The following is a 63,502-nucleotide window of genomic DNA, read 5'->3' as shown; positions in this document are numbered from 1 at the left end:
ACATAAAATAATAAGCCAAAGGGCATCTGGATATCTCTAGTGACTGAGAGGCTTCAGCAGCAGACACATTCTCATAGCTACAGGGACTGCTCTCCAGAAAAGGCCACATGCTATGCCACAAAACAAGCCTCAGGACATTTTAAAAGGCTGAAATAATACAAAGCATGTCCTTAAACCACATGTTCAAATCAGTTAAAACCAATTACTATGAAATCTGGAAAGTTCACCAATATACGAACATGAACTACACTTCTAAGCAAGCAACAGGTCAAAAAGAAATTTCAAGAAAAACTGAAATACTTTGAGATGCATGGAAAAAGAGCTACGGTCTGCCAAAACTCATGGGGGGCAACTAAAACAATGTTTGGAAAGAAATGCATATGCCTAAAAGTTTATGTTAAAATGGTAAGATTTCAGATCAATGATCTAAATATAATACCTTAAGACATTAAAAAACAATAAAACCTAAAGTAAGGAGAGTAATTAACAAGAGTGGAATTTAACAATACAGAAAATAGATAAAATTAAACAAAAAAAATTATTGGTTTTTGAAAGAGTCAACAAGCTAAACTGACAAGGGAAAGAAATCAAAGGCTCAAATTATGAAAATGATGTGTTAGGGGTCATTTCAGAAGTAGGGCTATAAGGGAACAGTGTGGATGGACATCGAGATGTATACCAATTATGTGACAGACGGAACGGAAAATTCCTAGTAAGAGACAAATTACTGAAACTGACTAAGAAGAAATACCTGAATCAATCCAACAAATAAGAAAAATGATTTAGTAATAATAATAATAATAATAATAATAAACTACCCACAAAGGACTTTGGCCCTAATGCCTTTGCTGGTAAATAGTACCAAACTTTTAAATGGTCACATCAGTTTCTGTTCTAAAAAGTGAAAAAGAGTATTTATTAAATCATTCTGGGACTAGTCTTAAGCCACTAAAACCAGACAAGACCTCACAAGAAAACTACAGTTTGTTATGAACACAGATGCAAAAATCCTCAAAAAATTATCAGATCAAATCCAGCAACATAGAAAAAGGATTGCAAACCATGACCAGCATATGAGATTTATCACACAGACCCAACTGTTTCAGCGTTTGAAAATCAATCCCCAATTTCAATAGATTAAAAGACAAAAACTACATCATCTTATTAGATAAAAAAAATTTGATAACATCCAAAGATTTCTGATCAAAGCAATGAACAAACTAGAAACTGAAACTTCAAACTGATAAACTCAAAGTAGAAAACGCCATGAGACGAATAAAAATCTCACTCACTGCTAACAGAATTTTGAGACAGAAGTACTGGGAGGTAGTGGAACCTTTGGGTGGGACTTACTGGGAGGTCTTCTCATTGAGGCCATGCTCTTTGCAGATGGTGGGACACTGGCCTTCTCTCTTCTAGTCCCCTTGATTCTGCTTTCTGGCTCACAAGGCCAGCAGCTTGCTCTGCAATGAGCCTCACCATCAGTACCACTCTTGCCCTTTGGTTCACGGTATGAGACCACTCAGTCTTGGACTCGAACCTCTAGGGCCATGAACCAAAGCAAACCTATGTTGATTGCCTTAGGTATTTTGTTATGCTAACAGGAAGCTAACTAGCAGAGGCATGTGCTTAGTAATGAAGTACCTGTGGACTATATGGCAGGTCCACTCATTGTATTGTTTTCTGTAATGACTGTGATGGCTAACATTCCTATCAACAGCGTGCAGGATTCCCATTTCTCCACCTCCTTGACAACACCTATTACTTTCAATGGGCTCAGCAGGCTTTGCTATGACTTTAATTTACATTTCCCTGATGGTTACTTACCTACTGGGTGGCCATTTGAGAAGCATCTATTCACAACCTTTACCCCATTTCTTAATCAGGATATGTGTTCGCTTGCTGCTCTGTGAATTCCTTATATATTTTGGATATTAACTCCTTACACAAGATGCAAGGTTTGAGCTGGACTTCAGTGTTACACATCTTTAAATCAGAGTATTCGAGAGACTGAGACAGAGGACTGAGTTTGTGGCTAGTCTGTGTTATATAGTGCATTTCCTTCAGTTCACCCTACGGTGCACAAAAACAACAAAACAAAAATTATTTACAGATATTCTTTTCTGAGAGGATACGTTCCCCCTTTATTCCATTTTTGCTTGTACAGCATCTTTTTAGTTTCATACAATCCTGTAGTGTATTTCCATTTTTTGTTTGCTGGGAGTTGGCGTCATAACAACAACAACAACAACAAAAATAGAATGCCCAGACCAAGTCCAGCAGCCTTGACTCCACTTTCCCTTTGTTTCAGGCTACACAGGTTCAGCGTTTAATCCATTTGGAGTTAGCTGAGTACTTGGCATGAGGGGACGATCTAATTTTTCTATGTGTAGTCACCCGGCTTTCCTAGTGCCCTTTCCTGGAAACAGCCCTTTCGTCACTGTGTGTCCTCGGCTTACTGGTCTACCTCTACGCCGGTACGTGCTGCTCTGATGACTGTGGTTTGGCAGACTGTCCTGACGCCAGGTAGTGGGATGCTTCCTGTGCGGTTGTTTTCTTTAGACTGTCTTAGTTGTTCAAGTAAAACAGACTGAATTGAGCTAGGCAGAGTGGCACACACCTGTAACCCCAATACTTGTAAAGCAGAGGGGTGGACGCTCAAGGTTATCTTGAGCTATGCTATTAAAAAAAAAAAAAAAGGAAGGAAAACCTGCATTGATTCTATAAGTCACTTTTGGGTAATATGGGTATTTTAACAGTATTTATTCTTCCATGATGGGGTATATTTTCATTTATTGTGTATATTACTCCTGAATTTCTTTCAACGGTATTTTGTAATTTTCAAGTTACATATCTTTCAGTTCCTTGGTAATGTATTCCTAAGTATTTTAATTTCATTAGTTACTGTGGATTAAACAGTCAACTTGACTTCTTTTTTTCAAATAGCTTTAGTCCACAAAACTGCCAATACACAAGATTACCAATTTTCAAATGTTAATTCTTGTATCCTGTAATTTAACTAAACACATTCACTAAAGTTATTTTTGTAATTTTAGCCAGAGTTGGGATTTAATAAAGATATTCTAACATAAAGACCATTTGCCATGATGATACAGGTAGCAAAACACCAATTGACTACAAGTGTCTGCGGACCAGATAATACAGCCTGCAAAGCATGAAGGGAAAGCAGACCAGCAAAAAGAAACTTGTTTCCAATCAGAGATTTCGACAGCCTTCTCAATAATCATTAACAAGTACCCAGAAAATTAGACACAGAAGATTCGCAGAAAAGCAAGTAGCTTCGTCATTTACACAACTCTATCCACTAATGGCAGAAAACATTTTTCCAGCACACATAGAAGTTCTACCGGAAAGATTGTTCTGAGCCATAAAATACTTCAAGCTTTAAGAATCAAGTCATAAAACGAACTCTAATAAAATTAGAAGCAGAAAGCAAAATGTTATCCTGAAATTCTCCAAGTACTCAGAAATGGAGCAACACATTCCCAAATAACCAATGAGACGGAAGCATCTCAAAGGGAAACAAGTATTCTAAAGTGAACACAAATGAAAATACAACATACCAAAACTTGTAGGACCAGGGGATGGGGTCCAGACAACTCAGTCGGTAAAGCACTGACCACACGTGAGAACATGAGTTCCCAGGACCCACGCAGAACAGTAGGCTTCTAATCCCAGGGCTGGAGAGGCAGATAGGCCTTCCTAGCCCTCAATGAACTCTATGCTAATGAGACCCTGTCTCAAAAAAAAAGGAGGAAAGAGCAGGTGAGCTTCAACAGGTGAAGGCACTCTCGGCCATGCCCAGGAACCTGAGTTTGATCCTTGGGACCCACGTGGTGGTAGAAGTTCTGCCTACTGAAAGTTGACCTCTGACCTCCATTCCTAAGCCACAGCACACCACACCCACGCACGCACGCACCAACAACAAAATCAAGGTGCATGGCTCCTTAGGAATGATGCTGGACATTGACTGCTGGATTCTACAAGCACATGTGCACCCCCCAATGTGTGCACCCACATGAACCCCTTCTATAATAAAAAGCCATTCAGAGGAGAAATTTGATCTTAAGCTATACTAAAACCCCTAGAATCAAAACACAAGCTTATTTAGACCCAGGATGATGTTTTTAAAATATTATTTGTGGGTGGATTCAATATACACTCACTGAAGACTTAATTTAGATCAAGCATCATTTTGATCCCTACACAAATTCTGAATTCTCTACTTTTGTAGGGCTTATATTCTAGGAAAAGAAACAAGTATTGAACATATCAACTCGCAGATAGTAATAAGCTACAGGAAAACAGACTATAATTTAGGAAACGATTAGAAGCATGGTGAAATGTAGGCCAAAGCCTGAACAAGGCGGTCATATGAAGATGAAGACCCACAGCAACAGGGCTTCAGACAGAGAGGGCAGTAAGGATGAAGGTCTTAAGGTGAGAGGGATAGATACCCTGCAAGGACACAAAGAAAACCCATGTGCCTGGGAAAAAGTGACAGAGGACAGGCTGAAAACCAGTTAAGAATCAACCACACAAGCAGCTCAGGATGCCGAAGCCTAAGAAGCTTGGGGAGCACCAGACTACACCAGAAAGGGAGAGCCTTTGGTCAAGATCCATAATGCCAACATTAGCCACTGCTCACATGTGGCTACTGAGTACTTGAACTCGGCTGATACGTGTGAAGAACTGAAAATTCAGTTTAATTTGAATTGACTTCACACTATTTCAACTACAGACCTATGACATCAAAATAGAGAGCTGTATTCTATTTTGGCTTTCGGTGGGAAGATATTATTGGCTGGAGACAGAGGCAAATATCAATGAGAGTCTCTCTGGTAAAAACCAGGACTATTATATATGATAAGTCTCTGTTGTTTTTCCCAAGATTGACTGGAAATCCTTTTGGTTTGTGAAAAATGGTTAGGTAGATTGCTAAACCTGTAACATAGATAATTTAAAGAAATATTGACTTTATTATCTTTCTTACCTAGTATGTTCCATATGATCTAGATTATATAGTTAGACATTTAAATTTTCCACACTAGGGGTTGGAGGTTCTTTAGTTTGTCTTTGTTACAGGGTTCGTTATGCCTAAATCCTCCTTTCCAAATTCAGGAGTGTGTACAGTTCTCTGGTGTCTAAGAAGAAAAGTAAGTCTAAACACACAGGTTCTACTGGTTTTTCAATCTAAAGATCAACAGAATGTATCTATCATGCTGTCTGGGGGGGTTTCCTTAACAGGGACTCGAGACCAAAAGATGAGCACCCAGGATATTCAGTTTCTGTAAACCACAAGTTGTCTCAGTTCCTAATTATTCTCAGCTCCTAAATGCCTGAGAATGGCTGCCAACACTCTGCCTGGGTTGGCGTCCTCTGATAAGCCGACTGGAAAAAGTGATTTGTTGAGACAGATCTAGGAGGAAAGGGCGAAGAAGCCATGTAGGTGACCTATGATTTCATGACCCGAAACAGGGGGTTGAAGCAAATCTTATTAAAGATGTTTGGCACACAGCACATGTAAATGCTGCTCACTTAAAAACAAGTTGTTATACAAACTGTAAAGACAATATATAAGGTAAACCCCAAAAGCCCAATATGAAGCTCTGATAACACTGAGTATGATGAATGCGGGGCTTTATGACATGGCTCCACACACACACACACCGACTCTTATGATCTTATTACAGGAACAGGAGCGCTCCCGAGAGCTCGAGGGGAAAGACGTCTACCATTGAGACTAACATGCTAGACCCAGTGCCTTAGCCATACCTCGCCTGTTCTATATCTGATCTACTAAGATGCATCCAAGTTCCTCTGTATCTCAGAATCCTGCCTGTTTTCCTTTCACGTTGTTATGATTATTACAATGCATTATCCACATTATCTTTTAACTTGCTAGATTCTTTCTCCAGATGTGACCATCTTCAGGATTAGCCTGTTTTTCATCTCTGTATTCCTTACAGTGACAACCAGGGTCAACTATATTAGCAAGCTAAAGTCTACCACGTGACTAATGCGGCAAATCTTTTTACTAGATTAAAACACCAGGGGAAATCTAAACTAATGGCCTAGCCACTAAAAAACTGATTGTGATTGGTTTCTAATGGGAATGTATAAAATCGCTGTCTTTTTGGAGAAAAGTAGCTGAACGACAGGTTAGTTTAGTAGCTGATTTACATTCCTGTCACCATTTCCTCCGGCCATTTGAGGGTCAAATGAGCACATTTTCATAAAGAAAAGCAAAGTCAGAAGATGGGGATTCGCGAGACTAGAAAGAGAGGCGAGACAGTAATGGGGGAGGGGTGGATATACATTATATATGTGCATAAAGATATCACAATGAAGCCCGCTACTGTGTATAATTAATACACGCTAACAGACTGCTGGAAACGGGTGGTCACAATTAATCTGACAACCGGGCATGGTGGTTCACCTTTGTAATCTTAGCACTTGAAAGACTAAGGCAGGAGGACCCCCAAGTCTGAGGCCAGCCTTCAGGCTAAGGCAGGAGGACCCCCAAGTCTGAGGCCAGCCTACAGGCTAAGGCAGGAGGACCCCCAAGTCTGAGGCCAGCCTACATGACACAGTGAGTTGCAGGCCAGTCTCAGCTACAGAGTGAGAGAGACCTTCATCTCAAAAAACTAAAACCAAAGCCAAAAACTTAACTTTATGGCCCTCATCTTTATAAATAAATATCCATCCATAGATCCTTAGGTAAAGAGATTTAAAATGAAGACACCTACTTTCACTGGAGACACAAGAAAGACACAAGATGCTGGACGGTGGTGGCGCACGCCTTTAATCCCAGCACTCGGGAGGCAGAGCCAGGCGGATCTCTGTGAGTTCGAGGCCAGCCTGGGCTACCAAGTGAGTCCCAGGAAAGGCGCAAAGCTACACAGAGAAACCCTGACTCGAAAAAACAAAAAACAAAAAACAAAAAAAAAAAGAAAGACACAAGACACTTTACAAGTTTCTTTAAAACAAAGACACATTCTTAAAAAACCTAATAAATTTTTAATTAGAATGTTTTCCTTCTTTTTTAAACAGAACAAAAAAACAGATTACATCAAACCAGAACTTTTCAAATACCTAATTATTATACACATTCCCATCTGTCTTATAGGGAGGACTCTTGGTCAGCTTAAGAGTTCCAGGTAAAATAAGCTGCATAATAGTATATATATTACAATAATAAATGTACAATGTTTACATGAAATATATCTTAGAAGCAAGAAAAAGATGCATCTGCATCAAAAGGTGACCTGTTAAAATGCCACAACTATTTTTACATTCACTCTTGCAACAGGTTACAAGATGCGGTCACTAAGGTCAAATAAATCACTACGATGCACATAAAATACAGAAAGATTGGTTCTTTTATATATTATATATTTATATTTTAACACGTTAGCATCTGAGACATAGATTGAGAATTTAAAATTCATTCTCTTCTGATAACAAATCATTTCTTCTTCATAAACATGGTGCCCACAAAAGCACACAGGTAAGGCACAAAGGGTTTTCCGTTACAGAATAGTGTGCATCATGTTTACTTAACCAGAAAACGTGCATTATCTGTGCAAGTTCATGCTGCAAACCCAACATATATACAACAGAAAGACAACTGAACTGAAAACAAATGTTAAGATTGGTAATTCCAGCTGTTTCACATATTCATTTGGACCAACAATGATATATCCAGAAGGTTCTTTTTCAAAAAGCCAATTTTTAGGTTACAAATAGACCTTGATCAGTAACTATTTTGACCTGAAATCATAAGCAGTAAGAAAGCAGCTCTCCTGAAACAAACACCGATGCACAATGGCCGTTTGTGCATCTGCGACACTGCAGACGGGCATGGCCTGACACCCAAGGGCAATTTGTAGTCTGCACCAAAGTGCCTGCTGGACCCGGGACACAGAGCGGAGCAGTGAACGGACTGGGAAATGACATCATCCCAAGAGCACCGTACAGCCCCAGGATTTGTAATACGTACAGCTTTTCACAAGCTCGTTTCCAGTATCTGCCAATTGCTTCTTTATTGCTCACATAAATTTGAACTCATTACAACTGGTGCCAGAACTTTCACACAAAATCATACTCAGGCATTTGTATATAAAATCTATAAAAGGTATTTTAAACATGTGTCTAATACTTCCAGGTATCTGGCTGTTCGGTCATCTATGACAGTACAGCCATATGTATATATCTGTGTGTCTATGTACATACATCTAGTTACATATGTACATAAACACACAGCTATGCACATATATATACACAAATTAGATTATGAATAAAATAGAAAGCTTATTTTACTGCTAATGCAGACATTCTCACAAAACAAGACTTCCACTACCATCAGCATTTATACATATATACAAAAGCCAATTTAAGTACATGTACATCCACTTACACATGTATGTAACCATTAAAACCAAATACATTGCCCCATATTCCAGCTGCAGCAAAAGAACCTTTTACAAGCAATAGAAACCTAAGGTGGAAGTGGGAGATAAACAGTTTTACCACAGCAGCCTGTAAGGGATTACGCAGCTGACTGCATACAAAAATTCACATTAGTTCACAAGAAATTATGGAAATATAAAAAGCGGCTTCGCCATGCTTTTGTGTGGTTACCTAAACACTTCTTGGTGCACAAAATGTAACCACCATCTCTGAACCGGCTACTGGGAAGCCAGTGAAGCAGTGTTTCTTGTGTACAACTCCAGATGCAATGGCCTCGCTGAGCTCCACAAGCTCAATGAGCAAGGACTCTGCCTCCCCAGCCTTGCGGCCTCACTGCCACACCCCTCTGGAACCTTAGGATGTCAGGAACTTTCAAACAGCTGTCTTCAGCAATCAAAATATTACGTACAAAAAGCATCTGCAAAGGAAGACGGGAAGCCAAACGGGAGTGAGTTTTCCTCTTTAAATCACAGTCCTGGGAGTGAAGTCTTTTCAGCAACTTCCTTGAGAATTGGCCAGGCCAGTCCGAAGGCGCAGATGAGACATGGAGTTCATGTGTTGATTTGATGGCTTCAGGGGGGTGCCACAGGTGAGCGCTTGGGGAAAGCGGTGGTGGTACCGGTCCAGCCGCAAGTATTTCACGGTGACCAACTTCCCTGCGGTAGACGAAAACAGTATTTTAGATCCAGAGAATTATGGTGAGTAGTTGTAGAAAACTAACTGCAGTAAAGAATGAATGAACGCAAAACAAAAGCATCTAAAATTATTATTCAAAAAATGCTAACCTAAAATTATTCTATTTAAAATCAGGCATAATCTAAAATGCAACTAATTTTCCTTCCCAAATCTTTGTAATATTCAAATTTCTTACCATCAAACCAAGAGCCATGCAGGGCTTTGAAAGCCTTTCCAGCATATTCCGGAGACAGACATTTAACATATACACAACCCTGTAACATAAAGAGAGAACAGTGTTAGTTTAACAGCAAACGATACAAAATACCGTGTTCACTAGGAGACACTGCCTTACCTCCCGTGAGTTTTTGTCTACTGCAATATGAACAATGCCATCATTATCGCTGCATTTTTCGAGAATTGCTTCTTGAATTGCCAGATGCCATTGATCTCCTATTTCCCTGAAATGACGAGAAACAGAATCAACCATGCTGCTCCTACTCCGGACTCACTGTCGCACTAGTTTAACAAATGAGGGTAGTCATTGTGCAGCTCTACCCTTGCAGGCTGCTTCTTTTTCCAGACGAGTGTTGTTAGCATTAGAGCTGCAGTAGTTGAATACCCTTCTCTTTATTGTTAGTAACATTTTCAAGTCTTCTTAATTTATTTAATGTAAATACTACATTCCAAGCTTCTCTTTCCAAAACGAAAGCGCCCCAGGGCAAACAGGGCACATGGTTGTGCCACCTCAGCAGGAGCTTCAAGGACACCTGCTACAGTACACATGCTTATCTGTCTCACCGTGGGGAGTCAGAGATGGGCGGGTAAAAGGAAAAGCAGCTTCACTTTAAATCTATCTAATGCAATCAAAAGCTAGGCTAGAATTGACTTTCTAACTAGTAAAGCATGCAGTAGATTCCTTTGCTTGGAATTTAACAAAAGAAGTAGTTAGAAATTAAAAAAAAAAAAGTTTCCAGTTAGACACAGCATAATACCATGTATTTTACATTCAAATGCCCAAATAAAAATTATCTGTATGCCTGTTCATAATACTTACATAACTGGGTCAAACATATTTCGAATCTTCAAACACGGCGTCAAACTATTCGGTGGTGAATTTCTTCTATCTAAATGAAATGCTACAAAAAAATGAATTGTGTTACTTGAAATTGTTCCATTTTGTTGAAAGGCAATCTTTTAGTTCATTAAAAAATATTTATTGTGTGCTTTTAATGAGGCAGCTAATTAAGGTGGATTAAGAGTCATTGATATCCAGAGCCAATAGTTTGGTGTCAGCAACAGATAGTATCTTCCAGGGTATAGAGCTGTGGAACCAGGAGGAACCAGGAGGTTACAAAAACGACATCCTAACGAGGTGAGGGAAGACACCCCCCCCCCCCCCCCCCGAGGAAGGGAAGCCCAGTCTGAGAACTGACAAACAGTACATCAAAGCAGCAGAGGGACAGCGCCAGGACACTTGAGGTGGAGATGAAGGATGCGCACAGCCTTGTGACAAGAAGAAAGGAACGTGGCGCACTCAAGTGACTGACAGCCGGTGGGCCTGGGAAAGGAGAAGTCGGACCAGCCAAGACCGGGCTGGCCGTCTGAAAGTATCCCAACAACATCACAGGAGTAAACGTCACCAAGGGTTTGAAGAGGAGGGCTCTTAGGACACCATCTACCTTTAAATATGAAAAGAACTGAAGTACTTCTGTGGAAAATCAATCAGGCAAAGTGACTTTAGGACAGCCAGACGGTGATGTGACATCTAAGAGGCCAGCGGTGCCAGTGAGGGGAGAGGAGTGCATCCGGCATGACCTGTTCAAGGACTGAGCCACCAGGGTACAGGGAAGTCTGAGGATGACCTCCATGTACATGGAGGAGCCAAGAGAGGGGCAGACTGCCCAGACTAGGGTACCAGAGAAGTGAGCTCACACTCATGTCTATCTGTAGCTCATCGCCTAGAAAAGAGTTTTGAGCAGGGCACAAACGTCTGAAACTCAGACAGTACTATGAAGGCAGAATCCAAACCTGGGAGTTGTTATATTTAAGTGGAATGAAGCCATCGCATGAGAAAAGGTGAATAAAAAGTCAACAAGAGGAGAGCTTTGAGAAACTGCAACACCTAAAAGCCCAGAAAAAGAGGAAAATCTAGAAAGAGGAAGGAGAGGCATGGGCCACACCACACACCGGGAAGAAAAGATCAGTGCAGGAGAGAGACCAGGGCAAAGGTGCTATGTCAAAGCCCACAGTGAAAGCTTGAAGGGCTCAGGCGCCAGACAGGGTAAGAGTCGTGGGAAATAAGTTAAACGGGTTTCTAGTTTCAAAGGCCCTTCTGCACACAACTTTCCAAGGAAATGATCTGTTCTCAGCATTTGGAACAGTACTTTTCTTTTTTTTAACACTGAAAACAAATTTTCTTGTATGCTACACTCTGATTATGATTTTTCCCTGCTTCAGCTCCTCCCAGATCCTCTCCACCAACTACCCACCCAACTCCACAATTAACGTCTTTTAAGCTTTTTAAAGTAAAATTGGTTGGGGGGGGGGATGATAGGATTGTATTTTTAAAATACAGTTCTAAAACAGGTCACTTACCTTCAAGGCGTACCATGTTTAGCAACTACTAATCAACATGATTTGGTAGGAGAGGATTTACTAATTCCCTTATGTGCTGTTTCACATATGTGTCTCCTGTACAGCAGAGGTATAGGCATACAGTCTTCAAAACTCCTTGTCTATTTTACTCTGTCTCTTCTGAAACTACACGCACTATTAAGAAAACCAGGCAGAGACAGCTACACAAAATCCTTGGAAGGGGAGATACTCAGTAAAGGGGTCTTAGTGAGAAACGAGGGGAAGGCAAATAAAAACCACAAAACAGACTATTAAAGTCATGATTCCATATGCATAATGTATACTAACACATACTAACAATGACTGTAACAACGTTACAGTGATTTCCGGTGTTCAACAAGAATGCAGTCAGAGCTATATACTAAGTTCCTTTGTTGAATGGAAAGGGGAAGGTCAAAGGGGCATCTGTCTTTATTACAGTACAGACAAACCAGTTCTGTTTTAACATTTATTCCCTCTATGGGTGTAGCTGGAAAAGGAAGCTTTACATTCACGTATCTTCGAATTACAGTGTTTCTGTTACTTCTATAATGTATATTAAAAAGATTAGAAGAAAATCTTTGGTTCTGCTTGAAAAGCCATACCTTGGCCTTGCCACACTTTAGAAGGTATCACTAATATCTTATCACAGGATGCAGAGGGCTGGATCCACCGCCAGACTAGAAAGTCTGCACCTCCTATTCTTCTTGTTTCCGTGCGCACTCTGGATTCGTTGGCAGCAAGGAAGTCCACGGCTCTAGCCCAGACCTTCTTCATCTTCCTCCTACCGCACAAACAAAAGGGCACAGTTTACCCAGTCGTGGCCTGACGTCTCTTGGAAACGTCAGCAAGTGGAGTAGGTTACTGTTAACGAGCGAGTGTCTCTGTCTCCCCCTCCCCCAGCTAGTACCACTCTTGACAGTTTATCTAAAGGCTGACTGACAGTTCCCATCTGCAGAGGTGTGCCAGGAGCACGGGCTTCCTCTCTGCTGTCCTCACGGTGCCCCGTGATGAGGGAGATGTGCCACTAGACTTAAGATCGTAGCTGATTCTTTTCATTTCAAAAAGTTAGACTCTAGCTTTCATTTGACAAGCTTCAGTAACAACAACCTAAGTACTTAAAATATGACTAAAAGCATCACTAGCTTTTGTCTGCCTGTTTCTTAGTATAAGGAAAAGAAGGGGATAAAGAGGAAGGCTGACTAACAAGAATAAACACATGCAGGACTGAGAAGAAACCGGATTCGTGGTACACACTGAACATCAGGAGGGTAGACTTGTTGAAAGGACGGGGAAAGAATTTTTACGTCCGTCCAGTCGAGCAGTTAAGAGGAGTCACGACTCTCAGTAAAACCCACATCTCCCGAGGTACCCACATTCTGCCACAGCTCCATGTACTGATTCACACACCTGTCATGGGGCTGTATTAAGGAGTCTCGAACATGCGGAATAGGCATGTAAGGTTGTAAGTCTTTATTTTCCTGGCAAGCTTCATTATGACTCCGTAAAACATCTGAAAATGAATCAACAGCTTTACAAGTAATCAACTTCTGACAACTATGTTGTAGCTTTATCACACAGTAACCGTTCAAGAAACAGTTTAGGATTTTATAAAGTCCGTACCTATAATCTTTACCACCATATCGTACATCTGCCTTGTCTCCTCTTCCTCCTTAGTCCAGCGGTATTTCATGTAACGGAGGACGACACAAACCATCACCACACCTGCAACATTCAGAGTGGGCACAGGCGTGGTCACTAACAGTCTGTTACACTGTGGCTAGTCTAACAGTGACATCTCCACCGTGGTCATAACAGTCTGTTACACTGTGGCTAGTCTAACAGTGACATCTCCACCGTGGTCAGTAACAGTCTGTTACACTGTGGCTAGTCTAACAGTGACCTCTCCACCGTGGTCATAACAGTCTGTTACACTGTGGCTAGTCTAACAGTGACATCTCCACCGTGGTCAGTAACAGTCTGTTACACTGTGGCTAGTCTAACAGTGACATCCACCGTGGTCAGTAACAGTCTGTTACACTGTGGCTAGTCTAACAGTGACATCTCCACCGTGGTCACTAACAGTCTGTTACACTGTGGCTAGTCTAACAGTGACATCTCCACCGTGGTCACTAACAGTCTGTTACACTGTGGCTAGTCTAACAATGACATCTCCACCGTGGTCACTAACAGTCTGTTACACTGTGGCTAGTCTAACAGTGACCTCTCCACCGTGGTCACTAACAGTCTGTTACACTGTGGCTAGTCTAACAGTGACATCTCCACCGTGGTCACTAACAGTCTGTTACACTGTGGCTAGTCTAACAGTGACATCTCCACCGTGGTCACTAACAGTCTGTTACACTGTGGCTAGTCTAACAGTGACCTCTCCACCGCCTACTGGAATAACGGAGCGCAAAGTTTGATTACCCAGAGAAAACTTACTGCACAGGAAAACTTACTAAGTACTTCCCCCAAATTTTACCCCTCTCTAAAAAAAAAATTCTTCCATTATATAACAGATGAGTATTTAAATTCCTACTATTAAAAAGAAAAAAAATAACTGCTTCAGGCTTTTTTCCTCTCAGCACTAAACTACTAGAAAAGTGAGTTTTACTAAACATACTAAATATTAGAGCAAACTGAATTATGTTTAAAAGCCTAACAAAGAAAACAAAAATGAGGAATAAATAACTCCTTACTTCCTGTTATGAAAATATCAAAGAACCTAAATTTAAAAATTCTCATAAGTGACATTTGAAACCAAAAATTTAAGAGCTTAAAAATAAGCTCAACTTCTCTCGTTTCCAATTCTATCTTCTAAAAGTAGGTTTCCATATACACACTCAGACTTGCTCCTTCGGTGACCTTTCCATGACCAAGTTCTCTCTCTCTTCTTGCATTACTATTGTCTAAGCCCTTAGGTCCACAACTGCCATAACTAACCCCAGCTTCACTGTTGTCCGGAAACATGAAAACAACGTCTCCTCACTAAGGCTGGCTCGCCCGCTGCAGTACTAACTGGGGACTTTAGGGGGTGCACTCTAGCTGGACGAGATGAGTCATGGTGGCCGGTCGTTGGGGACACTTGTCTCCAGCCACTCTCTCTCTCCTCTCTACTTCCTGGCCGCCATGCTATCTGCTCTGCCAGCCCTCCTTCCATGATGGACGGACAGCTCTCAACCTTCTTGCTGGAAGTCGTTTCCGTCAGGTATGTGGTCCCAGTCACACAAGAGCAAACTTCCGGTGTGATCTACGGCGGCGTCTACAGAAGTGGGGAAGCGCTGGGCTCTGACCTTTAGAGACACAGGAAGTGTAAGAGCCTCCCAAGCCGACAGCTTACCCAAGCACAGCAGCAGCAACCTGTGGGTGACGGTGATGAACGCGCGTCGGAACCGACACCAGAACGACATCTGCGGTCTGGTGGACTGCAAAAACTGCACGTCGGTTATGTTGCTCAGCTCCTCATCAGGCCCGTAACCAACACACCTAGATGAAACCGATCAAGGTAGAGGTTAACATTTAAAAAGCCACTTCTTACAATACAAAATCAGCAAAGTGTAAATCAAAGCCTGTACCTTATTCCAACATCTTTCCCATTTTTTAAAATCCACAGCAATGAAGTATTAAATACATCTTCATACTCAGGGTCTAAATCCTAACGAGAAAAACAGAGAACCATTCTCAATAGTCCCATGTAAACAGTCATACAAATAACATGCTCTGTTTTTATTTAACCACATAAACAAAACAATGAAAACATATAACTCAATATCAAAAGATTAAAAAAAAAAAAAAAACACAAAAAGCCACCATCTTTTCAGGATTCCCATATAACCACTACTAATATTCTGCTTTATTTCTAGTTGTAGTATAGATTTCAGTTACTTGTTCAGTTTGTTTTCAAATATCACTGTGATAATAAAGTATTTCACTTTTTATAAATGGAACAGTATATTCAAACAAACAAATGGCAAATCTGAGACTTGGATGCTTTAAGTTTTCAACAAGTTAATCCATTGAGCCCAGAAGCTCAGAAAACTCAACTATAACTAACGATAAATCCAAACTTTCAAGTAAAAAAGAATAAACTAGAAAAACTCACACTTGTCACTGCCACCGTGAGTTCAGAGTAAGTACTTAGACTTTCAGCTGATATGACATTAACAAATGTGGCTTTGATACAGTAACGGAGAGATGTTAGTAACTCAGCACTCCAGGTTGTCCACCCAGTTTCTGAAGAGGTTAACCACACACAGGTGAAAGACCTACTCAAAGTCCACGCCAGAGCCAAGAACTTTATTAGACAGAATACAAACTCTTCACTGCCAACAGGAACTACTGTTTTGTTTTGAAATTACCACTTGGGCTAGGGAGATGGCTCAGATGGCGGGGAGCCTGAAACCAGGCAGGAGGAGCAGAGTTCAGACACCCAGCATCCATGGAAGGCCAGGTATGACGGCATACACGGGTCACCCAGCACAGAGTGGGGAAGGAGTCTAGCCAGCACACTAAACTCCATGTTCACTGAGAGCCCCTGTCTCCGACAGGGTGGAAGAGAGGGAGGGAGGAAGATACTCAACATCCTCTGGCCTCGACATGCCCGCTCTTTCTCTTCCCTCCTCCTCCGCTTCCTCTCACTCTAACTACTACTACTTCTTAGAGGTTTGATTAAACAAGAGTATCGACAATTACCTGAAAATAGTTGTTCAAATGTCTTGCTTGACTACTTTATATTCATGCAAAGCTGCACTTTGCTGACATGCTTCAACCATAACACTACCATAATACACTGAACACAAAAGAGAATCTAGTTTCCTCTGGATAAGCTTTAGCTGTGCAACTGACAACCAGAGCTGACCTCTGGAAGCTGTGTAAAAAGCTGGAGGCAGTGGTATACCCTATGACAGAAACACTGCTGTCATCTGAGAGGCAGAGACAGGAGGATGGCCGGGAAGAAGTGGGCCAGCTAGCCTGAGTATTCAGACAGCCAGCAGCAACAAGGGGAGACCCACCCCCAAGCCATTCTCTCACCTCCACATGTGTGCCTGCATGGCACTTAAGCACACATGTGCACACGCACACGCATGCACACACACACACTACATTTTAGTATTTTACCATGTATTAAGTTCATTATTATTCCAAATGAATAATTTTAAATGTTCTCAGTTTTATTAACTAATGTGATAAAATATTTAAGTATATACTAACATATTTACCATATCAGCTAGCCACACCTACATATAAGACATTGCCTCAAAAAACCCAAGAATATAAAACCATACATAAACATATGTATATGCACATTTCCCACAAATAAAAGCAATTATAGAAATAATTCTAAATAATTATAGAAAAATCCAAAAGTGTCACAACTGGTAGTTCTGTGTAGATATGACCTTTGTTTTTAATTGTGTGTGTGGTGTGTAGGCTGTGTACTTCTTAGCGTGGGTGTGTGCATGTATGTGTAGGAGGTAGGTGGGTGCTCCCAGATCCTATTTGATTTCTTAAACATTTTAAATAGTAAGTTTCTTTTTTAATCTGTGTTTCTTATGCTCCGTGTATTTAACAAGGGTCCACAGCACACCAGCTACTCTGCTCGGTTCCACAAGCCCAGCATTAAACAAGCAGCCAAGGGTTCCTATGCCGACAGAGCCTTCACAGAGCGGGACTTCATGTACTTCCTGCAGTGCCAAGGCTGCCTTTGAAGGTGAAGAGGTCTCTTCTTCAGAGACACTGGAAACTGCTTTCACTGGCTCATGCTTGTCCTTCCCAATTCCCTGGTAAACTTGCTTTAGCACATCCGGTGTGCGAACACACCAGACTGTACAAAGCCCAGCTCACTCTGCTAGGGATCATGACTTGACACAAAACAGGATTTTTAAGATAATAAAGGTAGCGCACAGGCCATCTACTTGAATTTGCTTTATAGAAAAGGTATCTTTCGGTCTCTCTTTTCTGGAGTAAGCGGAGTCTTTTACATGAAGCACTATTACTTGTTCTATTTTGAGATGGTCTAGCTATGTGGCCCTGGCTGGCTAGTCTGGGGCTCTGCATGTATGTATCACAAGTTAACCACCTCTGGATCATAGGGTCATCACCACACCACACTAGACTTGCTGTTTGACTTTGAAACTTAACATCTGATGCATCTGACAATGGTTTTAAAACATACCTTTCCAGGAGCTATTCTGAAAATCAAATACATCTGGAAAGTGTAGCATGTGTAAGTGCACACACATACATACATACAGTACAGTATAATACCACCAAGAATTAGAAACCTAATGTGGACAGTTCATAAAAAGGATGTTCCTAGGTAAAAACAGCTATGTGCCTTTAACTTAGAGAGTACTCTGGTTACTTTTAAGATGGATATATACTATACACCAAGAAATGAGACTGGGCCAGGCATGATGGTGTATCTCTTTAATCCCAGCACTCAGGAGATGAGGGCAGGTGGACCTCTGAGCTGGAGACCAGCCTGGTCTGGTGAGTTCCTGGCCAGCCAGGGCTACACAATGAGACTATGGCTCCGAAAAGGGAGTAATATTGAATTTGATCATGACTCAATGAGAAGCTGATTTCTGGATTTTTTTTATTTTTTATTTTTTCCGAGACAGGGTTGATTTCGTATCAAGCAGGTCTGGGACTAGATCTCAGTTCCATTACAAACTATATATACAGACCCTTAGTGAGAAGAATATATATTGTCTACAAGGTGTACCACTTTTAACTGCCCCTTTAGAGTGCTCATATCCAGTGAGAAGCACAGGGTTCCGGACTTAGTTGGCCATCACCATGGACCAGCACACCAGGGAGGGCAGACTCTCCCCGGCTCCCAGTCTGACCCGATTCTAGCCGGGTGACCCAGTTATCAAACTCCTCAGCTGTTTTCATAAAGTAGGATTCATGTCACCTACCTTGTTAATCACTGTGACATTGAGAGCAGCACACAGCACCAAAATAAACTGAGAACTCAATAAAACCAGTTACAAAAGTTCATCTTTTTACAATACTTTTTTCTTTCCCCAAACAGCTATTACAAGATTTAATTTTGCATAATGAGAACTACAGAAAGTCAAAAGGCATCAAGATACAAATAAAACCAAACTTCAATGGAATCGGTTAAATGTGTAAAAATGTAGAAAACCAGACTAGACTATCCTATTGTTTTCAGAAGTATTACTGATCAGAAGAAGTAATTTTCTGCTGAAAGTACTACCCCCATCACGGCCTCTTGAGAATACTTTATTTTCCACATAGGACTTAATCAGCAATGACTCTGCACCAAGCTGAACTACAGAAGTCCTATCTGGCCATAACTTGGCCCGCAGTTACCCACTTCCCTATTCCGTTCCTCACAAATCTTAATATTGCTCACTGTGTCAACGTAGACCCTGACCAACCACTCATCACATCGCCCCACAGGGAAATCATCAGGAAATGCTCCAGTAAGTGCTGTCATGGAAACCGAAAGCATGTGTTTCCTAAGTCTTCCACCAGAGGGACCTCTTAACTTTCCACAAACGTAAGTCAGGGTTCAGGACCACATTGTGAAAAAGGCTCAATAAAAGCAGCAGGTAAGATAAAGATACATTTATGTCAATAAGTTCATTAAGACTTCTTTTGAAGGAGAAAGCAGAATAGAGAAAATGATAATAAAATGTAAAGAATCAAATTCAACAAGACAGAGCATTATACTGAGAAGTATTCATCATGACTACTGAAAATGCACTAGAACCCAGGAAAGTTAGTGTGCATTTGTGGGAGTTCTGCATTTTCCTACACCTGAGCTGAGCCAAGAGGCTGAGCAGTGATTGGTTCATTTACCCCTACAGACAAATAACGTCAACTGTTTTGCAGATGAAATCATAATATAAATACAAACTATAAATACAAGATTTCTCCATAAACAGAAAGCTTGCATATACCTTATAATCATTGTTTGATAGCATGTTTGGGGGAGGAGTTGTTACTCTGCCACAGAGATAAATTAAAGAAGCCAACTGAGCGAGGCTAGGCTAGACTGTCAGTAAATTCGGAAGGGATCTCAACAGTATCAAAAGCACTTCCTAAAGCTAATGCACTTTGACAAAGTAATTTCCTTTCTAGAATTATTTCCTAAGGAAATGACTAGAAAAAAAATCCCAATGCAATACAGTTACATAATAAAATATTATCCAACAATTTAAAAAATTAAGCTGTTGATGGCAGAGGCAAATGCACAAAATTCTAAGAGTAAATATATGAATATTTATGAAAGGAGATACTTGCAGTCGTACTAATTTTAAAGATACACTTTAAAGACTAAAGAGAACCGGGTGGTGGTGGCGGCAGTGCATGCCTTTAATCCCAGCACAGAGAGCCAGGCGGATCTCTGGGAGTTCGAGGCCAGCCTGGTCTACAGAGTGAGATCCAGGACAGGCTCCAAAACTACATAGAGAAACCCTGTCTCGAAAAACCAAAAAAGCAGTGGAAGCTAGACTCTTTTATAATTCGCAGTGGAAGTCTAGAGTTTAAAGCAAAAGGGAAGCTCAATGCTCAGTCTGTACCATGGACTAAAAACTGGGTACAGCTTAGGGAGAGCGCTTGCCCAGCATCTGCAAGCCTGGGGCCTCATCTACTGGGTTCAATCCCCAGCACTGCAGAGACAAAACCAAGCAAATAAAAACAACAACAACCAGACCAAACCCACTGCTACAAAATCCACCTGTTTGTCTGGGATTACCATTTCATAATTGCTTACTACAGCCAGTACAGTGGAGACCCTGGCAACAAAAGTAGCTACCACAGTTAGTTAATCTTCCATTCTATTGGGCATGATAAATTCAATTCAGTAGTTATATACATCTCGATTGGCTTTGAAAATTATAAATTTATAAACTCAAGTTCCAGTTGCTTTTGGGATACTATCTTACAAGGACTCCAACGTACAGTATGGCTCGTTAAGGAAGGGAATGGCTCAGTTGCCTTTAGCCTACTGGCTACGGGTGAGATAGAACCTCCGTTGGTCTTTTCTGTATGGAACACACAGATTGCAAGCCCAGTGCCACTTTGAAATCTTCGGCAGCAATTAACTCTGCAGCTCACACACAATTGAGCCTGTATGATAATGAGTATTCAGAGACAGGTAATGCCTGGGGGGCACTCACCAACCTAAGACAGAGCACCTGTGTGGCCTGGGCAGGTGTCTCCATGACGGGTAAGGTGACCTACTGACATCCCACGCAACCCAAGTCAGAAGCTCATTTTTTAATAAAAGGGGGACCTGTAGGTCCCTGGCCCCCGTTTTGGGTAACTGTTGCCTTGCTTGCGGACCTTGACCTTGATATCCTCCCTATGCTAATTCCCTGCCAGGTTTCACCCTCCTGAATGCTTAAAGGAAGTTCCTTGTCTGTGTATCCTGAATAATGGGCATTAACAGCTTAGATGCAAGATTGTAAAACATCAGTAGCAAACTTCTGCCCTCTGGGGTCCTCCCATTGTGCTGTATTTAAGACCTCCTCCCCACTTCAAGAAATGACAATAGGCATATAATTGAATGAATACCACGAATGTAATCTATGAATACCACAAATGTGATTAATATCATGAGTGTAATTAATGAATATCATGAGTTTACTTAAAAAAATAAATAAATAAAATCCACCTGTTTGGAAGTATGAAATAATTTCAGGAAAAACAGGACAACTACAGCTAGATCATCAACATCTTGGCTTACAGTGAGCTCAGGACTCCAGTGAACTCTGACACACACTTCAGTGGACCCAAAACCTTCCACCCTGCCTGCCCGAGACCCTCCTGTGCCAAGTCTAACTCTGGGCTTCTCCCACTTTTTAGAGCCTCAATTATTATTGAGGCTCAGCTACAATCAAGTGGCTGGGAAAGAGAAAGGTTCAAAAGCTTTGCATGCCAATCCCTGCCTCTCCAAGTCAAATTCTGTTTCCAAACACTATCCCACTTCTTTAGTCCTTCAAATACAGTAGTCACCCTTCAAGTACAGTAGTTAATTTTAAGTCTTGGTATTCTTCCAAAATATAAATACATCTTGTTCCAGAATGTATGATCAAACACATCTGTGCTATCACCTCTGTGAGAGACTTAACTAGATAAAAAAAAGCAAGAAGGAAGAAGCCAGTCAGTTTCCAAGTGCCAGCAGGAAAATCACTTAATTATTTCATTAAGGAATCATTTGATTACACTGGATTCTACAAGATATGCCCCTCCTCTGAAATAGTTTAGTCTATGTCCCTTTAAGCCTCCTCAATCAAATTCCTTCTTTATTCCTCCTGGCAAATTTTTCTACCCTGAACAATGAGCTGTATGATAATAACCCATATTAAGTCAAAAATCTCTTGGCTTTTGGATTCTTTTGCTATTAACAATCTATTAAGCATTACATGATCTACAAGTGACTGGCAAATTCTCACTAGTTCAGGATAAAAGCAAACAAACCAGGGTTGAGCTACAATGAAGCATCATTGTTATTATTAGAGACCTTTGTCTAGAACAGAACTAATTTACTTCAGCAAAACACAGAAGGAAAATTTGGGAGGAAGCTACTGTAAGAGCCACGCACTAAGTTCTTTATATACTCACTCAAACATCCCAACCATTTTCTGAGACATTAACAAGTCCCTCTCCAGTCTGGTGCAAGGGCTCAGTGGTTAAGAGCACTGGTTGCTTTTCCAGGACTCGGGTTCGATTCACAGCACGCACATGGCAGCTCACAACCTTCAATAACTGCAATTCCAGAGGATTCAACACTCTCTTCTGACCTCAAAGGGCACAAAGCACACCAATGGTGTACATACATAAGTGGAAGCAAAATACTCCTTACACGTACAAATACATCAATGTTTTTTAAAATTCCACTTTCAACAGAACATATTCATAAAAGTTAACAGACAGTTCAAATACACAACACAGGGTTAGAGTCTCAACCTAGGTCTGATCTTCATCACCACATTGTTACTGCATCTTTCTGCAATGCACACAGGAATTACGCAAAGTTAAAAACAGTCCACTTCTAATGACAAGCATGTGTAACAGAACAAATAAAGTTAACTGAAAATTAATTATAAGTGTTCAAGAGCATACAAAAAAATCAGCAAACTCCTTCCTTTGATATTATTCAGTAAGAGGTACATGAAAAAATCCCCCAAATATGGAAAAGGAACTAGGCATTCAGAGTGAAGAAACCGACCAGTCAGAAGATAGACCGATCTGAACAACTTGAGTAAGAGCACATCAAGAGACCTTATCATCAGGGGCTGGGGCAACGGCCTAGTTGGCAAAGTGCCCGCTTGTACAGGCAGGGGGACCTGAGTTCAGATCCCCAGAACCCATGGAGAAAGTCTGGCGTGGCAGCATGCACCTGCAATCCCAGACCTGTGGAGGCAGAGGCAGTGGATCCTTGGCGCTCAAGGGTCAGTGAGAGACCCTGCTTTTCACAGAAAGAAGGGAGCTACTGAGGAAGATAATGTTGACCTCTCTCCTCTCTCGTGAACATTAACACCCCCCACACACAAACCATTATCATCAAATTATGAAAAGGCAAAGAAAAATTGAAAGAAGATAAAAAGCTACTCATTGCATAGGGAACCTACCTATGCAATCAACAGATTTGGGGGGGCAGAAATCTTGAAAGAAGTAAGATGAGTATACAAAGTGCTGAAAGAGGAAGAAAAAATTCCCTGTCAACTAGGAATATCATATCCTGAAAACTAACCTTCAAAAACCATATTTCCCATAAAAGGTTGCAAAGTTCAATACTATTAATATAACCTTACAAGAAAAGCCAAAAAGCATCTAATATTAAAAGAAAGATGCAAGTAGCAACATAAAAGCATGTAAGTATAAAGCCCACTTACAAAGGTACACATAAAACAAATACAGAGCACTGTAATGGGGAGCTATGCACGAATCACTTCAAACTACAGCAAACAAATTAAAAAAAAAAAAAAACCATGTCTTCAAAGCTGTAAGGATGTTGAAAAGCTATAAATATTAAGGGACATACAATCTAAAGGACACACTCTACGGCACTGATACCATTAAAAGATAAAGGACAATCAATGCAAAAGCAATGAAAGCATTTCACTACACAAAGCTTACACAAGAGAATGCAGGAGAGGGAAACAAGTTTTCCATACAGAGTTTCCACACTTTCCAGTGACCACAAAAAACAACCAAAGCCCAGTGCCTCCCATCAGCAATGGACGTCAGGTGAAAATGGAAGCAACCTCATCGACACACTGGAGACTAAATGAATGAGGAGCATCCCACGTCAGATCTAAGGGCATACACACAGGCTGAGAAGGATAAATGAGAGAAAGAGATTCCATGCAAATGGCCAACTAAGGAACATGGGGACCGTTTTAACAAAACCGAGACGAGGCAGAACATCCTATCCTGACGAGCGCTCAATCCACTTAGACAACACAGCAGTTAGACTGACATACAGACATGGGATGACTCACATCTACGAAGGAGGTAATGGCAGAACCGAAGGGAGAAACAGCAACCTACTAGTTGACAGGAGACAGCAACTAGGCCCAGCTTTCACGGATGGACCCAACACCCAGACAAAGATCATCAGAAAACAGAACAGTCAGTGGCTGTCAGAATTTAAGAGGACAACAGGTGACTACTGTGCAATGGAGCACAGGGTTTCAGTCATATAAAATGAAATGTCCTACTAGAGACTGGATACATAACAACGTGGATACAGCCACCACACTGTACCGTACACACACTTAAAATATTACTAGCAAAGAATTCGTGTTACTTTTGAAAACCATGATATTTGACGGGGGGTGGGGGGGTATGAAGGAGAAAGGACACTTGTTCACACTGAACCCACACAGCCACCTGCAAGCTAGATCCCACTTCAGTTTGCAAGCATTCGCATCTTTATGGGGTTATCTGCGTGGAAGTGGACCGCCAGAAAACTTTCCAGTATGATCTTTAAATTCCATTTTTCCCTCTCACAAATCATAACGGCATTTTCCATCTATAACCTTCTAGTATTTTTCAACTAGTTCCAGGGATGACTTGTAACAGCTCAGAAAACTCACCTACGCGTCGTCTTAGTCCTGGGATGAAGCTGATCTAGGCAGACCAGAAACAAATGACTAGCTGCTCACTTGCTTTCTTGCCTGCTTTCCCGCCTGTCTTAATTCTGTCTAAATGTCCCTCTCCCCTTCTGTTCTCTTAAGACAGGGTCCCACTAAGCTGCCCAGGCTGTCCTCAACACCTGGGTTCCAAGCAATTCCCCTGCTCCAGCCTACCAAGCAGCTCTGAGCACCGGCGTACATCACAGTGCCTAGTTAGTAGTATCCATGCTCTTTACACATTTATGTGCATTTCCTTATACACAGTTTCTAAAACACTAAAAACTTCCAACTTTCTTTCATTATATCTGCTTACATGATACTAGACAGTAAGACTGCTTTTGGTAATTTTATAAACTTTATTATTAGAACAAAAAAAAAAACCTTTGCAAATAATAAAAACATCACGCCAAAATTAACCATATACAAAGTCTTTACAACTCAACTTCTACAGTTAAAATAGGTATTCAGAATGAGGCTTCAGAGCTTTACATCAATTACACTCACAGTATCAAATCTATTTTATGCACTTACTCACCAAAAGCAATCATGACATTGTTTTGTCAAATCCATGGCAGAAGTAGAACTAGAGAAACAATTAGCTTTAAATCCTTAGACATAAATACACTTATCAGCTTTATAGCCACAATAACAGAAAAGCCCACGTTCTCTCTTACCAGGAACCTAGCCAACAATGCATGTATATATGTAAACAAATGTACAAGTGAATAGATCAGTGGTTCTCAACTTGTGAGTCACAACCCCCCAGACCATCAGGAAACAGACATTTACATCATAATTCATAACAGTAACAAGATTTCAGTGATGAAGTAGCAACGAAAATCATGTTCTGGCTGGGGTCCCCACACCATGCGGCACTGTATTAAGGGTCGCAGCACTGCAAGGGTGAGACGCACTCAGGTACAGTAACAGGAAGAAGAGACAAACCTGAATGCAGGGTGACACAGGACTGAACGCAGGTATGGAAACGCGTTATAGAAAGAGATAACAACCGCGCCTTAAGCAGCACAATTAAAGTAATCAGGTGCTTAATACTTCTGGTAGTGGTACAGATCTAGAAACTTGAAGGATCCGGCTACAGTTCTGATTCACTGCTTACTTTTAAATACGCAGCTGCCTCCTGGACGGAAAGCATCCTTTGACTGGAACTGCCGCATTCATGATCTCCTGAAAAGATGGGCATATTGATGTGGAGTAAGTACAATATTAAAAAAAAGAAAGAGGTAGAATTTAAAATATTTTACAAATGACACCATTTTATATAGAAAATCATATATATGTATGTATATAATCAGTGAAGACTGATGAACATTACTTATGTTTTCTAGAACAATCCAGCAGCATCTAATGCAAACAACTGCCTTCAAGTGAAGCACTACTTTTAAATGAACTTTGGTCTACTTAAGAACACCTTCCTCTCTGTTCTGAACTGTAGGCAACAGAGGCACAGTGTCACTCTGAAGGCTGTCATTTCAACATCCAGAAAATTCTCTTTGCTAACCTATACACCACTTCGTAAAGCTAATAACCAACCCCCAGAGTCAGTGAGTCTGAACTCAGAAGCGCACTAAGACACGCCTGCTTTCAGAGGACAGCCAAGCTCATCACTGGCAGGAGCGACACCCTGAAAATCACTTAACACAGATCAATGGTGAAACTAGGCCGACATTTCTACCTAGGAACCTATGCCTTCGTTTGTATAAAGGGGTGTGTTATAAAAGTTAGAGAAAATCACTTTCTTCTTTAAAATAACTGAAGAGAATTCAAAGCATTTTTCCAGACTACATGTGGTTATTAGAGATATTTTTCTTCATACTAAAATTCAGTTTTATGTTTTTGCTGCCCTATTATTTTCAAGTAGTTTAAAAATACCTTCTTCAGCCAAAAAAATATAAGCTGGATGTGGTGGCACACGCCCTTAATCCCAGCACTCAGGAGGCAGCAGCACACAGATCTGAGTTGGAGGCCAGTCTGGTCTACAGAGTGAATTCCAGGACAGCCAGAGAAACCCTTTCTCAAAAAAAAAAAAAAAAAAAAGCCAAACAACATCAAGTTCTAATAACTAAAGTGCACTCCTGCCCAATCTTTCCATAGGGAAAGTATGTTCTCCCTTAGGAGTTTGCTCCGGGATCCAGGCTGTACTGGTGGTAGTTAGATAAGAGGAGAGTTATCTGCTGGACAAACACATCTTTAAACTTTACAGTGCTTTCTCAGAGACTCAGATTCCACAGATCCAGAACACAAGTCAGAAAAAGACAGCCCAGGGCCAAATGTGGCCTGCTGCTGCTATTTATAAATGACGTTTCACTGGGATGGATATATATATAGTCAAGCTAATTGATTAATATACTATTTACGGTTACTTGCATGCTACAGTAGCAAAATAAAGCAGTAGTGACAGAGGCCGTCTAGTCCACAAAGCCAGCCTAAAATATTTACTATGGGCACTATATGGGAAAAAACTTGCCAAAAGCCACTCTGGGGAAGGAAATCTACATCTTCAAAAGCAGCCCTTGTGTGCTGATTTAGTAAACCACAGGCCATACTTTATAAAATTGCTACTGAGAGTCATCCAGGCTTAAGTCAGCAACATTAAGATTTCTTAGCTATGGAATATAGGCAACCTACTCCCAAGTGCTAAAGCATACCAAATAAATGTCACTAGCTGTAGTATATGAACAAAGGCAAATCAATCAGTACAAAGAAAGCATTTAATGATGTACACAGAATTACAAACCTAAAAAAACAAGCAAAACTTTGGACTCAAAGAGCAAGATAGATAAGACAGAGGAAACAAACCTCAGGATCTTAAGTACTTCCATTTAACGAGGAGTCACCACACCTGTCCCTAGACTTCTGCCAGAGACCTCACTTGCACACAGCAGTCTGCTCCTGCAGAGGCTGGAAGGCTCTGCTTTTATCTTTCCTGTGCTGCTTATAAGAAGGAATCCAAAGCCACTTCTTTCAGATCATACATAAAATGTTAAAAATCTATATACTGAATTGGACAAGCAGATATGCTACAGTAGTTTTCCAGATACTGCTTGCCAGTATCAAACTTAGTAAGGACTCATTTAATTACTTTCATTAAATTATTCAGACTGCGGGTGTGTTGATACCTAGACCTAACAAGAGCAGTATGAGAAGAGCCAACTAAAGATAGAATACTGCATTTACAGTAACTACAGAAAAACAACCGCATAATCACCAAAAGAAAATCTATACCTCTGTATCTACCCAAGATTTTCATTAACCACTGCTTATCCAATGCAACTACTTAAGCCTTCAGAACTTGTTACTATTTACACAATATACAAATTACATTTAATATATATGGCAAGCAGAAAAACTGCCTCGATTACATCTGTATGAGTTTCTTGTAAAAACCTCTAAAGAAGACTGTTGAATAAATACAAGTCTGCACTAAGGCGAGCCTACGTCTACTGACGGAGCATGCACACACACACAGATAACTTTAGAAATGGTTTGGGAGACAATGAAGACTAAAATAATACCTGCAAGCTGGGCCAATCGATCATGAAGTTTGTATAATGTGCTCATCAGAAGATTTTTTTCACTTTCCTAAAATTAAAAAAAGTTATTATAAATTCCAATTCCAAGAAAAAAATGTCTATAATTATTTAAAAAAGGAAATCAAGTTAGTTAAAGCTACATAATCTGAGAGACAAATCCATATGGAAACAATAGCTACTATATTTTAAGGAATCTTACCACAAATTATCACTACTAAGTATTTTACTTTCTTGAGGACTATTAAGTTGACCCAGGGGGCTGGAGAGGTGGCTCAGTGATTTAAGAGTTTTTCTTCCAGGGGGCCAGAGTTCAATCCCAGCACCCACATGAGGCAGCTTACAGCCTTTTGTAACTCCAGTGCCAGAGGAATTGCTGTCTCTGACCTCAGCAGGCACCAGTACTTATGTGCACATACAGACACACACAGAGACACATAATTAAAAATAGAACATCTTAGTAAAAAGAAATTACAAAGAAGGATCTCACACATTAAAGCCCCTAGTCATCACAGCAATCCTTCCAATTCTTATATATATATATATATATATAGACTGTTCTTGTCTGTCTTCCATCCAGTTTACTTGTGTGCTGGAGTGACTGATTTCATTTGTGTACACACATGGGTTGCACACACATGGACACACCCCATGTACACCAGAGAACAAGTAACAGGAACTGCTTCCCTCCTTCCACCTGGCATGTTCAGACTCAGGCCGCATGCTTGCCGAGCCACTCTCGGTAGTCTGTTTTAATCTCACTCAATCACATGGGACTGCAGGAGCGTGGACTGTCACTCTGACATGATAACCCTGGCCTAGACTTCAAGACGACCCTGTACAGTTACCAACCATTAATGTGAAGCAGTCAAGTGAGACACAATGAACTCCTAGTCCCAAGAACATGACCGCCACCATGCGGTGTCCCATTAGAGCTGCCAAGGGCAGTGCTAACAGGGCTAAGCGAAAGCCCATCTGTGGACAGAGCGTTCGCGCTGGGCAGACAGGAAGAGAAGACTGGAGCATCACTCCAGGTAGAGGGCACAGCACAAGCGCAGGCAGAGAAGCAGCGTGGAAGCACTGGTTACAGTTCTCCCATAGACAGAAGCAAAGGAAGGAGAAGCAGCTCGGAATCAGCTGCCACAGAACCCTAGACAGGAAGAAAGAGTTTGCCTTTATTCTGAAAATCCAGGAGCAAAGTCTAAGACAGACTTGTGTGCGACTGGAGAACTACTGACCAGAAGGTAGAAATGATCTGGAGTCAACGTGGCATGGTCTACGTAATCTATCAAGTAGTTTACCCAATGATATCCAAATTTAAGAACAACTGCAACTAAGATAAGCAGAGTAAGTGATGAGGAAGATGAGATGAGTAACCCCGAGAAGATCAGGTTATGAGTACCAGGGGGCTGTCTTTATGACTTCCTTTTGCCTGAAGAGCCCGACAGAACAGGATTTCTGGATGAACATACCCACGGAGAAGGTACAGAATGTGACATGCACGTGTCTAGAGACAGGAAACCCACCTATCCTTCTGTCCCTTCATCCATGTCCAGGAAACAAAGAAAACAAGTTTGCACACTGAGAACATAATTTGATCAGTGACGGCAGGAAGAAACAAATTCTCAAAAGGCTCCATATTCCCACCCCATGTCCTCGGGTGATGTCTCACGACAAAGGAGTCGTCCCTCCAGGTGACTGCGTGCTTCTAAGCTTTTTGCCATATCATCCTCTGCTGACTTCATCTTTATGTCATGAATCAAGGCAATTCCTATCTTCACACAAAATTAAAAACCCAAAGTCTAAAGTGCAGAGCATAGTGGTTTATACCTGTAATCCCAGGACAAGGAGACCAAGACAGGAGAATAGCAAATCTAAGACCAGGTTGGGCTATATAACAAGACTCTATCTCACAAAAAAAAAGAAAAAAGGAAAAAAGAAAAAAAAAAAAGGAAAGAAAAGAAAAAAAGAAACATACAATAATTCAAACACCAAAAAGTAAAAGTTGGGGCTGAAACCCAAGATTCTTAAACCAACTCTGTGATACTACAAATGACTAAAGAAAATAGTTTTGTATTTCCAAAGTTCCATGACTCCACTGTACTCATTTATGACACTATCACATTTTTAAGACTCAGTTGTCAAATGCATTGCAAACAAATGTCTTCACTACAGAATACACTGAACAGAATTATTCCAAAGCTCCACTCCTAACAGTCTGAAATAATATTCTACAGGTCTGACTGTGCTTTATTACATGACCTTGAATAAAACAATTAGCTTTTGATACAGATCTATGTAATGGTCAGTTCCTATAATAAACAATTAGCAGAGAATTATGTACTATAATATACACATCAGCTTTAAATATCTAAGTATCCAAAGTGTCTATAATATGGCAAGCAAAAATACTTTGATGTAAATAAATTTTGGTTAAGTTATTATATCCCCCTTTGAGGAAGAATCTTTCAAAAGCCTTGCTGCTTCCTTTTAAACCTTTGCTTTCCTGATGGATCAACACGCCAACAGAACAAAGATCCAAAGAGACAAAGGAAAGACAGCAGAAAACACCTGCCAAGGCGTCAGACAACCTGGAACAAGGCATACTTTTAAGTATAAGAACCAGGTCAGGGGTGGCATGCCACGCCCACTTGATGGGGCCGTTATCTTTTAAAGTAATAAACACTTCAGTTTTAGGAGTTGCTCTAGGTCAGACTTAGTTATATTTTAGGTAGGGATACCCAGAATGAGAAAACATAATGCTTCTAACTAAAGGGCCTTATAAAGCTACTTTTCTTAGTTTATAGTCACTTTAATCTTTTCATCACTTAAAGCATGACATAAATTATAAGCATTATGATTTTTTACTTACTTGTATTTTTCCAAATGTTTCATCAAAGGGGTTTTTTACTATCAAGGAAAAGAAAGAAAAAAAGAGAACTATTAGCATCACTCAAGAATTTAAATCCTCCTCACACGTACCCTGAGAAGCCAGCATATACGGTTAAACTAAAGCACATATGCAAACAAATGTAAACAAACTGGACGGAGAAAGTTGGGAAAGGAATGACTAACTATGCTAGCCATCCTCACTTGAAATTCATTGTCTTTCTCCATCACAACCGAAAGCCCCAGTTCTGGTGCCATGATGAATCAGTGACTCAAATCTCCATACGAGTATTTAGCAATACCTCCTTAACTTCCTGACCTGGTCACTCTCTAATCTTCCTATGAAGGGGAGGTAACAATGGCCCACACCTTCTACAGCTGCGGCAAGGACAAAACCAGATGATAATCCCTGTAAAATGCCTGTCATAGTTGTGGCGATCACCCACTAAGTCTCAATATATACTACCCATTTATCATTACTATCATGTTTCTAACTTAACGTGTTGCTTCAACACCAAGTAATTCTATTGGGATTCAAACTCCTAACATCGACCAAGAAGAAAACCAACCAACCTTCTGACTCTTCGCTAACATCTAGAAAAATGGCAAGGAGAAAACAGACAGATCAAAGAGATGACAACTAGATGTCAGTATTCGACAATCAAGTTTTATACAGGGAATTTATAGTAATTCCATGTATATTATTTTTCTCTACCTAAAATCTCCCCAAAATACAATGCCAGATTACAATGCTAAATATATATCATCTCTCACAATTACTCAGAACTTCTTCCCATATCACCTATTTTATTCTATACAAAAATATTCAAAGTTCACAGACACTTGAAGACTTTTACACACTTTATTCAGCTTATATAGTCCAGCTGATCTCATAAAGTCGTTCACACTGACCAGATTTCCTTTCTGAGGTGCTTTTCTATTTTTATTCGAGAAAACAGGAAGTTCCATAGGAACCAGGAACTGCCTGATTCTAAGAAAGTTCATGTTCAAGACCATGTTGACAAGGTATAATTAAAATGCAGTGGGAGGGAAGTACATGCAGTTACCAGATTTTCCAAATGGTCTGTCTCCATACAACAAAAAAGGTGTCGGGACAGTGGGAAAGAAGTATTTTTGAAAGATAGAAAACCAGAAGTTCTCAAAACAGGAGTAGGAAAAAGAAGTAACATCTTAAATATTAAATTAAAAAATCAAAACACATGGGCTGCAAAACTACTTTCAAGTAGCATTAAATGTCAATGTTACATCTGAACGCTTTGAAATAAAGCTCAATACACTACCAAAAATGTTTTATCAATCTTAAAATAAGTTGGTCAAGTAATACTAAAAAAACAAGTTTTTAAACATAAAAAACATGCAGCCCTGAAAAGACAAGTTCTAAAGTCTTTGAAGAAAGCCCTGCTACAGTAGTTTCCCAGTTACTTGTGATGAAAGTGGTGTGTGTGTGTGTGTGTGTGTGTGTGTGTGTGTGTGTGTGTGTGTGTGTGCCGGCAGAACGGTATGTAAATCAGGAGTGGTGTGTCACCAGACTGCTGCTCTTCCAGGAGCCTCTCAACTGAAACCAGGTGTTCGTCCCATTTGTATGAATGGAGCCAAGCAGTGAGTGTGGGAAAGGCTTCCAGCTGCCTAAGCTAAACCCACCACACTACATCCACAGGGTACACATGCTACTCCGGGTTGTCAAAGTCTAGTGTTAAATTACAGGGAAGCGGGAGGAGGGGTCAGGAGGACCGGGCAGGCAGGAGGGTGGGTGACAGGTACAGGCTGTTGAAAACTACTGCTGTCTTTCACAGCCTAGATCTGTGCTGCAGACTAACCCTGAGAACTGGCACATGTAAAGGCAGGGGACGCTGTCTGCCCTTAGATCAGTGTGTCATGCCAACAATTGACACATGCTAAATTGAATTAAGAGTAAAATATGGCCTTGTGGTTAAGTCTGAAAGGGAAACTCTATCCAAACACAGCAATTCTTAACAATAAGTCCTCAAGCTCATGAAAGAGGTATGTTCACACATCTTTCTCCCCTCAATCCATTTTAGTATTTTTAAAACACCAATACACCTCATTGGAACTGTCAGGTCTTTCAGGAGAAAAAGAATTACCATGTTTAAAAACCCACAAACCTTCTTATCAACAGTGACCTATTTAACTGTATGGAGAAACCTAGCAACTGTAAACAAGACCCTATTTCAAGAGTGTCTGACAGCAGAACTCCATTACTGGTCCAGCTGGCCTCCTCTTCTCTAGGAGAACGGGATGATTCCAGCTCGCAGCTGTACCCCAGAGCAGTGACCGTGCCAAGCACAGTCACACTGCCACCCCAGGGCACAGCCAGCCCTGTGTACCCCAGAGTCATGCTGCCATCCCAGGGCACAGCCAGCCCTGTGTACCCCAGAGTCACACGGCCACCCCAGGGCACAGCCAGCCCTGTGTACCCCAGAGTCACACTGCCACCCCAGGGCACAGCCGGCCCTGTGTACCCCAGAGTCACACAGCCACCCGTGTACCCCAGAGTCACACAGCCACCCCAGGGCACAGCCAGCCCTGTGTACCCCAGAGTCACACTGCCATCCCAGGGCACAGCCAGCCCTGTGTACCCCAGAGTCACACTGCCATCCCAGGCACAGCCAGCCATGAAGTCACTCTCCAAACTTCCTGCCTTCTACTCTACCTATGCCTCCCAACAGTCTCACATCACTGCTTTTTCTCAAATTCTCCTGGTTTGGCCATTTCCTCTCTACTTCCTGGTTCAGGTTATTGCAAACTTCAGATTCATCAAACTCTTCTTGTACCTATCCTTAGATGACTTATCTTTCCTTTAAACTGCACTCATGACTACAAATCAAATTCCTAATGTTTAATTTTGATCCTCAAAACCTTCCAATATTTTCCTATCACATTTTGCCACAAAGAACTAAATTTTAGCTTATAAATTTAACAAGACATGTTTTTATTTCCCTTCTCCAAACTTCTGTTACCAATTTCAAAAACACTGTTTTGTCAAACCTTTCATTAAATGTAAACTTTTTCCAGTTTTTAGGCTGAACATTTATCAACCTGTAGTGGGCATTTATTCAACCTATGACCTTGGGGAGCCAGCCGCTAGGGCGTGGCCTCTTGGCCAGCTTAAATCCTGAAGAGCAGTATGTGGGGCCCCTTCTCTCTGGCACATTCTTGGACAGTGGAAACTGACTCAGGCAGGGGAAGCAGAGCGGGACCAGCTCTCACCTTCCAGGACTCTGCGGCGGATTTGCCTTCTCCTGTGTTAGTGAGTTGTTCTCCTCAATATAATTCCTTAACAAATAATTCCTTTACCAGTTATCTGTGGGCTTTATGTATAATCAATGACTCTTAATTCCTAACCAGGAATAAATTACAACCACATCTATGAGTTGGTATACTTCAGAGTATGTACTATTCTTAAACAAATAAACTAATGACCTTTCCAAAGAACTCCACGTGGGTTACTAAGTGCTTTGACTATTACATGCTAGACAATGTAAATATGGGCACTGAATAAATCAATATATGTGTCCTAGTTTAATCTCTGTAGCTGTGAGAAATAAGACTAAAGCAACCCAAAAGAGAGGTTTATCTGGCTTACAGGTCACAGTCCATCGTTTAGGAAGCCAACCGAGATCATGAAGGAAGGAGCGCTGCTTCCTGGCTTCTTCAAGCTACCTTTCTTATACACAGCCCAGTCCCACCTACCCAAGGATGGCACTGCTCCAGGGGGCAGGCAAGAAGCTGAGCCCACAGACGTGCCCACAGGACAATCCGATAGAGGCAATCCCTTCACTGAGATTCCCTCTTCCCAGGTATGTCTAGGCCTGTGTCAAGTGGACACAAGTGGAGCGCACTGCCCTGTGGACTTCTCCTCCACAGATTCTAAGAGACAACGAAGAACAAGTAAATGCTAAAAGCACATTCGAGCCGGGCAGGTCTAAGTCCCGGGGAAGGCAGCAGTACTTGACTGGGATGGAAAGAAGCTGTTCTATGTAAGACAATCGGAGGACGCCACCCTCAGCCTGCATTTCAATAGACACACCTGAGGAACGCGCCATGCGACTATCTGAAATTTGAAGGTCAGACGCAGAAAGAACGGCCAAGTACACAAAGGCTGGAAGGTAGTCACATGTCTGGTATGTTACTCCTGGGATGGAAAGAAGCCAGGACAGCCAGAATATTCTACAGAGGAACAGACAGCAAATAGTAAGAAACTTAAGTCGGGTTGTAAGACGATTTAAGGGGGTCAGCAAGTAGGATCTTAAACATTTTTTATTTACTCAAAGACAGAAACTTCAGAAAACTAGAAGCATTTCATATCTAGCTCATGTAATAAGGAGCAAGTCTTTCTGGGTAATTCAGAGTCCTAAGCATAGTGAATAAACATCTACTCACAGACCTGAAAAAGAGCAAGGTTATACATCCTGAGTGCTTTCCTCCAGCATTCTCTGGATCAACACAATTAGCTTCACTGTGCACTGACATTTTCTAGTCTATGTATCTGCAATTAAAGCAAACTATAGAACACAGAAAGATGTTTTTTCCCAGAAAAATTCTAGACATTTGCTTCTGGTAATTTTCATAGTCTGCTCTCCTCTTCTTTCTTTCTGCCTCGAGTGTCCAGTCTGCAGCCACACGAAGGTGTGGAAGTCCTGTAACTCACTGGGACTTTCCTCATCTCAGACCCCCTGAGTGTCCAGTCTGCAGCCACAACACGAAGGTGTGGAAGTCCTGTAACTCACTGGGACTTTCCTATCTCAGACCCCTGGTAGTCTCAGGATCTTTACAACCAGACAGTTAACTATTTGGTGCTTCGTTCTTTCCCAACAAGACCACAAAACCTCTTGCTATCTTGACATCCTGGAGAAACTGGTGCTTACAGACGTGGTGAACTTAAGTTTGAAGGCCTAAGTCTCCTAGACTAAAGCTTCACTAACAGCACCAAGGTCCACTCATGCTGACACTGTACAAGCCTCTCTCGAGTAAAAGGAATCACACGGTAGAGCTCTTGTACCAGGAATAACCTGGCTGACACATACAAAGTACCTCATTTAATACAACACCACAGTTTTAGGGAATGCACTACTACATTCTGTTCAGAGATACTGACCCATGAAAGGCTAGGCTACTTCCTTGAGATAGACATGTTAGTAAACAGAATTCAAGACAAAAAATTAAAATCTATTTATGTCTAACTACAAAACTATGTACTTCTCCTTATAAAAACTACCAAAACTCAAGTATTTTTTACTTTGTTTAAAAAGCAAAGAATAGCTGGGCAGTGGTGGTGCACACCTTTAATCCCAGCAGAGGCAGGAGGTTCTCTGAGTTTGAGGCCAGCCTGGTCTACAAGGTGAGTTACAAGACAGCCAGGGCTACACAGAGAAACTCTTGTCTCGAAAAACCAAAAAACAAAATCCAACCAAACAACAAAAAGGAAAAAGGAAAAAAAAAAAACTACAAAGAGCGTTTTTCTGTAGCACTTTCTGATTTTGAGTTATTAAACTTTCATCTCTTTAGGCTTCAACACATTGAAAACAACGGAAATGCGGCTGGGAGACTGCTGTTGGAGGTATGCTGTTGGCTCTTAGGTGAGGAAAACGCCTCCCAGCAAGTCCTCCTCAATGCTGACCGAGTTCTCTACCTGCATCCTAGGAAGGGGTATCCTATCAGTGGCGTGTCCCGTGATGACACAGCCCTCTCTGACAAAAGCCCCTCGTTCACAGGTCTGCCTGCCCTTGGTACTGACCATGGGACATCAGTTTTTAGAAGCTATAACTTACGGACTCAGTACTGTGATACATCATTCGGCCTTACCTCTGAACATGAAATTTTACCAACCAAGTCTCTGCTCTATGCCAACGATGCTTCGTTATAGGACGTGAGAGCAGAGCTAAGGCCTCCTCTCAGTTCCTTCTGCAGAGCAAGGTCTCCAGACACAGGCTTTCCGAGGCGGCCAATTACAGCTGTGGAACTGTAACCTGACACTAGCCGGGAGTCCTAGGAAACATTCATCTAAGCAGCAACACTAGCCACCTAAATTACCCATTGTCTCTCTGAGTTGTCTCTTTCTATATAGAGGTATTCAGATCTGCGAGTCCCATCTCTAACATGCGTGGGGTTATATGGCCTGATTACATGTAAAAGGGAGGGGAGGAGAGGGAGGGTGTCCAACAGCTGGAGAACACTGCACCTTGTGGCAAGCACTTCTGAACGTCTCCGCCAGGCAGACGGATCTAAAGAGGGGCAGTGAACAAGGCAGGCCGTTCTGTTGCAATGGTAATTGCACATTTGTTTCCTGACTCTTCGACCATTACTCTTGGCCCTGTTAAATACGCTCTCAGTCCACAGCACAGACAGTTAACGTATACTTAAACCAGAAGTCACTTACAGTCCACTCCTCTAAGACGTCCGTCCTTTCAGGGAACACTCCACTACCTTTATTCTAGGCACAAATGACCCGATAGCCTATTTACCGACCTGGAATATAAAGGTACAAACCTAAAATAGTTGATTCATGAAATAAAGGAAACGGGGAAAAAAAGGACAAGTTTTCCATTTGTCTCTGTGTTAAGAGAGGCAATAATCTCATGTGTCTTCCAAATAACAGTTTATAATGATTTTATAAAATAAAGAGTGCTTAAATATGAGTATCAAATACTAACAATACAAAGAAAACAGAAAAACTGTACTCAAGGATTTAAAAGGCCAATTACACTGTTTGAATTTGGTTAGCTCTTCTTCTCTGTACAAGATAGAGAATACTATGGTCCATTTTCAACCTTAGGATCACCAGGAAGTCACGTGTTTGCTCAAAACAGAAACAGATTCCTGGGCATGGTGGCACGCACCCAGTACAGGTTAACAAATTCAAAGTCACCTCGGGGCCACAGGGAAACTATGCCTGGAAGAGTTTCTCTTTTTAAAAGAAGTAACAGATAGAAATTAGTTATCGGACTGTAATTGAAATTACTCATAAACTTCACATTACGACTGTGCTCAGGTCTGGGATCTGTCACAAAAATTACATAAAAACCAAAACAAAACAGAAGGACAACGAAAGAAAACAAGGATAAGCTCCACAACGAAGCAATAGAGAATTGTGCGCAGTAGGAGTAGGCAATGGGACATGAGTACTGAGTCCTACAACCTCGTTTGAAATTTCCATGGATTATAGAGGAAATAGAAATACAACTAAATATTTACTTTAAAAACTATTTTACAAAGCAAAACAAGAAATACTTATGGGTGATGTTAAATACTACCAAAAATCTGCTTTTAGCCCGACCTATGAGAAAATTTGAGGTTATTATTCTGTTAAACCAAAAAACTTAACTCTTCTTACTGCCCCAACAGAAGTGATATCACAGGGTAAACTGCTCTCCATAAAACTGAAGAGATCAATGGTCATGGGTAAGTGGGAAGCGAAGGCACAGACCTCAATCTCAGCCACTCAGGAAGCTGAGGCAGGATCAGGATGATTGTAAGTTCAATGCCTGCCCGAGTGAGTTCAAGATCAGCCTGAGCAGTCCGGTGACACCTTAAGTTAAACAGCCAGACCCACTCAATGAATGAATGAATGAATTAGTTCAGACTTTCTCAGGACAACAGAACTTGAGGGAATTTCTTCCCCGAAAAAAATGACTTGCAGGAAATGTTAAAAGTCCTTTAGAGGAAAGAAAAAGGAGCCGGCAGTGGTGGTGCACGCCTTTAATCCTAGCACTCTGGGAGGCAAAACCAGGCAGATCCTGTGAGTTCGAGGCCAACCTGGTCTACAGAGCAAAATCTAAGACAGGCACCAAAACTACACAGAAACCCTGTCTCAAAAAACCAAAAAAAAAAAAAAAGGCTATATGCCGGGCGGCGGTGGAGCACGCCTTTAATCCCAGCACTCGGGAGGCAGAGCCAGGTGGAGCTCTGTGAGTTCGAGGCCAGCCTGGGCTACAGAATGAGTTCTAGGAAAGGCGCAAAGCTACACTGAGAAACCCTGTCTCAAAAAAGAAAAAGGATTCAGATTCAGAACTTGGATCTAAAGAAATGAAGCACATCAGGAAAGGAATAAGTGAAAATAAAATGAAACTCAACCAGTAATTAATAACTTCCCCAAACAGAAAACACCAGGCCTAGGTGAGTTTACTGGAATCTTACTAAAACTTGAAGAATTTACCAACTGTCTACACTACCCTTCAGAAGACAGACTACTCTTCACACCCAAACCAGACATTATTATAAGGAATTCACCCAACTGTCTACACTACCCTCCAGAAGACAGACTACTCTTCACACCCAAACCAGACATTATTATAAGGAATTCCCATATCAACATCTGTCACGAACACAGGTGTAAATCTGCTACAGAACAGCAAGTCCGATCTAACAACGTAGAAAGAACAATATTCCAACCAAATGTTAGGTAGCCAGGTTTTGGGAACAACAAAGCTCTACTCACAACAGCTAGAAAATGGAACCAGCCTAGATGTTCATCAAGTGAGAAACGCATAATGAAAAAGCGGTGCATGTACACAGTGGAATTGTACTCAGCTATAAAGAAAAATGAAATAAAGCTTGCGAGAAGATGGCTGGAACTGGAAAATACTGTACTGAGGTGACCTAGGCACCCCAGCAAGTCAAATGCCGACACGTTTTCTCTCAACTGTAGATCAGTTTGGAATTGTTAGCTTTAACTTGAAATGTCTAGACCTGAAAGAGAAAGGGACCGCAGTGGGTGGGAGTAAGAGGGCTTGAGGGCAGGGGCGGTCGAATACATGTGACATGGAACAGAGAGAGGGAGTACCTGAGTGCTCCAAGTTTTTAACGGGAATAAGGCGGAGGGCGGAGAGAATGGAGTCCATGGAGGGAGTTAACAAAAGGCCAGTCACATAGAAACTCACTACTTTATACATTCATTAAACACACGATTTTTCCAAGACTGAATAGACATCCCATGCATGGGTGGAGAATGCTAATCCTGAAGCCGTGGGTAGTAAATGAAAATCTCGGTGCCTGCCGTAGGGCACCTCCCTGTGGTGTTGGCTAGCAAGGCGACCGAGGCCCTCGAAACTAGGCAGATTATGGCCACTGCCCTTGGTTACCAAACAGAGTGGGATGATAAGACCCTACCGCTCGCTAAAGGTGCCTCACCCCATGGCTGCAGAATCTACATAAAGCAGGCTGGAACCGAATGGGAAGCTTCACCCCTGCTGGCTAGTCTTCAGAGTGCCTGAAGTGGCTACATGCAGGCAGCTGGAGGAAAAAACAAACTAAACAGGGATGGCTCCTGGCTCTGCACTGTGCACACAACACTGCCAACTTGCCAGGCAGGGGTGCTCACTGGTGCGATAGTGGCATGGCTGTCGGGGGAGCAACCAACCGATTGCTGATGGGACCTGAGGTCCACGTGCAGGAGAAAGTTCTCCGTCAAGGTTCCATGACCAGGGAGGGCAAGGCCCAAGAAATGAGCCTCCTACTCACGGTGCCCTCAACCTGGACCCAAGAAACGTCTTTTTGCAGTGGCTGCCAGCTAATTCAGAGAATCGTGGCTGGTCAAGGTGCTGGGAGTGAGGGGCTGAGTGGCAGCGGAGAGCTTGAGCTTTAAATGGGAATGCCCTTATTACCTCCTCTAAGATTCAGGGAAGAGCCAAGAAGTGTGGGAAGAACCTGAGAGCGGGATGACTGGGGAGCAAAGCCATGAAAAACCATCCTAGCGCTGCACTCTGGCTAGGGCGCTCATGAACAACTCACAGTAAGTGCAGTTGCCTACAGAGGACCTGCACACGATGAGCAGCACATAAACGTCCAGCTCTCAGCGGAGGAGGGACTCGTGGCCCCACCTGACCAGGGGGGCCGGGGCAGTTGCGGGCTACTAGTGGAAAGAAAGTGGGAGATGTAGCTACTGATGGGTTAGTTATTCATGCTCCAGAGGATAGCCTTAGACAACTCTGCCTATAATTGTCCGTGGCATGCTCAACCAGAAATGACACCTTTTTATTGCTCCACCCGCAGCAGTGCTATGGGAATATCACGGAAAGGGGAGCAGAAAGATTGTAAGAGCCCCAAGTTCGGGAGGACTGCTGCCAGCAGTGTCTTCTGGACACAGCTGGGCCGCTAGACCCATGACCTCTCAGCAGCTGCGGTTGTCTGTGTAAGATCAAGATCAAAGCAGCCAACACCACGGCGTGGACCAGGCAGACGACGTGCTCACCAAGGCCCACCCCTAGCTGAAGAGCTATTGGGAGCTGAGGACAGCTAGGAGGAGTCAGTTTTCTTCAGGGGTGTGGTCCCTGGCAGGCTGCTCATATTCCAGTGACTGAACTAGACCCGTGAGCATCTGGCAATACTAACTGGACTCAGCGGGGAGGACAGTGAGGGGGGAAGAAAAGTTGGGAAGAAAATGAAAAGGAAGACTAGACATGAAATTGAGACAGGGAGAAAGGATTGGGGTGGGTATGATCAAGATACATCCATGCATGTATAAAATTCTCAAAGAATAAATAAAAACGTATCATTTTAAGTCAATTGCCTTCATTTATATATATATATATATATATATATATATATATATATATATATGTATATATATATATATGGCAAAGGATGAGTGGGATTTACCATATAAGAATAAAAAAGAAAAAGAAAAAAATGAAATAAAAATAAAAGACAGCGTTGCCCAGGCTGGCCTTGACTTGTGTGTAGACTGAAGCTCCCCAAGTCTCTTCGGGTTCTGAAGACCCCCAACTCACGAAGAGTTCTTTGTTCAAGTACACTGTACTCTGTGGAGCTTTTGAGCACTGTGTTATTCCTTCAGCGCCTTTTATTCCCACAGAGCTTTTATGGAATACCTCAGATTCCAGATGTGACCTTAATGGTGAAGTAAGTCTAACTGTTGTAAAGCTTCCTCGGGTATTAGATGAAGAACCTAATCTAGCATTGAAAGGAAAAAGTGGCCTTTCTGGAACCATATGGACCTTCCACATCTAAGCAGTTTTCAACTGCATTTCTGACCAAAATGTTCAGTCTCTGCTTTATGCTCTGATTTCCAGAGCTTAACTTCATGGAACCACCACACACAAAAACTGAACTTGCCAGCTGCATAACAATACTCTGAACAAATCAACATGGCTAATACTTTATTCTCTAAAGTCTAAGCAAACAACCTTAAAATCCTGGATAAAACTTATTTAGTTTCTGTCTCTTTACACTGTCCACTATGGCTGCCCATCACTAATACCCCCTTAGGACACAGGATAAAGACACCTGGTATGATCGATCATCTGTACTCAAACCTTGGTTCTGCCACCTACACATCTCAGAAAGTCTCTTAACCTTCCAAAGATTCTTTTCCTCGTCTAAAGAACAAGATGTGGATAGGAAGCAGCTGTCGGGGGCTTTGTTGCCGTACTGGACTTCGGGTAACCGCATTTGTTCCTCAGCAATTTCGTCCAGGAAATACATCTGGTTACTCTCAGCTCCAGCCTCTCTTAGCTCCCTACCACTCCTGTCAAGCCTCCCACCGGGTCTTTGCCAGGCCTTTTGTTTTGTTTTGTGACCCCGAGTTCAACCAGGGTGGTCTCTGTAAACGCAGGTATGGAACTAGCCAATGGAGCCTGGTGGGCTGGCCTGCGGGTACCCCTGAAGAAGACAGGACTCTCCTCCAGGATCATTCGGGAGCCCGCAGTTGGGAAGGAGGGAGAGGGTTTTCCTGAGCCCTTCCCCCGCCAACTCCACCCCCCCCCACCTCCCCCCCCCACCCCGGGACTACTTCAGGTCCACTCTTGTGCAGGGCAATGAAGCAGCAGCAGCAGCAGCAGCCCTGAGTTCATGACTGCAGTCGCCGCCCATGCCCTTCTCTCCACCTTGACTCTTCCTGCTTCCCATCCCTTCTCTGTGACATTCAAGCCTTAAAGGGGAGGGCAGAGATGATCTGCTTAAGGCTGAACATTCACTGTCCCTTTTTGAACAGCCAAGAATCTTAGCATTCACCAACATGCACTGCAAAGAGAAGTTTCTCTGAGTAAGGCTGAAGGTAGCACGTGTCTGTGGCATGCCCAGCATGGACCCCTCAGCTGTTAGCTTTAAGAACCAAATAATGCAAGCCAAAGCTAAACATTTTAGTACTCAAGAGACAGAGGCATCCATACATAGACTTAGGGCCCCTTGAACAAAGTCATCATTAAATGTTTATAATTACAAATCCAGTAAAACCCTCAGTTTCTTTCATTTTTAGGGGGTGCACTCTTTCTCTCCTCTCCTCCCTCCCCCTCTCTCGCTTTTCGCTTTTCGAGACAGGGTTTCTCTGTGTAGTTTTGCACCTTTTCTGGAACTCACTCTGTAGACCAGGCTGGCCTTGAACTCACAGAGATCCGCCTGGCTCTGCCTCCCGAGTGCTGAGATTAAAGACGTGCGCCACCATCGCCCGGCTGAAGCCTCAGTTTCTTACAACTGTCCTTACACCTGAAGAGACTTGGATAACCAAAGTCCTCCCAAATTTCTCCTCTGCAAAAAGCAGCGTACAACTCTGAAACTCCTTCCAAATCCAAGATGGTCTATGCGACAAAAATGATTTTAACTTTAGAAGCTTTGATTCCTCAGCTCTATCCTTTCCTCTCAAGAACCACAATCCTCATATACAAATGGGGAGGGCATAGAACCCTTGTAACAGACGGGTAGAGTTAACTGTGTAAGAACATCTATGAAGAGTCTTGTAAAGTATAAAACAAGCTATTTACTATATTCACATAGTATCTGCTCTAGCTAGGAGACTAGAATCTTTTCCACTTGAAGTGATACGCTTGCTTTCTACCGAACTGTACACCCTATTATACTCTAGTTTTAACACATACTCTAGGTTCAAACAGCATGCTCACATATTTGTATTTATTTTCCTCTAGGACTCATACTACAGTGTCATAACTAAGCAGTAAGTAATGGAACTCGGTGTCTATTTTAAATCTCCACAGAAAGTAAGAAAACTTACTAAACAACATAGGTGTTCGCTTTAGGAAAGAATGAGAGTTGGCTCAGCAGTTAGAGCACTCGGTGCTCCTGCAGAGGACCTGGGTTTAATTCTCGGCACCTAAACGGTGGCTCATGAACATCTCATTTCTAGTTCCAGGGGATCCCATGCCTCTTGGGCAGCAGGCATGCATGTGGTACACAGACACACATCAAACAAACAAGAAGCAAAGGGAGAAAGAACGAAAAAGAAAAAAGCAAGCAAGCTGTGATCCTATAACCAGAAGAATACTGCTATCCGTTCCCGCTTTGTTTGGCGTGCTGAGACTGACCTCAGACCTCAGACCCAGGCAAATGCTCTACTGCTGAGCCGTAGACACCGCCCCATAGGAAAGTGGGAATTCCAATTAAAGATGTCTTACACATAATTCAGGATTTTTGACCAATGCAAAAAGGAGAGGTTGCCTGTTTTTCTTTTGTACAAAAGAGGCTGCTATACAATACACTACAAAACGATATAAATTGTCTATAACTCAACATGAGTGACAGCTTCCCAGAAGTCTTTCTCAAAATACCAACCAAGTTAACCCTTTACCTGACACAAGCCTCACTGGTCATTAGTTTTCTCTCTTCCCAACAAGAGCTGACTTCTCCCTCCTCTCACTAGTCATTTCTATGTCTAGTTTCAAGAGGAACAGAAAGCAATTTAAACTGGAAATGGTAACGTGAGCATAGAGGATCATCCCCAATACTATGAGAGCAGGTGGGAGGAGTACTGGTACATCGAGCCAAGAGGCATCGGTGCCTTGCTTAGTAAGGAGAATAGAGTCAGGTACTAGAGTGAGTCAGAACAGCACAGGACAGAACTGAACGCCACTCACCCGCCTGCCCTGTCTGTCTGTGTTCTAAACTAGCGCAGCACAGAAAATACAAGGGTTTTAAGATCAGAAGAGTTGTAGATCCCACTTAGCAAAGAACTCTGTATGTCATTATTTGTATCTGTAAATTGATAACACGACCTACATCATATTACTAGATTAACTGTAAGATTATATAGAACCAAGTGCATGGCACATTGTAATCATCCCAGAATTAGTAATCATGAGATCTAATTAAACCAATAATGTACCTCAGGGAAGTCTAGATCTCCTAACCACATGTGTCTACTGAGCCCTGGAAATGTCACTAGTCTGTTGAGTTATACTATGTGTAAGACTCCCTGATTTTGAATCCTAGTACACACCAAAAAAGCACATAAAATATTTCATCAGTATCTTCTACACTGGTTATGTCAAAAATGACTTTCTAGCTATACTAGATTATGTAAAGTTAATTACTAGTATTCAGTTTACCCATTTCCTTTTTTTATACCTTAACGTGGCCACTAAAAAGTTTTGACTGAATATATTACTTGTATTATATTTCTACTGAATGATTCTGGTCAAATAAATCACAACATTGATATTTCAAATTCAAAATGGAATGAAAATGTCATACTATGTCTCACACAAATTATCTAGGAGACTGGAGATATTAATGCACTTTAAATTCCTTCTAACTTAGGACTGTGTATGCACTGAGACAAACCTCATCTTCCCACTTTGGTATAAGAAAACTCATCCTGCTTTATCAGAAGCACACCTAAGAAGCAAACACTTGTTTGGTACTAATCCTCAGCTAACAGTAGCAGACACTTCCCCTAAGATCCAACTGCGCCATGTCTAGGAGGGCATTTCCAGGAAGGAGAAGTAGGGAGGACAATCCTCCCCTAAAGTGGGCAGGCAGCACCTTAGGTTGCAGCCTAGATATAAAGAGAGGGAAAAGTGCTGCTTTGCCTGGCTGCCTTGCTCCTTGCTGGTGAATGCATCAATCACGCTGCCGCTCCTGCGGTTGCTACCGTCCTCTGCTTACCAGGGATCGTAGGCCTTCCAGCTGGACTGCACAGCAGTAGCTTGGGTGGCCTCCAGGCCTTCAGTGTCAGGCTGGGGCTGCTGAGGGAGGCACTGAGCTCTGAGGACTGAGCAGCTGCGGGGTCCTCGGTCTTCCTAGCATGAAAACAGCTACTGTTGGACTACCCAGCCACTGTCATGTGAGCCAATCGGATAATTCCTTTTCAAAAGGTACACTCATTCTATTAGTTCTGTTCCTTTAAAGAATCTGAGTAAAATACCCGCCTACATTTTTAAATCTATTTTCTGCCTCAAATTTAGTTCTGCATTTTACATTAATGTACCATCTCTCTGACTTGCAAATCTACCTTCTGGTGGTCAGCACCGTTAAAATCTAGCTGCTGGTTGTATTTTATGATGTATCACAATAATGTAACTCTAAAAATAAAAGGTTCTTCAGTCTGGGAAATAAGGAAGGCATTAATTAGGTGATATGAAACCACAGCTCCCTTTTATCTACTCAGACAGTGTAAGAGACAAGTTTCAAAGTATCAAGGACTATAGATTTAGCCAAGTTTTCATTATTTACTGAGCCTACCAAGTGTTTCTTAAATTACACTACTATAGCTGGAGGATTCTGGCTGACAATACTAGAGGGAAGTGTAACGACCTCAGGTTCCTTTAAATCACTCGTGTAAATTCCCTATGGAAGTCGCAGGCTGGACACAGGCTTATCTGACTGTGCTTTCCACTGACAGAAGAAGAAGAAGCAGGGCTGAGGGTTCTGAGTGACTTCCTTCCCCCAACACTGGCGGCAGCTGAGCCCCAGCGAGCACTGCCACCTGACAGCGAGGCAGGAGCGCAGGCGGGCGGGCGGGGCTGCAGGGCCTCCCTAACTCAGCCACAGGACCCTCGTACACACATGCACACGCACGCACACACGCACGCACACACGCACGCACACACACGCGCACTCCTCATGTCTTCTGCGTCCCAGTCTCTCACAGGGATAGCAGCAACGACTCTCATAAAAACTAAATCGGCCACACATAGTTCTTAATGTTCCCTCTTATCAACTAAGTCTTCAAACTCTAAAAGGGACAATTGAAATGATAATTAAACAAACAAGACATTTTGTCATAAGCATAAGCATACTTCTAGAACATCTTGAACTTAGCAGTAAATGTTCAGATTTATAACATTTTCATTCGGGGCACATTTATTCTCCATGTTTCTTCAAAAAAAACTTACTTCTAAAAACTCGCATGAAATAATATCTACATTAAAATTGTGTGATGTATAGATGCAATTCTCACTGGAGAAACTGTGGTACCAAAAATAGGCTGAAGGAATGATCAACCCACACTAACACTTAGCAGTGGAATTATCCAACTCCTCCTTTATACAGAGTGCATGTTGTGGTGAGCTTTACCATAAGGCACTCAAATGTACAGAAACTATTTTTTAAAGTTATGTTTCAAAACTTACAATATACAAATCCAAACACTGTTGCATAGTAACCAAACCCGAGTCCTCACAACTCTAAGGATTCATAAAAACATCTAATTTTTAAAGTGTATATCAACACTGTAGACCAGTGGTCCTCAACCTTCCTAATGCTGCGACCTTCTAATACAGTTCTTTGTGTTGTTATGACCCTCAACCAAAAAATTATTTCATTCCTACTTCATAGCATTTGCTACTGTTATGAATTGTAATATAAAAATATCTGCTACGCAGGATATCTGACATGTGACTCTCAGGTTGAAAACCCGATGTAGAACATTTCCTATCCATGAAGACAAACATAAAAATAAATGGACAACATGAAGTTTAGTTAAAAAGGAAAACCACAGATGCTATGTATCTAAAACTCTATCACTTAAAGATAAACCCTAGAAAACAATTCGTTTGATATTGGTAATCTATATGATAAGACCACTACTTTCCCACCAGTTTTATAACTGTGCAAGTATTATTTCCAAAGCTAGAAATCTTGTTTTAGCTTTATCTATTATAAAGTATTGCAGCTTGTATTATAGCAGACACCTCTTCCCCACATATCTATGAATTAATCTTAGGTGAGAGTAAGTGGTCCCACACAATCCCTAACAGTTGAGAGATCATTTTTAGCAGTTCTTGGATGGCACACACCAATCTGTTTAACCCACCCACAACTCTTCACAGTTTTCTGGCTTACAGTCACAGAGAAGATGGACTGAACACTTATGTCCTGACACACATAAAGGCAATCTAGCATGTTGACTCTCCTGTCCATATAGGACTGCTGCATGACCCTGAGCAAGTTCCTTAACCTCTGCTGTCTGTCCATCTCTACATACAGCAGGGAAGCAGCTCCATGAGGATTAATCCATGAGGATTAAAGAGGGTTTTGTCTGAAATACAGCACACACAGGGTTAATGTTGTGATTACTACAGCCACATACCAAGCTTTACTTTACATGCATTCCTTGTTATCCCCACTTTGGTCTACTTCACAATGAGGATGCTGAGGATTACGGTACCTAACCTATCTTTAGTTCAAAAGCTAGCAAGCCAAAGTGCCAATTTTTACACACACGTTCTCAGCCAGTGTTTCCTCAAACCACGTACTTCCATGAGGATAAGATAAACAAGTTCTCACTGATGATTTCTAATTTTAGTCTACAGATAATTTTCAAAAGACAGACATTCTCACAGAGCAGATTTTTAATTTCTAAAATCATCAAACTGGTATATCCAAACATCTGTGATTTATAGGAATATTCTTAGGAGGTCTAAAAAGATTGTTTTCTTACCAAGTAATCAACTTTGTGAAACAGTCCTTGCCCACATGGCTCTTAGCTTTATCCCAGTGTTTCTACAGTAACCCACAGGGCAGGTCCACTGAACTCAAAAGACATGCCTAAATAAAAGGCATTTTCTCCACACCACCTTTCTCCCAACAAGAGCCCTCCTCTGCATCTCTAACCCTTCTCTATGGTGTCAATCTTCCTAAGTCACTCAGACTCAGGATCACAAATTCTGATTCTGAATACAGAAAATCAAGAACAATCAAGACGCAGATTTCTTTCTTCAAAACAATTCTCTTAAGCCCTAGTCAATCCCCAATCACCTAAGTTTCCTAACATCCTGCCCCTTGTCTCCGTTACTCTACCGTCTTGCTCCAGTACCGGAGAAACAAGGTAACCTCACCGCGGCAGCCCTCTGCTCTCAGCCCTCCATGGGCTCCCACTGCTCAACCAACTGACCTTGGCCAAACTTGGACTTCAGGCTTCTGATATTTTCACTGATACAGTGAATTCTCCCCCATTTATTAAAGCATGGTACTCGTCACATAATTACCTGTTTCTTAACAACGTCCTATGACTGAACTTGATGTAGTCCAAATTTCTATGGGAATGGGTTACTTTTATACACCCTTATGGGAGTAACTAACAACTGATACACAATGTGCTCCTCAGTGTAGACTTAAAGTAGTTCAGTTCAAATGAAGACTGGGGCTCCTAGACTGGAAATTGTCATGTAAAATGGCACAGTATTTATATATAGCTTCCATTCATCCACTTCTGTACTCTAGATCATCTCTACAATACTTTTAATGCCGACTACTACATAAATAATTGAATATAAATCATGACATAAATTTATGTCAATTGCTATATAAACACTGTACCATACTGTTAGGCAATAACAAAGTACATGTTTATACAATATATATACACACAAAGTATGTAAATATAATTATCACATACATTTATGTTAATTGCTATATAAACAGTCATTGTACTGTACTGTTTAGGCAACAACAAAGTACATGTTTAGATGATAATTTCTGTCAAATATTTTTGGTTAAATCTATGGATGTCAAACCTACACATACAGAGGGCCTGTGCTGGGTACTTTATATGTGATCATTTATTCAACATTGACTGGGTCACAAATTTGTGACCCAAGGATACTACAGTGATTTCTATCCTCTTTAATAACACTAAACATCTGACATACATTATCTCATTTATCACTTAAAGCCACCCAGGGGAGGTATCAAACACTCTCATTTTTTAACATGAGACAAGTATATTTCTAGTAGCATCACAGAACAGAGAGAGAACTGAAATTCAAACCTAAAACTGAATAATAAAGCCTGTACCTGACCTACAGGAAGATTAACTGAAGAGTATAATCTGCCTGCCATGGTAGACTCACACATCATACAGTGTAACAAATGCTAGGAAGGATGCAGAAGCTCTTATTTGAGCACAAAGTACTGGTCCAAACTTGGATAAACAGGATGAAGTGTTCACAAAGCACACTTTCAAGAATAAACAGTAGAGAAGAAAAGAAACTATTCCCAAGGAAGGGAATAATATGTCCAAAGACACAAAATGCCATTACACATTCAATGACTAGGAGGAAATGAAGGTAGTAGAAAGGACAAGTGTAACCTCAGGACAGGCTAACCAAATTTCACTTCGGCCAGTAAGGAAGAGAAAGTCACCGAGTAACTTGTAGCGAGAGACTAGGCACATGCATGCTTTAGAACTACTGCTCTGCAGGAAACATTGGAAGGGCACTCACTGCCCAGAAGCAGGGGCTCTGAGGTTATCCTGAGTTCAGGCCAAACTAACCTAAAAGCAGAAGTGATGGATACAAAGAGTGAGCCGGGCGGGGCTGGTGCACGCCTTTAAACCCAGTGCTCAGGAGGCAGAGGCAGGTGGATCTCTGTGAGTTCAAGGCCAGCCTGTTCCAGGAGAGCCAGGGCTACAATGACAAACCCTGTCTCAAAAAACCAAACATCACAATAACAAAGATTCGAAAGATGCATGGCGACTATAGAGTTACTAGACATCCAAATGATCAGGAAAGAAGATGAAGGGAAGGAAGGAACCAAGCAAAACCAAGTTCTTTCTCTCTCGAGCTCTGGGTAACTATGTATGGAAGCACCATTATCAAAACACAAGAGAGGGGCAAAAGCAAGGGGACAGGACGGGTAATGCCAGACGGTGCTGGTTCTTGGGACACTCAGAAGACGTGCAATAAACACACAGGTAAGTCCAGCCTTCGGAAGAGACAGTTATGAGAGAATACAGAGTGAGAGGTGTTCCAGGTGAGAACAGATCAGACACCCTAGGCGCGTATAACAGATGGCACCAAAGATGAAGTTCCACAGACTAAACCTATTACAGCAGAGGCAGATGCCAGGATGAAAACCGCGGGACAGTGGCGGCGATGTGCAGGTTTGTGGGAGTGGACATCCAAGGGAGCTGGCAGTGCACTGAGTGACCAAAGGAAGCGAACTGGAAGCTAGGTAACTGGTGACCTGCAGACAGACGGATGACAGTAGAATCGCTGGGGGGACGGACAAAACTTAAATGACGAGCGGAGAGGGAAAGAATGAATGTCTTGGCTGAGAAGAGAGCAGCAGCTAGAGTAGAATATAGACATGAACATTTTTAGGATAGCACAGATTTTAGCACTTAACAGGATAAGAAAAGGACCTGTGATGAGAGAAATGTTTAAAATATATCTTTACACTTAAATCAGGACATGGAAAAGATACCTATGATATAATGGTAAATGAAAATACAAGTTGCTTAACACATACAGAATGATGTCACTTAAAATTCAGACTCTTCCATGAAGACTTCACCCATGCCCAAACCGACTGCACCATGTGCCGGTGCCCTCACGTTCGCAGTCCCAGCCACACTGGCCACTCTTTCTGCCCCTTCAACCTGCTCTATCTGCCAGAGTGCTCCTCTTGTCCATGGCTAACCCTCCAGGCCATTCTGATCCTGGGTCGTGTGTCACCTCCTCAGAGAGGCCTGCCTCCCTGTATGCAGGATTACATACTCCCACCCCGCCTCCACCTACCTAAAGATACCAGCATTTCCTTGGGCTAACGTAATAATAAACTATTACTTTTACTTGTCCATCTTTCTCTCTGGGATGTCGGCTCTGAAGGCAATCTCATCTGCCATATAACCACATACTGTTCAACCCTCAACTTGGTTTAAAAGCTAACGGCATGGTAGGCACTTACAGTACAACTTACACACACATCTGGATGAAAACCAACCCACCTAAATATACATGGAAAGTATGAAGAAAGTTCTGAAAGGAGCTACTGTTGCTGTGATAAATGACCAGGAATGGGTAGGAAATTAGGAAGAGGGGATATATAATTATACTCATCTTGTGCTTCATCTCTCTTCAAATTGTTTACAAAAATCATGTCTTTTGTAGTTGAAGAATGATTTTTAAATAACAACCACGAGTCTACAATAGGCAATCTATTCTGTTCTCTCTTTTCTTTTAGTGAGCTGTCATGATTCAATCATCTGTAGGACAGTCTTATTGAAGGCTAATGTGTGAGCTGTTCTGATAGCAGCGTAGAGTTAAAATGCGAATCCTTGGAACTGGTAAAGCTTAGCTCATCTTAGCTGACACCTAACTCTACAGACGAGAAAGCAAACTCAGAAATTTAATGAGTAAAAGTAGTTTCACTACGATACTAATGAAAAAATTGCAAAGACCAAAACACTTAAGAACTTTGTACTTTAAAAAAAAAAAAAAAGAACATTTAAAAGACCAGTATACATTATGTAATTTAGAAGATAACTAATAAAAGCTTATGGTCACATATAACCCTACAATCTTCTGGTGAAAGTATTGCTTAAAGTAAAACTTAATCATACTATTTGACCAATGAAAGCTATGGCTAAACATTAAAATATGACAAAAGATTCAGAACATGAGTGAAGACAGTCACTCTGAAAACCCTAACGCCATTAAGTGAGCAGACTAGCAGAACTAGCAAGCACTTCTACCCTGGTTCACAGTACGTCAGGTCCCAAAGTGATTCCTCATGCTGTGACTCAACCTCTGCATCAACGGCTTCAAGGTGTGTCCAACAGAATTAATGATGTTAAATGTTAAACAGATGAAAAAACACAGTAAACATAATTTACATTCATACCTATTTCTCACATATAAACTGGAATTTACCAAAAATACAGCAAATGTCATCTGAACCTATAAATAAATATCATCTCATGCTTAATCATGTCCTTTGACCCTCACAGTACAAAGCTGGCAGATATTTCTACTCTTAGATAACAGATATAGATAATCCCTTTCTCTGAGAGATGTTGGGAAGACGGGGGAAGACACTTCAGGTAGGGTTGGGGTGGGGGGGAGACACTCCATGTAGAGCACTTGGGGTTCAGGTAACGGCCAGACAGATGACACAGGGCCAGAAAAACAAACACGCAAAGGCGGGTCCCCCTGTCACGGAATGTCACTTGACTTCAGAGTCTGACTTCCAGAGTGCTAGTGTGGCCCTCTCAAATACTTAAGGCAGGACACAGTACATCACTCTTGCTCCCAGGGAGCCAATTAAAGCCAGCGCTGCTCTTCTTGCCAGCCTGTAATTAAACAATACTGTGGTCATTTATGTATTTACTACCTTGGACTTGTTATACAGAAATCAAAGCTCCCACTACTGACTCCGCTAACTGCATCCATCCCATCATTCTGAAATGAACTATACAGTAAGCCAGCTTTATAAATACCAATCATGGTACTGTAAATGCACATTAGGAGAAAATCTTCAGGGGAAATGGGAAGAAACATAACGGTCCATTATCCACTAATTTATGTCCAATCTTAGTAAACCTCATCCTAGTCAATATTCGCAAGGTTTTCCACACGAGGAACAGGAAGTTCCAACCACAGGAACCTACAGCAAGTCTCTGGCCCCATTCAAGGCCTTTCCCTTCTGGCCATCCCTGGCTAGATGGCCCTCTCTACAATGCTACTTTTTGGGTACCTCCAACAGTACCCCTGTGACCATGCAATCTGAAACAGCACACCCCAATGACTTCACCCCTGTGTCTTCACGGGACACACAACCGTTATCTTCTCTGATGGTTTGACCTATTACTGTTGTCTTGATCACTCAGTACTCAGTACAGGCTCGAGCTTAATGAATGCACACACCTGCCTACAGTCATTGGCCAAGTAAGGCTGACCCCAAGATCCACGTGCCACGTTACCATGACTTTCTTCACGGCTGGAAGGGGAGGGGCTTTGGACTGAGAAGTCAATTAAGAGGTGCGCCCTGCTGCCTTCTCAACACATTCTCTTCAAAGGAATTAGACAGCTACCTATATTGTGTGTACCACAACTTCAACAAACTGTACATTGTGACCTTCAACCATAATGCATTGAAAAAAGAAAACACCGCATGTATGGCCCTGCTTAAAAATGGTAATATTCCAAACCTCATGAGCAAATGACATCTGCAGTTATTTAAAACTTAAAAAGACATTAAGACACTCCAGTGCCTTTTACCCGTACTGTTTCCTTCTTCGATAAGCTGTTTTGAATTTAACAACACACCGTGCGGAAAAACTTAAAAACCAGTGCTAAGATACCACTCTGACTCTGGGAATCCTGTTCCTTCTCAAAAGAAAGATGATGCATGGTGTCTCCCCCGTAGCATTTTCGTTGTTAAACCCATCATTCCTTGCAGGTAAAGGTCACCACCAGCAGCAATGGATAACCTGGGCCCTCCGGGATTACTTAATACTTACTGAGACCTCCATCCTCGGGGACTCCCGTCCCTCTCATTCCTAGGTAAGTCAGTCCCAATATGAGGAAAAACAGGCAGGCGGCAGTCAGGAGAAACATGGACAAGTAGTGAGCACTGAAAGTCCCCGTCGGGGACACCTCTTCCCGTTTAAACTGCTGGAGAAGTTCCTCTTCGGGCTCGCACAGCTTGGGCTTGCCGTAGGCGTGCTTCAGGTAGGTGTGATTGGAGCCGGTATGATTGGCGTGATTGATCCTGAGTGAGGTCGGGGGCGCGGCGGCGGCGGCGGCACCGGGAGGGAGGCTGTTGGGGTAGCCGCTGGGGGGATCCACGCCGCCGCCCAAGGCGCCACCGCCTATGTGGTTGTTGGTTTTGAGCAGGGACCCCGTGGGCGGCTCCAGGGTGGAGGAGTCCATGTCAGGACCCGGCGGGGCCAGCTTCTTGGCGCCCGCGCGGTACCGAGGAACGGGGCTGGTGGCGTCCAGCGGCTCGCACCCCCCTCCTCCCGGCTCGGCCGCCGCAGCCGCAGCCGCCGCCTCCTCCAGGGTTCGGCTCCTGTCTAGACTCCCGGCGGCGGCGGCGACGGCGGCGGCGGCAGCAGCAGCCGCCGCCCTGTCATTCATCGCGAGTCCTCCCCCTCCCTGCACCGGAGTCTCCTGCCGGCTGCCGCCAGATTTAGCCGTCAGCGCCGAGAAAGGCTTACTAGCATGGCTCCGTCTGGGTCGATGCCGGGCCAGGGAGTCGTCCTTTAATACCTGTCTGCCGCCGCCACCGGAGGAGGAGGTGGAGGAGGCCCCGACCACACCGCCGCCGCCGCCGTCGTCCTCTTCCTCCGAGTCCGAGTAGTGCTCCCGGCAGCTGTACGCCAGGAGCCGGCTGCCGTTCACCGCTCGGCTCGCCCACCGCGGCTCGTCGGCCTCGCCGGGATCCCTCTCGCCGCAGCCGCCGCCGTCCGCCCCGTCCACGTCCCCGTCCTCCGCGGCATCGGCCCCGTCGTTCCCCGACGACAGCGCCGGCTCGTGGACGCCGGGCCTCCGCGTCCCCCACCACGAGTGGGGCTTCCTCCGCTCGCCGTGCGCCCCCTCGCCGGAGGCCAGGGGCGCCGGGGCTGCTCGGAGCCCGGCGCGGTGGTGGAGCGCGGCTGCCCGGTCCCTCCGCGAGCCGCCGCCGCCGCTGCTGCCACCACCACCGCCACCGCCACCACCGCCGCCGCCGCCGGCCTGCTCCCGGGGACTGGCCTCCACGTCCGACTCGTCCGAGCTGAAGCCCAGCAGCACTTTGGGGACGGCGGCCGCCGCAGGCCCGGGACTCTCCGGCCCCGAGGCCGACAGGCGCCCGAGGCCCGCCGGGGTCCGCAAGTACGGGAGGTCGCCCGAGCCCGGCCGGAGTCCCATCCCCGCCGCCGAGCCCGCGATCGCGGCGGCGGCGGCCGTGTTATTGTTGTTACTGTTCCGCGTCTTGTGGCCGCGGCCCCCCGCCCGGTGCTGCGGTTGCAGCAGCAGCCGCGGCGGCTGCTGCTGTGGCTGCGGCGGCGGCGGCGGCGGCGGCTCCTCCTCGCGAAGCTTCTTGAGCTTCTTGAGATAGACCGGCCGGGTGCTCTCGGTCACCGGGCCCGGAGACAAGCCGTAGCGGCGGAGCTGATGGAAAAGCTCTTCGTCGGAGAGCGGCTGCTGCGGGTGCTGCGGCGGCTGCTGCGGGTGCTGCGGCGGCGACTGAGGCGCCGCTGCCGCCGCCGCTGCTGCTGCTGCTGAAGCCGCCGCCGCCGCCGCCGCCATTTTCTCTCCAGGGTGTTTTACAAGCTCCGCGCTACCGGAAGTGACGCGCCGCCCTAGACCCTGAACTCGACCCGGGCTGCGTCGCCCCTGGCCGGCGCCACGGGCGCCTCGGCCAATGGGAGGCGCGGGAGGAGCTCACCTGAGCGGGAAAGCGCCACCTGAGCCGGCGGGCGCGCGAGCGGCTCGCACCGGGGCCGCCCGCCCGCTCGCCCGCCCGCCCGCACCGGGGCCGCCCGTCCGCCCGCCCCGGGGTCGCCCGCCCGCTCGCACCGGGGCCGCCCGCGTGTCCCCCACCCCCGGTGGTGGCGGCCGCTGCCCCTGTCGCCGCTCCGCGCCCCCGATCGCCACTCTCCGCAATCCACACCTTGACCTCTTCCCTCTCCCCCACCCCGGGGCTCCCGCCACCGGGCCGCGGGCGTGGCCAGGGACATCCGCCCTGAAGTTCATGGCGACGCTTGGCAGGTTCGGATCCCCGCTGCCCAGGACACCGGCGTGGCGTGGCGGTTGGGCTGGCTGACTCTGGAGTTCCCTTTTCAGTGTGTCTTACCCTGACCTTTTGGTTTGGTTTTGGGTTTTGGGTTGTTGTGGGTTTTTTTTGGTTTTTTTTTTTTTTTTTTTTTTTTTTTTTTAGTGACTTTCTCTCGGTGCCTTTTCAGAGACTTCTCTTGGAAGACATGGAAGAAGAGATCGTTCCCGGTACAAGTTTTCCAAAGCCATAGCTACTCTTTAGTATTAACTTTGTTCGGTTTATTATTTATTTACTTATTTATTTATTTTTAGGTTTTTGTTTGTTTTTGTTTTCTAAGTAGGAGGATGACCTTTCAAAAGTCATGGAGAAATGAAAGAGTCTTATATCGCCCGATTCACTGCGGCGGAAGAAAGACAAGCTCACCATTCTCCTGCTCTCCCAGCACCTATCCAAACATAATTAGTATAGATTTATTTTGAAATGTGTTATTGCCCCCTTCGGGGGTAAGCTCCATGGACAGAGGGACTTGGGGTCTATCGTTTTCAACACTAGAAGCACAGTACACATTTGTTGAATGAGGTATCGAGCCACACGCTATGATAGGATGAGGCTAAAATTGGGGGCGCAGGAAAAGATGCCTGGCAAGGTCAATAAACTTTCCCCCAAAGAAACACAATTTTGGTAAAGAGTGCTTCCCTTTTCTTAAATCCTGACATAACTAATTTTTTTTATTTATTTATTTTTTTTTTTTTTTTTTGAGTACTTAAGCCCTAGAAGCTAGTGAGCAATCCTAGGACTATGTATGAAACATTACAATAGTTGGTTTTTTTTTTAATCTGAATTGTTTTACCCTATAACATAAAAACATCTATACAGAAAGATTAGTCAAAAGCCTAGATACTAGCTTTTCAATACCCAGCATCCCACATCAGGAAAAAAAAAGAAAAACCATTAACCTCAATTCTTGATTTCTAGGAAATCTTGCCTTGTCTTCAAAACAAAGCTTTCCTATGAAAGACCACTTCCCTTTTTTCTTTATCACTGAGACTTTAAACGTCACAAATGGCCCTGAGTTTATGACTGTTAAGCACTTACAAGAGTTATCTGACACTATCTTATAGTACTTACGATGACCCAAGTTTATTAAGTTTTAGAGTGGGAAATGAAATGATCACACACTCACTGGGCCTCAGTAGAGCAAAGTAGTTCACTTGGGGGCTTTGGTGTTGCATAAAACTGGATGTTTGATTTTCTGTTTTCATCTTAGTTCAACATTCATTCATTCTCCACTCTGTTGGCTCAGGTCTGAATTCCAGGTTGTCTGTAATGGCTAACGATGTCAGTCTGACTGGATCTGAACATCACCTAGGAGACACGCATCTAGACATGCCTCTAAGGGATTATCTAGGTTTGGTTAATTGATGTGAGAAGACCCACCTTAACTCAAAGTGGGCCATTCAATGGCCTTGGATACTAGACGGGATGAAAAGGAGAAAGGGAACGGAGCACAAAACATCCGTAACTTTCGGCTTTCTGACCATGGTTGCAACATGATCAGCTACTTCAGGCTTTATTCCTTGTCTGCCATGACCTTTGGCCACAAACTCTAAGGCAAAATAAACTCTTAAGTCCCTATGGCCAGACATTTTGTTTGAGGACCATGTAAAGTAACTAATACAGTATCTATTGATCCTACCTCAACTGTCCTGAGCTTCTAAATATACTCTTGCAAGGACTGCTGGACAACTTATATTTCCATCTCTAACTCTGGGTAAGTTGCTGTTTCTGTGTATACAAAATCCTCCACAGATGACTGTCTCGGGGATTAAATGTCCACGAGATACTTAGTGCCATGCCTAATGCACAAGGTATACTCAGTACATGTTAGCAATGCGAAGTTGGGCAGCTTGTGCATCTCTTTTAGTAATATGGGTCCTGGTAATTCCATGTAACAACAATCAAAACACTGCCGTACGACAGGAATAGAATTATTCAAAGTTCGCCCAAGATATTGATCACATTGTGAATTGATATGGATCAAAGGTGTTAGTGACCACAGTTTTGGGGTTTTGAATGAACTAGGAACTAAAGGTCTTTGTTCTCCAAGTTACATACCCAAGTGCAAATCTTAGGTTCTCAGAATCTCAGTTTATTCTTTTAAAATGCCGACATATTGCCTTCCCTTCTTGGCAAACAACTAATATTTAAGAAATGTTTATGAGAACAATGAATAATACATAATATATGAAAATGACATCCAAGTAGGGTGTTTGCATGTTGGTTACTGCCACACATTAAAACATGGCCAGGGTTGGGGATTTAGCTCAGTGGTAGAGCGCTTGCCTAGCAAGCACAAGGCCCTGGGTTCAGTCCTCAGCTCTGAAAAAAAAAAAAAAAGTAAATAAATAAATAAATAAAACACAGCAATTACACTAATATGCAAATTATGTTTTACAAGAAGGGGTCTTTTAGGTTTTTTTTGTTTTTGTTTGTTTGTTTTTGGTTTTTTGAGACGGGGTTTCTCTGCGTAGCTTTGCACCTTTCCTAGAACTCACTCTGTAGCCCAGGCTAACCTCGAACTCACAGAGATCCGCCTGCCTCTGCCGCCCTAGTGCTGGGATTAAAGGCGTGTGCCACCACCGCCTGGCTTACAAGAAGTTTTATAAACAGGATCTCATTTGGTCTACAAAACAAACAACAACAAAATCCTTTCTTGGAGGATGCTGAGGGCGTGATTTATCGTAGGGGACTATATGGGGTTGTAATTCCCCTTGGTTGGGGTGTTTAAACAGACACAACACTTCCTCAGGAGAACCTTCCCAACCCGGCCCTGTCACTGATCATCTTGTGCCTTATTTGCCAAATGGATCTTACTCCAGCTTCCAGGCTGGCTGAGTGTTAAAGCATGGAGCTGTATCTTAACTGCAGCCAGATACTTGACAGGGAATACAATCTTAAACTTACTGGCTCATGGCGTCCAACAATTTGTCTGAGGGCGGCATTTATGATCCGCTATCCTGTGCAATCTTGGCATCAGCTTTCACCGAACAACTTTGAATAGAATTTTTGGAACCTAATAATATAATCAAAGATACCACTTGTGGTTTATTTCCTAGAAGAATATCCTTTCTGGTGCTAGTACTAAACATAGTTCTGTTTTTTCCAGATCAATAAGTTTAGTTTTGATTTTGGTTCATTTTTTCTTACTGAAATGAAATTCACAAACATAAAATTGGCCATTTTAAAGTATACAAATGGCACGTAAGACACTCACAGTACTGTGTTGTAGAATATTATTTTAAGATGTGTTACATTTGTTTATGCTGTGGAACACTGGCTTTAATGATTCAAAGCTGTGTTGCTTTCCTTTTATGTTGCATTTGTTTAACTCTGTGAAGCTGTGTTACTGTGCCTGTCTAAAATACCTGATGGTCTAATAAAGAGCCGAATGGCCATTAGTGAGGCAGGAGAAAGGATAGGTGGGGCTGGCAGGCAGAGAGAATAGATAGAAGGAGAAAATAGAAAGGGTAAAAGAACAAGGAGAGGAGGACACTGGAGGCCAGCCACCCAGCCACCCAGCCAGCCACAGAGTAAGAGTGAAAGTAAGAGATACAGAAGTAAGAAAGGGAAAAAGCCCAGAGGAAAAAGGTAGATGCGATAATTTAAGGAAAGCTGGCTAGAAACAAGCCAAGCTAAGGCCAGGCATTTATAATTAAGAATAAGCCTCCATGTGATTTATTTGGGAGCTGGGTGATGGGGGCCCCCAAAAGAGCAACAACAACCAACAACAGTACTGCACAACTATCAACTCTATCTAGTCCCCAAAATATTTTCATCACTCCCAAAGGAGACCCTGAACTCAGGAAAAACTCACTCCCCATTTCCTTCTTCCCCTACCTCCAGACAACCATTACCAGTTTCTGGCCACTGTGGATATAACTCTTCTGAATATTCCATGTGAGTAGAATGAGAAGTTACATGACCATTTACCCGACTCCCTTCATTCAGCATAATGTTTTTGAGATTTATTCATGTTGTAACGTCTCTTTATATGATAATATTTCATTATATGAGCATGCCACATTTTATTTACTCATCCATTGACCAGCATTTGGGATGTTTCTATATCTGCTTACTATTCACAATGTTATCATAAACATTGATTTTTTTTTAAGTATCCATTTTCAAATATTTTGAGAATGTACTTTGGAATGGAATAAAAAAATCACGTGGTGATTATATATTGGAATTTTTGAGGATTACAAAAATGTATGAATGTGTTAATGAAAGAAGAGAGAAAGGAAGACATTAGCCTGCTACTGTCCCAACACCTAGAGCATTTATCTAACAAACTGAAGCTTGGGTTTTTTATAACGAACTGCTATGGTTTGGAAATGATCTGCTCCCACCAGTTTATGTGTTTAATTCCTCAATATCTTAGTGTGGGTAGTTCAGTGTTGGTAGAGCAGAGCTCCCATGAATATATTCATACCTTCTCCTGAGAGTGGGTGCCCACTTTCAACAGGGCTGGAATAATTACCTGGAGAGCAAATTATTACAGAGTAAGCTCACCTCTAGCCTCCAGGGTTTGTGATGGGTTTTGGCTGCTTCCCAGAATTCCATGGGCAGCAAGTTTCTTGATGCCTTGGGGCTTGTTTTATGGCCCTGATTCTGGTGGGGATTTTATTACAGACATTGGTGGGGTGTGTGGGGGGGATTGTTTTCTGGCTGGCTGGAAGAAAATACATCATTTGGAAGTTTGGGAGCCTGGAGTAACTCTTAAGTATTGCTTTTACTCCATCCTGTGGGGTAGACCAAGGGACGGCAGTGATTCTATCCAAGAGGAATTTATGTCAAACGTTGAGCAGACAGGGTAAACTAAGTATGAGGATAGCAAGGAGGAAAGAAGCGACTGGGGGAGGAGCCAGGATGGGAGGGACCAAGAGCCTGTCCGGAGGCAGAGGAAATCCGGTATTGGATTTTTTTTTTTTTTTTTTTTTTTTTTTTTTTTTTTTTTTTTTTTTTTTTTTGAGCTGAGGACCGAACCTAGGGCTAAATCCCCAACCCCTGGTATTGAATTTTTTTTGAACCAGGTTCCCTGAGTTTTCAAGCCCCTTCTTGAAACAGCATCATTCCTGGAGGAGGGCATACATCCCTCTGTTAGCTGAATCCAGGAGAGCTAGATCCACCCCATCAATTCAAGAACCAAAACAGCCAAAGAATCGAGTTTCTCCTGAAAGGGGAGCAAGCGGATCTGAGACCCGGTGAAAGAGATTAATTGAAGACTCTATTCAACGTCTCCGTCTACTATTCCCAAGTCACGAAAGTATGCCCTGAGTGGCAAGAAGAGGGATGAGCTGGAAGGCACATAGGCTAGGCAAAAGTCGTTGGTGCCAAGGAAAAACTAGCAAGGTCTGGGGGAGGGGGGGGCTTAGGGGCAAATGAGGGGGGGCGGGGACGGTAGAGGTAGGTTTGAATAGGGAGGGGTGCTTAAGTGGTCCCCGGCAATGTCAAGACAAGATGACTCAAGAAGATTGGAGATGATAAGCCAGCGAGGTGGAGAGTGCCCGAAGGACCTTAGCTAATCTATCAGAGCAAAGCTTTGTGATGGTGAGGTTGTACTAGTAAGGGTGGAGGGAATGTACACAGGGCAGGGGGGTGACCAACACATACGGGGGTTGGGGAGGGGGGCTGGGAACTAGGCTTATTCCTAATTGCTAAGGTCCCTTGAGCAGATGTTGAGAGGAACAAGTATCACGAGGCTCTGCTGGAAGCTGAGAGGTACAGCCTGGTTAGAAGAGCTCTCCCCACCATTTCAAGGGTCCCCCAGGATCTTTACAGGATAAAGTGAACGCCGGGGGCAAGGCATCCCCACTCTTCCAATCCACACTGAAGAGGAAGGGATCTGTAAGGGGGCGAGGAGGAGGAAGACAAAAGCTTTTGGCAACTGCCTTGTCTCCTCGTCCTGTTGCTACATGCAGCAGCTAGAAAGAGAACACGGAAATATAAAAGCATAATCACCCACTCTCCAGAGGATCAAAAAAGCAACACAATATTGTATCGATGTTATCACTGGAACTCTTTGTGAAGTGCCTCAAGGATGTGTTTGCTAGTTTTCAGTCTACAAAGTTCCTGGTATTTCTCCTTTTAATTGCTCAACTTCTGTTTGAATGCTAACACTTCTAAGGAAGAAGCCAGAATCAACATACTAGAACTATAACATGGTATTAAGAAATGTTAGACCAAATTCTTATCCTATGTGCGTGCGAGAATTTGCCAAGAAAGTTTTGTCATGAGAGCATCTGTCTTACTTTTCTATATATAACTCAAACAGGTGAGGAGCCGTCATGGGATTCAAGTAAACAGCACACATATGCCACGGTTGATATTTATATCCCACTGTAACTAGGCGGGCGAGTAAATTGCCTCAATCATATGCAAAAAGGGACA

At 42.8% G+C, this 63,502-nt stretch overlaps 1 protein-coding gene and 1 long non-coding RNA gene across 3 annotated transcripts; one reads left to right on the top strand and one right to left on the bottom strand.

Moving 5' to 3' along the window:
* Positions 1–7,018: 7,018 nt before the first annotated feature.
* On the bottom strand, positions 7,019–56,547 carry Lemd3 (LEM domain containing 3; the record flags this gene model as incomplete). The annotated part of the gene is made up of 13 exons (XM_028869605.2): positions 7,019–9,149; positions 9,365–9,443; positions 9,524–9,629; positions 10,226–10,307; positions 12,390–12,568; positions 13,195–13,297; positions 13,408–13,509; positions 15,128–15,273; positions 15,363–15,442; positions 26,026–26,093; positions 28,442–28,508; positions 31,329–31,366; positions 54,813–56,547. Coding segments are annotated over 13 exons (2,949 nt in total), but the record flags the coding sequence as incomplete, so codon positions are not given.
* A 293-nt stretch (positions 56,548–56,840) lies between these two features.
* Positions 56,841–58,747, top strand: LOC119086190. 2 transcript variants are annotated; one of them, XR_005089415.1, is made up of 3 exons: positions 56,841–57,045; positions 57,240–57,279; positions 57,390–58,747. It is a non-coding gene; the product is annotated as an uncharacterized LOC119086190 (long non-coding RNA). The 2 variants fall into 2 exon arrangements; XR_005089414.1 differs by having other exon boundaries at positions 57,240–58,747.
* The last annotated feature ends 4,755 nt before the right edge of the window (positions 58,748–63,502 follow it).

This window comes from Peromyscus leucopus, chromosome 18, assembly GCF_004664715.2.
Source record: "Peromyscus leucopus breed LL Stock chromosome 18, UCI_PerLeu_2.1, whole genome shotgun sequence".
NCBI lineage: Eukaryota > Metazoa > Chordata > Mammalia > Rodentia > Cricetidae > Peromyscus > Peromyscus leucopus.
This window is presented reverse-complemented; position numbering and strand designations above follow the sequence as displayed.